Below are 54,511 nucleotides of genomic sequence, written 5' to 3'. Positions count from 1 at the left end.
GTTTTTATTTATTTTTTCTCTTGTTCTCTAGAAATACTTATATAGAGAAAGCTTTTAGGATATAAAAAAAAAGATTCTTAACGATTTTTTAGGGTTTAATTTCAAATATATTGAATAAATTTAGGTTTCAGACTGAATTTTTCTGTTTTCCTATAGAAATCTGTAGACAAATATTACATCAATTTAATAACTGTCTTTGAAATCTTTCATTACCAGGCGAAGTACACTACATTGTGGATACCACTATACAATTAATTAAAGAGCAATAGACAAAAAAAACATTTTTTTAGAAAAACCAACAGTTATGTTTATAACATACACACAGCCTCAAAAGTGAGTAAACACCAATGATTTTTTTGATTTTTTTAAGATCATGAAAATCATTATAAAATGACTTAAATGTTTTTCTTTCAGAACCGAATCTATTATTCAACCCAATTTCCAACTAACCGAAACCTTAATTAAGGTTTTCATTATCTTAAAATAAATCAAATAATTTTAAGTGTGTCGCTTGTGGATGGCAACCGAACTTCAGTTGAGTTGCCAGAGGGCAACCACAAATTTCTGGTTGCCAGTTTGGCAACAGAAATAATAACAATGATTGTCATCTGTAATACCATTTAGGCAACTGACAATGCAACTGAAGTTCGGTTGCCATCCATAATCGAGCCATTATATACAGTGAGCCTCAAAAGTGAATAAACACCAAAAATTATTTTATTCAAGATTTTATCGTTCTTTTAATGTTAGGTTTAGTCTACCATACTTTTGCGATTTGAACTTGCCCAGAGTCTTGCGATTGCCTTCCATCATAATCGACCATAAATTATTTTATTCAAGATTTTATCGTTATTTTAATGTTAGCTAGCTTTAGTCTACTATACTCTTGCGATTTGAACTTGCCCAGAGTCTTGTGATTGCCATTTACAGACCACTTCTCTTGCAAGTTCAAATTACAATCGTTATGAGAGATGCGAGTATCTGAACATGCCCGAAGAATTAAAAAAGAAAAAGAAAAGGCAACATTTTTGACAGAAATGGTATAAATATCAGCCAATTAATGGGTATTTGCAATTCTTAAGGTTAAGTCTGACATTTTAGGTTAAATAAAATATGGAGCGATATTCTAAAGAATATGATCAAAATCGATTCGTAACCTATTAAGAGATGAATTTCAAATCTCTGGTTTTCGTTTCAAATTATGAGTTCAATCGAATTAACGTTCCCTACCGATTCACACTCGGTGTAACATTGTCAACTTAAGATTCGTAAAAATGTATCTAATAATTGAAAAAGACGTTAAAGCGTTATTAAATGTTTATTTGATATTACATGAAATTTATAAAACCAAACAGCTTCATATAATAATATGTGATATTTTCTAAATTAAAACACTTGTCTGTTTAACACTTGTTTATTTAAATAAATATTTGCTTAAAGAAATAATAAATATCGATGTTTAGAGACTACCCTTTATTTCAGCAGTGCGAATTTTTTTCCATGGATTCTTTTTTTCGAATCGAGAGATCGAACAAAGAAAAAGTCTATTTAAGTATAACGAACAAAGTAAATTAATTATTTGTTAAATAAAGCATGGAACAATAAAAAATGGATTTTTCAAACAAAATTATCTCACTTTCATCATAATGGTACGTCCAAATTGGTGTTTAGAAAAGTCCACGATTGTCAATCTTTTTAAATTAAATTAAGAAACAATTCCCCTGAAGTCATCTGATCACAGAAGGGAGTTTGTTGAAAAAATTATTAAACACATTTCATTTCCATCCAAATTGTCACCTTTGGGGTTTATAACTTTAACGTGAAGCAAATTCATATATCTACTCATTTGAAAATGCGGATCATCAGACATTTTAATCTGGATTGTCCTCCAAATTATCATATTTTGGAGTTTAAAAATCCACTAGTAACAAATGTATCCATAAATATTGATCGTGTCTAAATATTAAAAAATCTGTTCATACCCGGGAAATCTCGGGTATTCACAAATGTATATACTTTTATTAAAAGATTTAGGAGGTCCAACTAAGTTTAATCTGGAAAAATTGGGTAATTTGTTTCGTTTTTAAATCAGATCATATATAGACAACATTAAACCAGTTTATTTATTATTTTCTCTAAATATGAATATCCTTAGAAGTTTTTAAGTTGCTAAGCATCTTAATAATTCATTTAAGATCCTAAAATTTAAATTTTTATTAAGATCACCAACGAGAAAAGTAAATTTTCATGTTTTAAATATAAATTTTTCTATTTTTGTCAGACAGATGATGTAGTATCAGTGACCGAATTTTTCTGTTGTGACCGAAAAATTTTAGTTTGATTGACAAGAATTCGGTTATTTAAATCGTAATTCTTATGTTCCTAGAATCGAAAAAATCTATGGAAATAATTGAATCATTCGATTTGGAGCAAATTGCAAAGAATCTGTTTTATCTGTGTAAAAAATAAATTCCTGAATTCCGGAAATAGCTAAAAAAAAATATTCCCGGAAAATTTGTCCCGATTGGGATAGCCAATTCGATATAGCCAAATCGATATATGTATTTTGTTTTTGTCAACTATGTTTCTTCAATTGAGTTTTAATATGTCACCTCCAATGAGTTTTAAATGGTCCTCCACAAACTGCGTATATCAAATGTATCTTCTCGAAGTTATAAAAAAGCGAACACCTGTAGATTAACATAAACGACTCAAAACTGTGAAAGCAGTTATGCGATGTATAAAATCAATACCAATGCAAAATGAGACGCAGAAATTTCGAAAGCTAAACACCAAAAACCGGCCTAGCGTCCTTAACAAATTATGACGATTTGTTCTACGACTATGAAATACTGTTTTATAATTTCTTTATGATTAAGAACTTCAATCTGCTGAATTCATGGTAATGTTTAAAACATGTATTATTATGTATGTTTATTCCTCAATGTTTATGTAAAATCATAACCTTTGATTGCTAATACCTTGAAATTCTATTCGAAAATCTTTTAACACCTACCCATTTATTTAACCCTAAAAACATCGTTAAAATATAATAAAATAAAAACAAAAAAATTTAATATATAAAAAGAAAATTGTAGGATAAATACAATTTATAAATACTAGAGCAAAATTTGTTTATTTTTAAGTTTTTTTTTAAATGTTTTTAATATATATTAATAATAATTTATGTATATCTGTGTTTTTGTTTATTATTATATTTATATAAAAAATTAACGATTTTTATTTTAAATTTATTATTTTTTTATATATACAAAAGTTAATTTAATATTACTATTTTATATAGTTGTGTAATTATTATTATTAATATATTATTGTAATACATATTACTCTTTCTTTTAAAAGAAATATCTATATGAATATTAAATTTGTTGTTATTTTTTGTTTTGATTAACTTTTTGTTGTTGTTGTTACTATTATTGTTATTTTTCTTAAAGAAGTTTATATCAATTACTTTTCATTACTTTATTCAACTTTATTTTCGTTTCATTTGCTTTTAATTTTTTGCTTTTACAGCAATAATTTAAAAATAATAATATTTGTTTTTTAATATGATTAATGACTGCTAAAAAAACATTTCTTTTCAAGACATGATTCTAAATATTCATTCGGTTTTTTTGTTATTATTTATTTAATTAATATTTTGTGTTGCTTTTTGTTAAGAGAGGAAGAGTGTCTGGTTTTTTTTGTTGGTTAAAGAGGAAAAGGTTGTTAAAGACATTCATTTTTTTTTAACTAGTTGCTATTTTCAAATGCACTATTCACATGTAGCGTTACATACATGAAACATAAACAAATGCTATTGTAGTTTTTTCCATTAAATTTACTTTTTCTTTTTGATTTTTTCAGGTATTAAAGAAGACATAAGGGATCAAGCAGAAGTTTCATTTGGTTCCATCCAACCCTCACTATCGTCATCACTGTCCGAGTCTTCGGATTCGGAAAGTTCTATTGCAACACGTCTAGCTAAAATAGAGGCCACATCATGAAGGCCAGTGTTACGTTCAATTTCTTTTTGTTCGGATTTTTCCACTTTGCGTAGTGTTATTCCTGGAATATAAGAATATAGGAGAGTATTTTAATATCTTATTTTTTATAAATAACAAATAATTTAAGTACAAATTTAGTAGAAATTAAAAAAGTTAACAAACTGTACGAAACAATTAATTAAAATTTGAGAATTACACAAATATTTTCCGAGTACATATTTTGAAAAACTTTAATTATTTTCGAAAATTCTTTAAGAAACTACAATGCTGAGTATTAATATTTGTAAAAAAAAACGTATGTATGTATCATTATATAATTTATGTATCATAAATGATTTTTTGACAAATTTAGAATATAAAAATTTGTATAATTTTCGAAAAATTTCAGAAATTAAGAAAAACTTAAATTTAATTTAAAAACAAAAATTTAGTTGAATTAGATTTGAATTAACATATTTTTAAAATTTTCGAAAAAAAAATTGTTTTGGAAAATTAAAAAAAATAGGAATTTTCAAAAAAAAATCGAAACCAAATTTGAATAATTTAAATTATTATATTTTGTAAAATTTGCCAAATACAGTTTTTAAAAATTGGAAATTAAAAAAATAATTTTGTTCGTGATTTGGAAAATTTAGAAAAAAATATAAATTTAAGAATTTTTATAATTTGTAAAAAATGTTAGATATTTCAAAACAATTTGAAAACAAATTTAATTATTTAATATATTTAAAATTTCCTTGATTTTATGATTTATTAAAAATATTTCAATTTAAGATTTTTTATTTGGATTTGAAGAATTTTTATATTTTAGAATTATTTCAATCATCTTCGAAAAATTTTCAAATTTAAAAAAAAGAAAAATATTTCAATTTATAACAAATTTTGATTTCAAAATTAAAAATATAATACAAATTTGGCAAATTTTAATTACTGTTATTTAAATTTAAAAATTTGTACTTTTTATACTTTTCGAAAAAACTGAATTAAATTCTGAAACTTACCATCTCTTATGGCCTTCATTAAATCGGATCTTGTATCGTAAATTGGTGGTAATATTTTCTTAGGCTGTGGTTTTGGTCCACCCATCATTCCGTTGGATTGAATATCACCATTTGGCAATGATTTTGGCATAATTTGATGTGGTCCTTGGTTAATCGGCGATGAACCGTTCTCGTCCAGTGGTGGTGGAGGAGGAGGTGGTGGTGGCGCCGCATTTGGTGGCGATAACTTTGGTTCGTGCTGGTAAACAAATAACGAATAAAGCAATTATTACAAAATGTATACATATTTTAAAAATGCTCTAAACTAATTTAACGATAATGAAATGTTTCCATAACATTACATTAAATAGAAACAATATATGTAATTCTATTCCTTTTACCTGATCAGGCACCGGCGGTGGTGGTGGCAAATCATTCAACGAAGTCATTTGCTGCATACCAACACCCATTGTCATACTGTTGAAACTATTAATTGTGTTATTTAATTGTGCCATTACCAAGGCATTTGCATCCTGGACACTGTTGCTTGGTGCCAATTGTGGAGAGCCAGCTCTCGATGTACTATTGGTACGTGCCAATAATTTCGCTGCAATATGACCACTGCCGCCACCATTCAATTGAGCCAACATTTGTGACGGTGAAGTTGTATTGATCATACCATCTGGTATGGGAGGCGGTGGTGGCAGAGCATCACGACTTGTAGACATACTGCGACCCCGAGTAGGTGTATTTGCGCTGGAAGCTGTTGGTGTACCACCGCCACTGCCATTGGATGGTGGTGCCGGTGGTGGTTGTGAGGGACGCGGTTTGGTACGTGATGGTGTGCCGGGAGCGTATATCGGCTCGGGCGACATTGGACCTTGACCGGTTTGTCCATACAATGCATGCGATTGATGATAGAGAGCATCGTCGTACATTTGTTGCTGCTGCTGTTGTTGCTGCAGATGTGACTGTTGTTGCTGATGATGCTGCATGCCAGCCATGCCCTGATGCTGCTGAATTTGCTGTGACGGATGCATGCCATTGGCAGCATATGCTGTCGTAGCATACTGACTGCCACCTTGGGCATTCGTCATCATATTAGCAGCGGTTTGTGGCGATAACGGTCCATAAACACCATCAATTTGTTCTGATTGATAACTGCGTCGCAACTCGATGGAATTGGGTCGTGCTGGTCGTGTCTCGTAAATGCCCATACCTTTAAGAAATAATACAAATAAGAAATAGATATATAAATCAATTTGTGTGCCTTTGGCCTTATAAAAAAAATAAACATTTTTACAACAAAAGAACAAAGTACAAAAGAAATGAATACATAACACATTGAAAAACATAAATTAATGATTATTGGTAAGAAAAAGAAGAATATGTATTGTAATTTGCTAATAAAAATTAATTTTATTTAACAAAACAATATATAAATTGTAAAGTTAATGAATGTTCAATATGTATGGATTTAAAAAAAAAATAAACATTGACATTAAAAACACGTTGATGTAGATTATTTAAATTTCACATGGACTGTACGACAGCAATATGTTTGTTATTTGTTTAAAAGCCAATTTTCTTTCTAGAGATGCAACTTTTTTTTAGATTTAAACTTTTACTAATCAATGACGGCAGCTTATATAAGTAGTTTGGAAAAGATTTAACAGTTTTATTTATATATATTTTTGGAAAAACAAAAGCCACGTACAGAGCACTTCGAGAGTTACGAGAGGAGCAAGTGAGTAAAAGTGATGGACAGTAACGATTATGTAAGAAGTTGAGTTGGTGTTGTATTTTATTAAGAAAGGATATAGATAGATATTTGAATAATCGTCTAAAGCTAAAAAGGGGGTTTTAAAAGCAAGCCAAATAAATAATACTATAATAATATAAATAAAAGAAAACACAATTATTAAATTTAAAAAATATGAAAATAAACATCTATGGTAATTAATGTAATTAATGATGAATGTTTGTTTGAACTTTAGGGTATTAAGGTGACTTCTTAAAGTCAATTATGGTTGTGTCTTTATTTCAGTTAAAAAATAAACCAAATAAATTATTAATTTATGCACATTTTCACGATGCCTATTTCTTTGTTAACCTAAATTTATAATAACATCAGGTTAAAAAATAAGTAGACATTCTGAATATTAAGCAAATTTATATTTAAGTTACCCCCATTATTACGATATATAGTTATATATAAACCTAAGTTTATACTTCGTGCTAATGGGGGTTAGAAATTAATTAATTCGTTTTTTAAATTTACATTTAATTTGTGCTAATTTATTATTATAGGTATATAAAATTTAACAATTTAATATAAAACATTACTCTAAAATTATTATACATATAAAACTTGTATTGATTTTTTATTCGGTTTTAATCCAAATATTAAATATTTTTACTTTGCTTTGAAAAATATTCGTATGCTTTTGATAACATTTTTAAATGTTCTTTTCATATAATAAATATGTATGTATATCTGTTGTACTACACTTCTATTACACATATTTTAGTTTTTTTTTTCTTTCTCTCTTTTTACAGCATAATGATGATGATGATGACAAAAGGTCAATGTGAGTTATTTGACCTTTTGCTCTATTTTATTTAATAAAAAATTCGTAATTCTATTTGAAAAGCAAGAAAACAACATTTAGAAAACGTTTAATTTAAAAGTGTTATTATGTATGTGTATTAAACAAATAAGAGTGATGATATATTTGAAAATTTTTCGTGAAATTGTTAGTAGTTAAACAGTATATCCTTGACCTTAGTATACTTTACAAGAAAAAAAGGTTTTGGTAAAAATAAACGATTTAGTCACAAAGGATTCAGTTTTTTGGGTAAAAAAATGGTATGTTAAAAAAAACTAGGAAAAAATTTCCCGGGAATATTTTTTTTTTTGTAAATTTTCGGGAATTTTCGTGAATTTCTTTATAAGTTTTCTTCTAAAAGTTACAATATTCAGATTCGTTTCGATGGCCAAATTTGTTGCTAATTGAATTATTCTGTTATATCCATAGATTATGTCGGTTCTGGCAATATATAGTCAGTTGGCAAAGAAGCATTACGGTTGAAATAACCGAATTTTTTTCAACTTAGCTACAGTAAAAAATTCGTTTATTAAGAATCAATCAAATTTAAAGTTTATGTTATAACAGGAATTATTTAGGGATATAAGAATATTCATATTTAGAGTTGTGGTTAAAATTGGTTATCTACAATCTGATTTAAAAATTTTCTCTTTGAAAATTTTATTTGAAAATTTTCTTTTTCGAAACTAACTACGCATATTTTATAGATTTTTTAATTAACCCAGATATACCGACTGTACTATATGTAGTACATGTAGTTCTTGTTTACAGGATACGTCACGTTTATAAAAATACCATTTTTTTTGTTCACATACTTAGTACTCAAAAATACCTCATGGGAGATTGTGTGATCGCATTATTTTTTGCTACTATTTTTGAGTTACTGAATTTTTAATTTGTGATATTTTCATAATGCCCATATTCAGTCATTATGGACATATCTCGTTCGTACGAAAAGTAAACGACTTAAAAAACCACTTTTTTCAATAAATTTTTAAAAAACTTTAATTGCACTGTTTTTTATTTCTCATTTGCTTCCAAAATAATATAAAAGTACTTTTAAAATGATCAAGCTCAAGCCGTCGGCATATCTGGGTTAAACAAAGAATTTATTGATTTTATACTGATTAGAACTACTGTGACAATACCGATCAAACGCCACTATTAAACACTTAAAAATGCTGGACCAACATTGAGTTAATATATAATTCTTTTAAAAATTAGAAGACAATTTATTCGAAAAAAATTTTCTGGTTTTTGGTTTAATTTAGTATAAAATTCGCGGGAATGAAAAGCTTTTTTAATTTCATCCTGGGAAAGGAAAAAGTTCGGGAAATTAGTAACCCTAATCACAACTCAGCAATTTTTATGGACAGATTTTTCAGGTTTTCAATATGAAAATTGTAGCACGTATATTTTATATATTGATACATGATATCCGTTATATGATATCTGGGGCCTTCAGGAAGTTGATTTATATTAAGTTCTCTATCTCAAATACTTTTTTTAGAGGCGGAGCTCTTTAAATTGGCAGAACTGTTTTCTGGGACAGCTGATTTGACAGTTCCCATTTGTTTTGAGGTTAGTTTAGACTCACGCCATAATAACGTCTGCAAATTGTTCAAATTTATTTTGAAAATCATGGTTAAATTCATTTTATGGTGCGCATAATCGTCCATCAGAACGATTAATTCGAAAAACTAACTATGGATTGTTTTCGCAATACGTTTAATCTTAACGAAAGACCTCGTACAGGTCGCATAGAACAAACGCTACAACGACATAGGCTAACATTTTTTATTTTATTTTTAAATTTATTAAAAAATTATATGTTCAGAGCTGTAAATGAATGATGCATTAATTTTTTGTTCATGTACTGAATTAGCAAATTTTGAATTAATTATTTTCACACAAAAAAATGAATTGATTGAAATTGGAGTCAATTCAAATGAATTTGGTAAAAATTAATTACAATTCATTTCCAACACAAATGAATTTGCCAAATGAATTGCAATTCGTTTCTAATTCAAATGAATTTGTCAAAGTGAATTCTTGCAATTCACTTATTTGAATTGATTTTGTAAGTAAATATACAGTAATCGCTGTCGTTTTGTTATTTAACGAATTTTTTATGTAAAAACAGCTAGCATTACTCTCCTTTTGTATATCACCTAGTATAGTCCAAAGACAAAAAATTCTTAGATTTGAAATTCACATGATATACTGGAATTGTCAGCGGCAGAATAGGAATTGAATTATTAGGTATCTATCAAAATGGGAAAATTTTGTTTATTTGCTAATAGAAACTTAAATGTTTATTTTTCATTCCCCCTAGATCTGCTCTTGAATTTGATTGATTGCAGCTCATTTTTAATTTCATTCATTTAAATTGCAATTCATTGTTCTATTCTAACTCATTTGAATGAATTGGAAATGAATTGCAATTCACTTTAATTGGAAACGAATTGCAATTCATTTGAATTGAAAACGAATTGCTACTCCTTTTTACAAATTCATTTGAATTGGAAATGAATTGCCTAATTCATTTTTGCCTAATTCGTTTGAATTGATTCAAATTTTATTCAATTCTTTTTTGTTGTGAAAATAATTAATTTAAAATTTAGCTAATTCGTAACGAATTAAAATCTGATTCATTTACAGCTCTGTTGTTGTTATTATTGTATAAAGAATTTAAAACAAATGCATTTAATTAATAATTTTCTCAAAATAAACTAGTGATACAATCATCAATGTAATCTGACGATGATTTAATGACACACTTTGTAAACAAGTGATTTTTTTTTAGCAAAGATGATTTTTCAATGACTACTTAAACTTTGATAGTTTGACTCAATTTGTAAAATAGTAAAAGCAAATTGTTCTTTATAGTATATTTGCTTGAAATTGAGAAAAATGATTTATTATAATAAAAGTAATTAATTGACACGTTTCGTGTAGTTAGTGAGCAGTTCAATTTAAACTGTGATAGTAAAGGCAATTTGCTAAAAGAGAAACTTAGGAATTTGTTGAAACAAATGTGACCATTAATATTCATTGACAGATTGTTTATGAAGAGATCACAAATGGTATGACGAAATCAAGGAAAATCGATCATAGACAAAACAGAATTTGTATAAAAATATATATTGATTGAAAGTAAAGGATATATCAACAATAACCTTTAAAAACTTTTTAAAGCACAACTGCATAAATATAGTGTAAAATACAAGGTCAAGTTTATATGCATAAAAAAACAATAAATTATTGAAATTGCAAATAAAAATCGAAAAAAAAATGTTAAAAGTCACATCAATTATTATAACAAACAAAAAACAAATACAAAATGTATACAAATTAGAAAAAAAACGACTATTATATAATTTGAATGGCAAGAGGGTAAGGAAGAGAGACAGGGGTAAACAACAAGTGGTGTTTTGTGGTGCTTTGAAAAGTGATAAATTAAACAGATATAAAAAGAGAGAGAGAAACAGAGTAAGAGAGAAATGGGTGGGGAGGGTAGGTAGTATTAGTAGTAACAGAAGTATATGTAGTAGGTATATAATAAAACATATACAGATATTTAAATACATAAAATTTATATGTATGTATATAGAGTATAAATGTTTTAAGATATGATTGTTCATTTTGACAATATGTATTTATAACGTTTTTTATGAAATTTTAAATATGAGTTTAATTTTGTTTAGGTTTTTTGTTAATTTATTTTTGTTTTTTTTTTAATTTTTTAAAGGTTAGAAGAAGTAACAATGCTCTCTGACCTGCAATGGCAACAGCAGTTTGCTTCGCCAGATTACTGTTATTTTCCAAATGTGAAAGCATATTATAAGGTTTAACATTGCCTGGAAAATATACAGACGACACATAATAATGATAATGACGATAATGATGTTGTGATACATTAATGAAACTTAACATTTTTTTTTAAATAAAAATTTTAACTAAATTCTTTTTTTAAAAAAAAAAAACTATATTTTTTAACCCAATTTTGTAACAGAAAATGATTGATGCAAATTTATAGAATTCAAACAAAAGAAGATTTTAACTTAAGGCTATGTATGTATGTATGTATGTGTATAACATATTTGGCAAATGAAACTAATGTGTTTTTAATATAGATTTTATGTTATTTATTGTTGTTTTAGAATAGAAAAAATCGTTGAGTTATGTTCTTCTACTGACGTAGTAGTAGTAGTATGTCATTGCTTGCACAGTGGGTTCTAAATGATAGAAAATTGGTTTTGAAATGTAATTCAAAGTATTGAATGCTTTTTATGCCATGCTCTGAAGAATACTGAATATACACCACTTTCAAATATGAAAATTGAACGTAACTCCCACTATATTTTTTAGTTTTACTGTAAAATCATGTTATATATTTGATAATTAACTTTTCCTCATAACTGGAAATCTTGAACAGACCTTGTGATATTTAGTGTCAGAGGTATTTTCTAATAAAATTAAAACAAATTTCTTACATAAAAATTTCCCTCTACGATATACTGTAAATAGTTCAAATCAATACTTTGTACGATTCCAAAAATGGGTGACTGTAAAGTTGAATATTGCAGACATTTTGAATTTCATGGATTTTTAGTCAAAAACACATATACAAATCTAAGTAACTGGTAATAATATGCGGGGTCGAGCTAGCCTAAAATGTTAACTCAATCAGTGTCAACGAATTATTATTACGTTTCGTCTTAAACAAGGAACCCAATTACCACAATATAGTATAGTTCTTAAAACAGCAATATTACCTGCATTTAACCACTCCACATTTTTCATTGGATCTTTCCGATATCATGAAAAGTAACCCAGTTTTTTTTCAATATTCTCAAAATTATTTGAAAAAAAACTACATGTAAGCCGGGCCAACCACATATTCACCCTTATCGTGAATCAATCACCCCTATCGGCAATAACATGTGAAATTTTGTTCCCATGAAATATCCATTTCCCTCGAAGGGAAAATTGCTATCGTGATATTCTCATGAACTTTTCATTCACAATAGTTAGATTTGTTCGTAACAGCTGTTTATTGTTTACAAAATTCCATCTAAAAATTTCACAACAAGTGGAATTTTTTCACGTGAACAAAGTTGATGAACGATAGAAGGAAAAGGGAAAATATTTCATGTGAAATATTGATTCGCGATAGAGGTGAATATTTCCCTTTACCCATTTTTCGTTCATAAACTTTGTTCACGTGAAAAAAATCCCCATGTTGTAAAATTTTTAGATGGAATTTTGTAAACAATAAACAGCTGTTACGAACAAAATCAACTACTGTGAATTAAAGGTTCAGGGGAATATCACGATATCAATTTTCCCTTCGAGGGAAATTCATATTTCATGGGAACATAAATTTCACATGTTTTTGATGATAGGGGTGATTAATCCTAATTTCATTGTTGCTAACTAGCCATTTGGTCTCGTGTTTATAATATTTTATAAGAAAATCATAAAGCGTCTTTGATTAAGTGCTTCCTATATTTAAATTTAAATAAAACAAAGTGTATGTAAGCTATAATCGAAATTTGTCATTCATTTGTAAGGCCATCAATGCCATTATGTAAGGAAAATAACAATTTTATATGCTCCAGAATTATACATGACTCTGGCGCATAAAACATGCTGAATTTGACCGATGGCATGTGGTATGTGGGATTTAAGGTCCGTTGTGGTTTTTGGCTTATTTGCATAGGCATGCGACTTAAGAAACGTCGTCCTATTGAAACCACATGTGGTTGGTATCCAAAAGAATTTGGTAATCATCGACATATTGCACTCGCCGTTGACGGTGATGTCCTAGCCAATGTCGTTCTCACTTTAGTTAACATATCATACTTCATTACACATAAGGCTCTAAATATCCTTTTAATTTAAAAACAAAAAATTGGTTCAGCGGTTCAAAAATCAGTCATAATCAACCCAGACACAAATAGTATAACGCAAAAATTTTTAATAAAATTTTTTTGTTTTTTTTTAAGTAAAATTCTAGAGGAAGTTACATTCAAAATTCATGTTTATAGAAAGTTGTGTAAGTTATGAAAAGTTACTGTACAAAATAATAAAAGTTTGTTAAAATTGTTTACGACTTACACGAGTGCTTGTTAAATCCTGTTGTTGTGTATTTTATATAGTCATACTTAACTATTGAAGCCAAAAGGAGTTTAGAAAAAGCCATAATATACATATGTTGTCGAGTCAGTATCAATGGAACCAAAGAAAAATAGTGAACAAATAGACAGACTTCATTTAACAATGAATACCTTAGAATCGAATTTAAAATTTTTTGAACTCAAACTGTTTTTACGGTCATATGTGCATACATTATTAATTGCAGTATATTCATATCAAAGCATGTTTTAATTTCATGCGAAAGTAATTCAACGATTTAATATAATTCCAATATATATTTGGAAAAACCTTCATAAATTTCGTTCTTAAACGAACGAAAATCATTATTTAATCTGAAAAGCCACTGAGACATATTTTAGAAGCAAAAACAAGTATCCCCATATTTCGAATTTGCATTTATCTAAAGATTTTCAAATAAATAAGATGAATACCTAAACTAAAAGCAAATTTCTAGAGTCAAACTAAAAGATTTATCAAAAAAGAATAGAATTCTTTATCTTTTTAGAACCCACTGTAAGTAAATTAGCTAAAAAGCTTATAAATGATTCATTGAATGGTTAAATAATAAGTGGCGTAACAAAAAATTAGCTTTGTAGTAAACTAAAAAAAAAAATACAAAGTGAATAAAAAAACAACTGTGTTATTCTATTAATGAAGTTTTCTAAACAAAACAAAAAAAGGAAAAACATTTAAAAACAATTTAATATATTAATTAATGTAAAAGTATAAACTAGAACACTAATTTTTGCGTATTTGAATTCGCTTGGCATTTGGCATTAAATGGCTTTTTTATTTTGCTATAAAATTGGCTTTATTATTATTATTTTGAAATTATTTATGATTTCGCTTTAAACTCTGTCGTGCCGTTGTCGTACCTACATGTTAAATCATCAAAGTTGTTTGTGCTGATCACATTGGGTCTATGACGACGACTTAATTGTGTACCACCACCTAAATGTTGTACTTGTTGTTGATGTTGTTGTACTAGCTGATATTGTTGCTGATGATGGTATTGTTGTTGTTGTAGCTGTTGTGTTGTTGTCGTACCACTCTCACTATCTGTGACAGTGTGTATTTCAACAAGTTGTGCTAAATATTGAAAATCAATAATTGGTTGGTTGGTTGGCAATTTTTTTTCTTGTAAATTGAAGTATGAAATTAGTACTTGATGAAAATGTAGTGGAGTGGAGAGAAAAATATGAAATAAACAACAAAACAGACGGACGGACATGATGAAAAAAAGGGAAAGTTTTTAGTGTGCTTTTATTATTTTCCAATTTCCTTAAAAGTGAAACATTCGCTAAAAAAAATTGTAAATATTATTTAAAACGTTTTCCTAATTTGGTTAGAAACAACTTAAAGACGTATGACAGACAGTTAACGGAACGATGCATAGAAAAACTTCTTAATTCTAATTGACTATGTGGTGGTGTCCAAAGATTTTTTTGGAATATTTACTTGTTCAGCCTTTTTTACCTTCCAAACATTTTAATACAGCTTGGACAGAAAACATGATTCAAATCTAATATATTCTGAAAGAAGTGGAAGCGCAAAAATATTCGAGTTTCTCATTGTTTCAAGTATAATTCGATATGTATATTGAAAAATTAGACAAATTATAGAGTCTGGCCGAAAGCAATCCAAATAATCGGCGAAAAAATAAAACGATTTCCGAATTCCATTTCATTTTTCAGTTGCCCGTAGGGGACTTTTGTTCAATTATAATTTATCTAGTTTCTCTCGTGGTTTGTTTCATTTTCCATGAATTTTCAAAATTAATTATTCTTCTAATTTTTAAATTGCCCCGTAAAACACCTTTATTACATGGTACGGGGCGAACTTTTGTTCAACATATACCAGATTTCTGGCCTAATCCGTGAGCGAATATTCGCTTGAATTTTAGAAAATAATATTAAGAAATGTGTTACACATGTAGTGCACTTCATTTAATTACTACAAATATGACTCCTTCAGTGGTTTAGAAACTTGTTATTTTAGAAATAATTAGATAGCTCGTGAACAATTAGAGATGTCCAAATTATATTTCATATTGTTAGTTTTGAGGTGTTCTTGAGTCGATTTGAATATACATGGGTTCTTAGATAGAATGGATTTCATGAAGATATCTTCAGTCGTTCAGGAGCTACCGAATTATTTCCAAAATAGAAAGTGTACAGCATTAAAATTGATTTAGAAAAACTAAGAGAAACTGGCAATTATTTAAATTATTCTTCTTTCAGAACACTATAAACATTATTTTCATGTTTTATAACCTCCGCTCTAAAATAGTATGTTTTTCAAACCATATAAACTTTAAAATAAATTAAAAACTACATAGTAATAAATTATCCAAGTGTTAAGATTAATAATAATAATAATTATCATCGCTACAACCCACCACCTATTCCAAATTAAAATAATCATAATCGTAATAATAATAATGAATAAATAGAAATGTAAAAACAAAATACTTACTACCGCCATAACCGGCTTCCTCGTTGACCACAGAATTTGGTGTTCGATAAATAACATTATTTGGCATTAAAGTTTCACCATGACCGATAGCAATTTGTCGTTGTTTCTCTCGTGTATTGTGGGGTGTACGCACTCGTTTCTTATGACCACGTCCACTGGCGCCGCCATCCTGTCGTGGCCGATGCATTTTCTTGCCCTTATCGTGCATAACACGTTCCGTATCCTTAAGCATCTCCTGACGCCACAATTCAAAGAAATAATTAGGATCTGTATAGAATTTAAGACCATCTTTTCCATCATCTCGATAAACGTTCAGTTTATCCAGTGGCGGTGGTTTATCACATTGTGCATACGTTTCCAGCATTGGCGCTGGCATAGTGGCTCGTGAAAATATTTGCTGATCGAAATTTTTGGCAGATTTAAAAGCTTTCTTTCGTGTTATGTCCGTTAGGGGCACTTCCTCCACGGTACTGTCCAGTTGTGTTACCTTAATGGCTAAGCGATCGATGCGTGCCTGCAGCGAATTGGCACGATCACCAATATTGCCCACATCACGTGCCAACTCACCAAACACATCTTCGGCATGTTTTGACAGTGATGACAATTGTCGTATGATATTTGTTAGCGTTGTATTTGTGACTGTTTCTAATTCTACCGATTGTAATTCATCCTGCTGGTAAACAGAACGGGCCACATGCACCGGCTCAATTGAACGTTTGGGCAGTGGCATTTTGTTGTTGAAATCTCAATATTGATGGTTTTGGGAAAATTCTGCTCAGCGTTTAAACATTAAAAGCTAAAAATAAATAAAGAGAAGATTTTATTAAGTAAATTGATTTTTATTAAATAAATTAACGTAATTATTAGAAGTACATACATAGTTTATTTTAAACAAATATGTACTAATTTACATATGTATCTTAAGCACCAGCATTTGTCATTTATATGTTATTTATTCCAACTGTGCTATCTTTTGGAAACAAATATTAATCAGTAGCTAGAAAATTACGAAAAATTATTTTATTGTTTATAAAAACAATTTTAAACGTTATTAAAAGTGGACACAATAGCTGGAGAAATTGAATAAGAGAGGAGAGAGTACAATATAAAGATAATAGAACTAATAAAATATTTTACTAGAGTTTATGATAAAAAACCTTAAAATAAAACAAGTAAGAGAGCTATATTTGGCTGTGCCGAATCTTATATACCCTTCACCTAATTATACTTCAGAATACAAATTTTAAATATTTTTAGGTAAACAAAATTTTTTTTTTCCAAAGTTGGTTTTTTTAATTTTTTGAAAAAAAAAATATTTTCGAATTGTTATTTTAAATTTTATTTTTCTTTTAACTTTTTTAAATTTAAAATTTTTTTTCTTTAAATTTAAATTTTTTTTTTAAATAATAAAAAAAATATTTTGGTTTTTTAAATTTTTTTTTTCGCCTCCTCTTTAAAAATTAATCGATTAAGCTCTATACTTCTCTTACTTTTTCATCTTTCAGTCTCTACTCTTACCCATAGTCTTCAAAAGAGTGTGATAAAAACAATCTGTTTCCTTTAGCAGACTCTCATGAATTATTCATCGATTTCATTATTCAAAATAAACACAGAACCCAACCATCGAAAATGCCAAAAACAACAACAATTCAATCGGCTTTTTGAAGTCGCGGGTTTATGTCAACAAGCCACAGACTCTTGAAGCTCTTAAAGACAATATCCGTCAAGAATTTGAGGACCTATCGCAGGAAGTTTTGGCCAAAGTGATGGAAAATGCCATAAAAAGAGCTCAAATGACAATCAACAATGGCGGCGGCCATTTACATGACATCATATTCTCGACTTGATGTAAAACAAAATAATGACTTAGTAATCCATATATAGGTAAAAAAAAAGTTGTTTAGTTGGTTTTTTCCTCATATCTCTGCCATTTGTGGACCGATTTTGCTGATTTTAAATATGAAACTTCTCGAAAGCATGTCTGACAGATTTATCCCGAAGATATCTGTGGTGTTCAGAAAATTGATTTCAACAGACAGACGGACAGACATGGCTTAATCGACTCCGCTATCTATAAGGATCCAGAATATATATACTTTATACGGTCGGAAATGAAAAATGTAGAAATTACAAACGGAATGAAGAGTATAAAAACAAGTACAGCTATAAAATTCTTTTATAAATAAAGAAATATTTATAAAAAATCAGATTTTTGTGAAGTTTTTGAGAAACAATATTTTTTGTGAAAAAATTTTGTTTCGAAAAAAATAATTTTTGATTTTTAATCATGGGGAAAAATCGAGTTTGATGTGAAAGTTCTTTTTTGTGAAATTTCCAATTTCAAAAAATCTAAAAATCTTGCGTTTTTGCTTATACGGGTCAATAAGTCGGTGATTTTTTTAATCACCCTCCACTTAACGGAAAGCGCAACACTGCTTCTGTCAGTTGATTCCTTTCAAAATTTTAACAAGCTGCAAATGGCTGTCAAACACAAACTAAATGTGTTTGACAGCCATTGATAACAGATTACCGCGTGACTTGAGGAGAAAATGGAAAAAAAAAGTGAATTTCGATTGCTCATTAAGCAATATGTTTTGCGAATAAAATCAAAGGCTAACTTTGACAAATACAAATAAATAGTGGTTTTCTGAATTTCGTTGTGGCCGTAGAAGCACGGAAGATGCCGAAGGTTCTGGATGACCAGCTGAAGTCTCTGCCCCCGAAAAATTAAACAAAATTCACAATATGGTATTGGCCGATCGAATATTGAAAATGCGAGAGATTGTGGAAGTGACTCAGTGGATTCATTTTTGAAATATCACTTGGATATGATAATAATTTCCTCTAGATGGGTGCCGCTTTTGCTCACAGTGGAGCACAAACGCAATCGTGAGACAATTTCGCAGGAGTGTTTGGCGTTGTTCAACCGCAATATTGACGAGTTTTTGCGCCGTTTCAAAACGTGGATCAACACAACACACCAGAGACCATACGGCAGTCAATACAGTGGGATTCTCGGGAGAATCGTCGCCAAAGAAGACCAATAAGGGTTTATCTGAAAAATGTTGGGATGCTCGCGGTATAATCCACATTGACTACCTTCGGAAGGGAAAAACAATCAATGGCGAATGTTATGACAACTTATTGGGTCGATTTAAGGATGATTTGAAAAAAAAAATGTCCGCAATCAATGGTCAATTTAAATATGATTTAAAAAAGAAAGTCCGCATTTGGACAATCAAAAAGTTATTTTCCACCAGGACAAAGCAAGGGTACACACATGTGCAGGAAGTGTTGTCGAGTTTAAATTTGGAATTCATGGCCACACCAGGGGAGGTACCAGGGGAGGTACATTTTTAAAACGATCCTGTTTCTTCGTTTGAATTCCAATTTTCAAACAAATTACAGATATATCGAGATATTGGAAAATAAATATTTACTTTGCATGATAGGTGCCACTCCCACTAATACAATCCCGCCCATTTTTAATCAAACTACGTATGGTGATAAGAAATTATTTCGTACATAGTTAAAAAAATTTTAAATTTTGAAAAAAAAATAGATTTTGGGAAAAAAAATTCAAAAATTTTATGTCATGAGTTACAAACTATTTATTTTGATAGAGGTCTTCAAGAAAAAGACATAATAAGCTTTCTTTTGAGCAAAAAAAAATTAAAAATGGGTCCATTTTGAAAAAAAAGTCAACAAAGTTTTTGATTTTGCAAACAAATCAAAAATTGTATGTTTTGAGTTACAAAACATTTATTTTGATAGATATTCAACTTGCATCCCACTAAGCGATCAAATAGCTCTTCAAGGAAAATATCTAATCTTTCTTTTGAGAAAAAAAGGACACATTATGAAAAAAAGTCAAAAAGTTTTTGAAAAAAATTTAAATTTTTTTTTTTTCGTTCGTAATGGAATGGAATAAAGTTATTTTTTGAATTTATCCAAACAATAACTGTATTCCATTCCAATTGAAATGTTCTTTGCCAAATTGTATACGAGCAGTACGGTTGTTTAGAAATAAGAGGTTGTTTTTACAGGTTTATTCATAACATCCAGTGGAGGTTAGTGTGTTTTTACGAGGTTGAGCTTTTTTAAACTATTAATTTATTAAATGAATATTTCACATATTGACACTAGGCACTTTTACTTTTAAAAGTTTCCATTGTTTTACCAATGCTAAGATGTACAACCAAATTCTATAAATATATTTCATTTAACTTTAGCTAAAAAAAACACTAAAATTAACTATATTTTAATAATAAACCCAATAAATATAAATTTAACTTAGAAATATACTTTTTTTACCTAAAAAAATCCTAGTTTTGAATACTGAAATTATGGAATATAGTTTTAAAAAAGTTTTTGTCGTATTGTAACTCTCTGTATATTCTTTAAAAAATTCTTGCTAAATTTAAAAATAAAATTTTTTGCAAAAAACTTTCTTAAGCAGGATATAATTAAAAACAATAATTGAAATGTCACAACATTAAACAAATCAATTCAAAAAAAAAACTACATACATTTGTATATTTTTAAATATTTTTACATTTCACACCATATTGTTGACATGCATATGGAATTAGACAAATTAACACAAAACGAGTGATAACATTAAACCACAGTATGTGACCATAAATAGAAACCATAACAATATGTAATAACAAATATTTATTTATTTATATTTATTTATGCTCGTAAAAGCAACAGCGGCTAAAAAAAAATACAAAAATCACACCCAAATGGAAAGAACAGAAAAAGGAAAAAAACTCTAAATAAAGATATAAAAGTCTAGGCAAAGAAAAGTTTTGTAGACAACAAAAAAAAAATATACAAAAAATAAATACTTCTTGGCATTTTATCTGCACCCACTTTGTAAGCATATGGAGGTGGTGGTGTAAGAAAACAAAATGAAAATTATGATTAAATATTAAAATATTATGCCGGTTGATTGGTTTAAAACCTTCCGCAAACACTTATCGCTAAATTTGTAGAATTTATATAAACTTCGTGTTTGAATTCCATAAATAAAATAAAAAAAAAAACTATAAAAATGATTCAACGATTGATTGTGTCCACAAAGAATATAAAAATTTATTTGATTTCATTAATAATTTTGCGATTTTATTGAGTGAGAATGAGGAAAGAAATTCAATAAAGTTATCAAAACATTTTAGCGGTTATTATAAACAAATAAATATAAGAAATATTAATGAACTGATAAGTTGTATTTAAGTATTGTACTATATTGAGCAACGATAGCATTTTAATCGTATTTTCTATAAACAAAAGCAAAGGCAAAGAAATTGACCAAACATATAAAACAAACAATAAAAATTAAATTTAGGTTAAAACAAAATCGTATAAATATAAAAGAAATAAATACAAACATGTTGAAATGTATACTCGTCGTGCTGAAAGTGTATTTGGGTGGAATATTTGGTTCCATCAAATTAGTTAGACACCTCAATAAGGTTTTGTGATTTACAACAAACATTTCGGTATCATATTTCTGTAACACTGAATGAATGAATGAAATATTAATGGTTGGTTTACCAGCTCTTTCTTTCTTTCCATTCATTCATACTTTTTTCTTTTTTACATAAAATAGTTTTTGCATGAAATTTGTTTGTGAAATTTAAACTAATTCAAATACCTATTAAGTTGTGTATTTGGGGCCAGGGGTGTTTAAATTTAAGTAAACACCTGATGACTTGTTGGCACGTTGTAATAATGATGACACAAGGGAGCGATTTCAGTGAGTATTGTGGGGTGTTTTAACAGGAGCTGTTATTTGAAAGCATTATCTTATTATTGTGCCATTGTAAATATGCATTTTGATAATTTACCATAGCGGAACTCACACTGAAATATGCAACAATTTGTTGTTAGTCTTTTTTAGTATTACTAAAGAATTATAACATTTATTTTATTTAGAACACTGTACTAATATTGAAAGCCACCGGTTTTGTATTTTTTTACTTTTGCGAAATATTAAATTTTTTTTAATTCAGTTCCGAAAACATTTTGAAAAGTTTGCTAAACCTTAAAAATTTTTAATTAAGTGCAAACGGTCCTTAAAAAATATTAAGGAAGAACATTTTGGCTCTACGTAGTATATTTACAAGAGTAGTAAATATGCTACCAAGCTTGAAATTTATTTTAAATCCAATTGCAAAATGATTACATTTCTTTTATTAACAATAGCTCAAAACACTGTACGTAGTATATTTACAAGAGTAGAAAAAATGCATTTTTTTTGCTACAAACGATGAAAATCTTTTTCTGTACTACTAAAAAATTATTACATTTCTTTTGTCTTCTCATTGATTTACATGCTTCAAATATGTTATTGTCACACTTTCATATATTAGATGTTATGGTCTTGTAAACTGTAGCAGTTTTACTAGACATACAACGTTTGCAATGGAAGTTAATTAATTTAATATTAAACAGATCTTCAAGTTAATTTCAAACTCTTTTATAACATTCTTTGATTACAAAACTATTTGTGTTATGATCTTGTAAACTGTAGCAGTTTTGCTAGACTTACTACGTTAGCAATGATTGTTAATTCACTTAATCAGCCCAATGATGAATAAAAAATTCACGTGAGTTTTTATTCATGTTTGGGCTGAATACTAACAAGATCTTTAACTCAACAATTTCAAATGCTTTTATACGATTTTATGATTACAAAACTATTTTTGTAAAACCCTGTATAATTATCTAATTATTCTTGAGCATGAGATGAGGTCAAACAGTAATTATGTATTGTTTAGAAATGATTATTATAACTGTCGTTTTGTATTATGACCTCATCACACGACTATATATATTTATAGAAATTTTGTAATATAATGACTGTGAAAATTTCTAAAAACAAACACATTAAAAATTAATTAAATCACATTAACAGTTTATAAAACTTTTTACTAGGCTAACTACATATATATTTTTTGATAAAATAGAAGTACATAGGTAGGTATTAGGGTATTCGAATTATTCGATTTTTCACTTGTTCGAATAAAACGAATAATTCGAATAAGAGATTTTAACTTGTTCGAATAATTCGATCACACGTTTAAAATTAATCGAATTATTCGAATAATTTAAATTTTTTTAAAAAAAGCAAAGAATGAAATTTTGATGTCGGTTTTTTAATATTTTATTCTTAAAGAATAACAAAGAATAACGTTAAAGTTAACAATTCAAGTATTGATAATGTTAAAAAACATTCGAAAACAAAATCCATCATTAAATTTTCAATAGAAATATTCAGATCAGATTAACTCCCGAACAATCTACAAAACTCCACTAGCAAAACCTAAGGGTGTGAAGTTAAATTCGTAAGTTAAATACGTCCCACATATATGTTAACTACTTAACATAGCACTGTTAAATAAAGTAAATTTGAAAAACATAGTTTTTTTTGACAAAAACATAATAAAATTAATTATTTTTATTCACCAATTAAAGAAAATACCTTAAATTTAAACTTTTAGTTAAAAAATAAAAAAAACGTCTTCATATTAAGATTAAAATTACAGTTTGAATATGTAGTATTCAAGTTCATTGGCGGGCCACTTAGGACAGACCTGAATGGGGTTTGGATATGGTAGGTGAAAGCTGGGAGGGAGTAGATATCAAAACTATATAGGGTATACCCAGTTGTTTCTCAGGGAAGGCGCTACAAGGGGCGGAATTTGTTCGATTACTTTGTTTACATTAATGTTCAAAGCGTTATAGGGGCCATTTAGGACAGACCTGAATGGGGTTTTGAGATACCGGGTGAAAGCTGGGAGAGAGTAGATGTCAAAATTATATAGGGCATATCCACTTCTTTCTCAGGAAGGGCGCTACGAGGGGTGCAATTTGTTCCAAAATTGTTGTAATGTTAAAAGTGTTATAGGGGCCATTTAGGACAGACCTGAATGGGGTTTGGATATGGTGGGTGAAAGCTGGGAGACAGTAGATATCAAAACTATATAGGGTATACCCAGTTGTTTCTCAGGGAGGGCGCTACGGGGGGTGGATTTTGTTCCAAAATTGTTGTAATGTTAAAAGTGTTATAGGGGCCATTTAGGACAGACCTGAATGGGGTTTGGATATGGTGGGTGAAAGCTGTGCGGGAGTAGATATCAAAACTATATAGGGTATACCCAGTTGTTTCTCAGGGAGGGCGCTACGGGGGGGGTGGATTTTGTTGCAAAATTGTTGTAATGTTAAAAGTGTTATAGGGGCCATTTAGGACAGACCTGAATGGGGTTTGGATATGGTGGGTGAAAGCTGGGAGGGAGTACATATCAAAACTATATAGGGTATATCCAGTTGTTTCTCACGGAAGGCGCTACGATGGGTGGACTTTGTTCAATTACTTTTTTAACATTTATGTTCAAAGTGGGATAGGGGCCATTTAGGACAGACCTGAATGGGGTTTGGACATGGTGGGTGAAAGCTGGGAGAGAGTAGATATCAAAACTATATAGGGTATATCCAGTTGTTTCTCACGGAAGGCGCTACGATGGGTGGACTTTGTTCAATTACTTTTTTAACATTTATGTTCAAAGTGTTATAGGGGCCATTTAGGACAGACCTGAATGAGGTTTGGATATGGTGGGTGAAAGCTGAGAGGGAGTAGATGTCAAAACTATATAGGGTATACCCAGTTGTTTCTCAGGGAGGGCGCTACGATGGATGGACTTTGTTCAATTACTTTTTTAACATTTATGTTCAAAGTGGGATAGGGGCCAGTTAGGACAGACCTGAATGGGGTTTCAACATTGTGGGCAAAAGCTGGGAGGGAGTAGATATCAGAACTATATAGGTTATACCCAGTTGTTTCTCATGGAGGGCGCTACGGGGGGTGGATTTTGTTCCAAAATTGTTGTAATGTTAAAAGTGTTATAGGGGCCATTTAGGACAGACCTGAATGGGGTTTGGACATGGTGGGTGAAAGCTGGGAGGGAGTAGATACCAAAACTATATAGGGTATACCCAGTTGTTTCTCAGGGAGGGCGCTACGAGGGGTGGACTTTGTTCAATTACTTTTTTAACATTTATGTTCAAAGTATGATAGGGGCCATTTAGGACAGACCTGAATGGGGTTTGGACATGGTGGGTGAAAGCTGGGAGGGAGTAGATATTAAAACTATATAGGGTATACCCAGTTGTTTCTCAGGGAGGGCGCTACGACGGGTGGATTTTGTTGAATTACTTTTTTAACATTTATGTTCAAAGTGTTATAGGGGCCATTTAGGACAGACCTGAATGGGGTTTAAACATGGTGGGTGAAAGCTGGGAGGGAGTAGATATCAAAACTATATAGGGTATACCCAGTTGTTTCTCAGGGAGGGCGCTACGAGTGGTGGATTTTGTTGAATTACTTTTTTAACATTTATGTTCAAAGTGTTATAGGGGCCATTTAGGACAGACCTGAATGAGGTTTGGATATGGTGGGTGAAAGCTGGGAGGGAGTAGATATTAAAACTATATAGGGTATACCCAGTTGTTTCACAGGGAGGGCGCTAGGAGGGGTGAAATTTGTTCCAAAATGGTAACTGATTATTTGTTTTGTTTGTTCTATATAACTCTACTAACTCTACTTATTTCCGTCCAAAATATCCCAGCAAAAACTTTTCTTACAAATAAGCCTAAAAATAAGGGGAATTTGACGATTCAACTACTTATTTTTCTACTGTAAGAAGTCATTATTTTTGTTCGCGATGTCCCAAAAGTAATCCTTTATATTTTGGCCAAAAATAAGTTGTTTTGTTAGAGTTATTTATAGAATTTTTATTTACACAAAAAAATAAAAATAAAAAAAAAGAAGTCGCAGACCCGATTCGAACCTGCAACCTTCTGTTTGGTAGTATGCCGTTGTGCTCACTACACCACTGCTTAGTTATTTCATTGTGCATCAAATAATGGTTTTCACACAGTAATGCAATATTCTTTTCTGTTTTTCTAAAAATAAACGTGCAATAAAAAAATGGGCAAATTGAAAAAAAGTAACTGATTATTTGTTTTGTTTGTTTATTTTGTTTTTTTAGACTTTACTACTTAAAAAGTAAGTTATTAAAAAAGACATTATTAAAAAGTCATTAAAGCCTTTGTAAGCGAAGTTTTTGCTGGGACGTAAATGTTTACGTATTTCTACACAAAAATTGTTCATAAATTCTTCAAAAAAGTATTTGAACAAAATCCACCCCTCGTAGCGCCCTCCCTGAGAAACAACTGGGTATACCCTATATAGTTCTGATATCTACTCCCTCCCAGCTTTTGCCCACCATGTTGAAACCCCATTCAGGTCTGTCCTAAATGGCCCCTATGACACTTTGAACATAAATGTTAAAACCATTTTGGAACAAATTCCACCCCTTGTAGCGCCCTCCCTGAGAAACAACTGGGTATACCCTATATAGTTTAGACATCTACTCCCTCCCAGCTTTCACTCACCATGTTGAAACCCCATTCAGGTCTGTCCTAAATGGCCCCTATAACACTTTTAACATTACAACAATTTTGGAACAAATTCCACCCCTCGTAGCGCCCTCCCTGAGAAACAACTGGGTATACCCTATATAGTTTTGACATCTAATCCCTCCCAACTTTCACCCACCATATTCAAACCTCATTCAGGTCTGTCCTAAATGGCCCCTATAACACTTTGAACATAAATGTTAAAAAAGTAATTGAACAAAGTCCACCCATCGTAGCGCCCTCCCTGAGAAACAACTGGATATACAGTTTTGATATCTACTCCCTCCCATCTTTCACCGACCATGTCCAAACCCCATTCAGGTCTGTCCTAAATGGCCCCTATGACACTTTGAACATAAATGTTAAAACCATTTTTGAACAAATTCCACCCCTTGTAGCGCCCTCCCTGAGAAACAACTGGGTATACCCTATATAGTTCTGATATCTACTCCCTCCCAGCTTTTGCCCACCATGTTGAAACCCCATTCAGGTTTGTCCTAAATGGCCCCTATGACACTTTGAACATAAATGTTAAAACCATTTTGGAACAAATTCCACCCCTTGTAGCGCCCTCCCTGAGAAACAACTGGGTATACCCTATATAGTTTTGGTATCTACTCCCTCCCAGCTTTCACCCACCATGTCCAAACCCCATTCAGGTCTGTCCTAAATGGCCCCTATAACACTTTGAACATAAATGTTAAAAAGGTCATTGAACAAAGTCCACCCCTCGTAGCGCCCTCCCTGAGAAACAACTGGGTATACCCTATATAGTTTTGGTATCTACTCCCTCCCAGCTTTCACCCACCATGTCCAAACCCCATTCAGGTCTGTCCTAAATGGCCCCTATCCCACTTTGAACATAAATGTTAAAAAAGTAATTCAACAAAATCCACCCCTCGTAGCGCCCTCCCTGAGAAACAACTGGGTATACCCTGTATAGTTTTAATATCTACTCCCTCCCAGCTTTCACCCGGTATCTCAAAACCCCATTCAGGTCTGTCCTAAATGGCCCCTATAACACTTTGAACATAAATGTTAAAAAAGTAATTGAACAAAGTCTACCCATCGTAGCGCCTTCCGTGAGAAACAACTGGATATACCCTATATAGTTTTGATATCTACTCTCTCCCAGCTTTCACCCACCATGTCCAAACCCCATTCAGGTCTGTCCTAAATGGCCCCTATAACACTTTGAACATAAATGTTAAAAAAGTAATTCAACAAAATCCACCCCTCGTAGCGCCCTCCCTGAGAAAAAACTGGGTATACCCTGTATAGTTTTAATATCTACTCCCTCCCAGCTTTCACCCGGTATCTCAAAACCCCATTCAGGTCTGTCCTAAATGGCCCCTATCCCACTTTGAACATAAATGTTAAAAAAGTAATTGAACAAAGTCCACCCATCGTAGCGCCCTCCCTGAGAAACAACTGGGTATACCCTATATAGTTTTGATATGTACTCCCTCCCAGCTTTCACCCACCATATTCAAACCTAATTCAGGTCTGTCCTAAATGGCCCCTATCACACTTTGAACATAAATGTTAAAAAAGAAATTGAACAAATTCCACCCCTTGTAGCGCCTTCCTTGAGAAACAACTGGGTATACCCTATATAGTTTTGATATCTACTCCCTCCCAGCTTTCACCTACCATATCCAAACCCCATTCAGGTCTGTCCTAAGTGGCCCGCCAATGAACTTGAATACTACATATTCAAACTGTAATTTTAATCTTAATATGAAGACGTTTTTTTTATTTTTTAACTAAAAGTTTAAATTTAAGGTATTTTCTTTAATTGGTGAATAAAAATAATTAATTTTATTATGTTTTTGTCAAAAAAAACTATGTTTTTCAAATTTACTTTATTTAACAGTGCTATGTTAAGTAGTTAACATATATGTGGGACGTATTTAACTTACGAATTTAACTTCACACCCTTGCAAAACCTTTAGTTTCCGTTTTGGAGCTATGCTTTAAAAAATGCTAGTTGGACATGATCCTGAATTCAATTACAATGTATTAAGAACTTTTTTATGTCGTTCATTAATTCGGGTTTTAAATTGAGTAACTAATTCTTTAGTTAATTAATTATTCACTATTTCTAAATTTTTTATAACAAATTGTATTATACATCAAGCTCTATCAACGTTGCCGAATCTTTGCTTAATAAAGTGGTCTTGGGGAATTACACAAAAAGGGAATCTGTCCAAAGTTTGATATCATTGTCAGTGAACGTGGCTAATTTTCAATCAGGCATTGCATGATTGACGCATTTAAAGTTTATTACCATGTTAGACAAAGATGTTCAACAATGTTCAAAATCATGTATAAGACGAACTCCATGCTTTTCTTGCAACAAAACGTTAGTTTGCAATATTTGTGTTTATCATTCGATTTATTAAATATTTTGCAACACTTACGTGCAACACATCCTCAATATCACTTTCGACGACCGTTTCAAAATTACATTCTCCATCTCATTCAACTCCACCTTAATCTAAGTTAAAATTTTGATTATTAATTGCGATTCTTCTAATATTTCGCCAGCTAAATAACAAATATTTTATTCCGTACCTTTTATTTTCATTGGTTCAAGTCCTAAGATAAAATTTTTGAAAGATTTGTTTTTAGAATTGTAACTTCTTGCAGTAATATTTATATATTTATAGAAGGAGCTATCGGAACACTCATCTACAGTGATCGAAAGTCCCATTGTCTTTAGTTATTTGTAGAATTTCAGAAACAATACAATTTTTGTGAGTCATTATTACTTATTTAAATTTGAAATTATGAAAAATTTTAAGCAATTTAATAAATTTAAATATTGTTACGAAATTGTACTTGAATTCAAATATAACGATTTTAACGGCTGATTTAAAGTTGCATAATGCTATTTGAAAGCAGTTCCTCTCAAACTGTAACATATCTGTGGACATTATTAACATTAAATAAAAGCTTTGAGTTGATCATTGATTATAAGTATGGCAATGCTGAATGTTTGCTAGCTTTGACAGTTAAAGAACATTGTAGAAAATTCACCAGAGATTGCGTATGCTCTAGGCTTCGAAAATACGAGCTTTGACAGTTAAAGAACAATCTAGAGTGCAGATGGCAGTGTTATAAATAGTGGCAGAGGTTGTAGTCGTTAGTGAGTTTATCAGAGACGCTATTCGAATAAACATCAACTGAGTGCCTTAAAGTGTGCTGTATTTTCAAGTGAATTCGTGTACATTATAAAGTGTGTCTGTATTTCTGCGAATTTATAAACGTGTATAAAAAACATTGAGTGACTATTTAATTCTGTTGTTGTACATTTTATATAAATAAAGAGTTGTTACAATTTTTAAACTACTAAACTGTTTTTTTATTTGCAATCAAAAGTATCTGGTTTATTGAAAGGAAATAAACCAACGTTTTGAAAAGGTTAAAACGTAACAATATATATGAACATTTATTCGTTTATTCGATTATTCTACATAAAATTGTTCGAATTATTCGTTATTCGAAAATGTCCATTTTTAAATTGTTCGAATAATTATTCGTAAGAAATTATTCGATTAATCGAACGATCATTAGTCGAATGAATACCATAGTAGGTATGTATCGAAGATATGGATTTAATGATGTCCGCCTTTATGTTGAAATTATTTTACCGAAATCCACAAATAACTTATAAACATTGTTGATACAATATATCGGGAAAAAAGATGGGTATATTTTGAACGCAGTTTTTGTTTTTAATAACATATATATCATTTTGTATCAGTCATTATTGAAAAGTATAGATTAAACAAAAAAGTTTTCTTTTGCTTCGAAAATGTCGAATTTTGTATCATCGAATCGTCATATGCTGGAAGTTTTGCTTTACTTTTTTAATTTGAAAAAAAATTACCTCTAAAGCACACCGATTTCTCACCAAGCTTGTGGTAAGTGTATTATATCGGTTTCAACGTGCGAGAGTTGGTTTGTGCGGTTCAGAAGTGGTGATTTTGTCACGGAAGACAAAGATCGCCCAGGCCAACCAAAAAGTTTGAAAAGCAAGAATTGGAGGCATTACTCTATGAAGATCATTGTAAAACTTAACAAAACCTTTCAAAATCACTGGGAGCTACTCAAGCAGCAATTTGAAAACGTTTGCAAGCAGCAGGATTCATCTAAAAGTAGGAAAATAGGCTAGCGTACGAATTGCAGCTGAGAGACCTTGAAAGACAATTTTGCGTGTCCGAAATGATGCTTGAACGATATAAAAAATAACTTTTGCACCGAATTATTACTTGCGATGAAAAATTTATCCATTGCAAAAACCCGAAGCGTAATAGATTGTATCTCAAGTCCGCCCAACCAGGCACCAATGCCAAATATCAGTGGCTCTAAGATAATTCAATGTATTTGGTGAGAGCAAAAAGGTCCTATCTATTATGAACTGCTGAATTCTGACCAGACCGTCACAGGGAACCTGTACCTAACGTAAATGATTCTTTTGAACCGATCATTGCTACAAAAAAGCCCAGAATATGTGGCCATGCATTAAACCGTAATATTCCATCATGACAACGCTCGACCACATGTTGCAATACCTGTTAAAACGTATTTATAATAAAGTGGTTGGGAAGTTTTGCCCCGCTTTATAGTTCAGACCATCCCACTACTATTTGTATCGCTCGATGCTGAATGCACTTTCGGGAGTATTCGATATTGTCTTGATTCGTTCATTGCCTCAAAATATAAGCAGTTCTTTTGGCTCGGAATCCATATGTTGCCATAAAGATAAGAAATGTCATAGCTAACACTTTGAATAAATTTATATTGTACAAATGTTTCAAAATAAAATCTAAAAATTAAAAAAAAAAAAAAAACAAGTAAGAGAGCTATATTCGGCTGTGCCGAATGTTATATACCCTTCACCAAATTATACTTCAAAATACAAATTTTAAATATTTTTAGGTAAACAAAATTAATTTTTTTCCAGTTTTTTAATTTTTTTCGAATTGTTACTTAAATTTTTAAATTTAAAAAATTTAAAATTTTTTTTTTTAAATTTAATTTTTTTTTTATATATTTAAAAAAAAAAATCATTACATATCTATATTGTCTACATTAATGACTTAGTAATCCAGATATAGGTCAAAAATCGAGGTTGTCCTGTTTTTTTCCTCATATCTCAGCCATTTGTGGACCGATTTTTTTAAATAGGAAACTTCTCGAAAGCATGTCTGACAGAATTATTGAAGATTTGGATCCCGAAGATATCTGGGGTCTTCAGAAAATTTATTTCAACAGACAGTCAGACAGACGGACATGGCTTAATCGACTCCGCTATCTATAAGGATCCAGAATATATACACTTTATAGGATCGGAAAATTATATTGTGGTAATTACAAACGGAATGAAAAACTTATATATACCCTTCTCACGAAGGTGGAGGGTATAAAAATACCGCTGTGATGGACTATTAATCTGAGGGTTGCGGATTCGATTGCCGCCAGTTATACTGGGTATATCTGCAGACAAGCGAAACATTTCGCAGTTTGTGTTTGTTTAAAAAACCAAAAAAATTCACCTAATCTAATATATGTATATAAAAATGAAATGGTCCATGTATGTAATGGCATCACGTGAGATCGGCTGGAGCGATTTGGCTGATTTTTTTTTATTCGATTCGAAATTTTCAGGAGATGGTTTGTAAAGAAAAAAATCAAAAATTCCGGGTAGAACTCCGGTAGAACAGTCAACTGTAATAAAAAAGCCCCCTAAAGTATGCTGTACAAATTTAGATATTTTATTTGCAAATAAATAAGAACAGGGTTGGAGAAACTTGAAGAACTAACATCAGTAAATAGCTACCGGGGCGGTCAACTAGTACATACATTTTCAAACATTTTTTAAATAAAAATTGTTTTCAATCTTTATCTTAAAGTATTATTTGGTAAAGGATATATACGATTCCAAATAGCCGAATATATCACTCTTACTTATTTTTACTGATCTGATCAAGATATAACATTTTGTAAAAAACGAATAAAAAATATGAATAATCATTAGACGTTTTTTTCCTACTTACGTAGGTCAGAGCTGAATATCGATATTTTAGTTTCGAAAAGATAAACGAAAACATCAAAATACAATCTAATTTAAGTTACCTTCGTGAAATTTATCCTAAATTAATAAATTCAACTTAACACCATTTACCATTTAAGGGTTAAAAAAACAATATGCTAAAAATTTACGTAAGTACGTACGTGTATGCATAAATATTAAAACCTTACCGCAAGTGTTTAGATAAAAAGCAATTTTAACTAAATTTTTATGTTTTACTTTTAATTTGTTTCTTTTTATTATTTGTTTGCTTATAAATTACACATCATGTTTCATTATACGCTGGTAAGTATTTCAATTTTACAAATTTTTATTTATTCGTCACGCTAACCCACCAAGTGGCGGCATTCTTCTTCCATACCTACTTGTATTAATACAAGATACATAAACAACATAAGACTATCTATCTATCTACCTACCTACCACTCAACCAACCATCTACTACTACAGCTAAGTACTTTCTATGTTTTTGTACGTAGTATGTAGTTATCATCTTTATAGCCATTACACTTTTAAAATAACCATACCTTTTTTCTATATCTCTCCCCATAACTTGAAAAGCCCCCGTTCGCCCCAAAATAGCAACCAAAAACATTGCGAATAAACAAAAAATTCAAGTAGACATTGCGCAAGTTTCAATCTATTGCACTTGCTGTTGCTGCCACCGCTACTCACACTGCTGCTGCTGCTACTATAGCAGTTGTTTGTTACATTTAACTTCATTTTAATGGTAGGAAAAACTACTGCAAACAGAAATTGAATAAAAAAAGTTTTTCTTTTTTAGGTTTTTATGTGTGTTTGTGTCTATGTTAAAGGTATGGATTTTTCTTTAACAAAAAATTGTTAAAAAAAATATTCATTCATTTCTGAAAAATATGCGTCTACCATGCCATGTTACCGTTTCTTTATATCTTTGCTTTAAAAGTCTTGTTTATTTTGTTTGTTTTTTTAAGAGTTTTCTTTTGATTTTTATGGCAAACAGATGAATTCGTTATAGGGAGTAGGTCATACGGTAGGGCTTGAAAATAATAGTGATATTTTGATAATTGTGGTACGTGGTTTCTATGGACTTAATTTCTTCAATATATAATTATTTAGTAACTCTGGCACATACTAAAGAGTCTCCCAATATGGACTTCTGAACTTTGACAGTTTATAGCGTCCATATTGTTGAAGTTATATCTGTCGAATTGGCTCTCATTATTTCAGTTTGTTTTGCCAAATCACCTTGGACGGATATAGCATTCAAAATGAGTTCTGACAACGTTCTGCGCGTTATACAGTAATCAATGATCCAACACCCGTACGACGCTGGGCTAGAGTCGTCATCGGTTCATATTTCTTCCATCAAGTGTCCTAAATTGGATGATACGTGTCACACATCATGCCACATTGAACATTCTGCACGAGCGATTTAAGGGCATGGTCATCTCACGTTGACTTGATGTGAACTGCCCACCGAGATCGTGCGATTTATGTAAAAATAGTTTGTAGAAAGGAGAATGGAGGAGTAGTACTTTTAGATATTTGATTTAAATTAAATTAGATTTCCATTTAGTAAATTATACTTTGAAGGCAGCTTTATCAGATAATTATACCTAATGGGTCGATTATGGATGGCAAACAGACTTCAGTTACGTTGTCAGAGCTCAATCACAAGTTTCTGTTTGCCAATTTGGCAAATGATAATGATAGCTGCCAGTTTTCATCTGTAATGTAATTTTGGAAACAACAATCTTGTTTTATTTCATTTCCTTACTAACAAATGCAAATATGAACTTTCCTTATTTAATTTATGGCATATTTTGCAAAAAACATTAAAAACTACAATAATTAAATACAGATGTTTTCTTCTTTTTTTTCTAATAAATAAAATCAATCAATTCTGCTCCATATAACAACTAACATAGAGTAAACATATTTGTAATGAAATTAATTAAACAGTAAAATTACTTAAAATAAAGAAAACCACAAAAAAAACATACGCATGACCACAAAACAGTCTAAAGTAAATCACATTCAATTTATAAATAAATACTAAAGTCTAAAGGCACTACATTAAAAAACAGTGGGTATAACGAATATTAATTTTATTTTAGTTCAATGAAAGATGAAAAAATTTGATCTTTTAAAAAATATTCATAATAAATGTTTTACCCTTCACCATGAGTTATAAATGTATAATATATAAGTTAATCATTCCGTTTGTAATTTCTACATGTCTCATTTGCGACCCCACAAAGTATATAGTATATTCTGGATCGTTATAGATAGCGAAGTCGATATAGGCATGTCCGTCTGCCCGTCTGTATGTTGAAATCAACTTTCCGTAGCTTACATACATTATTCATACATCAATATATCCGCAATAGACTCGGTTCAGTTGCTATTAAAAATCGAGAAAATCGACCCACAAATGGCTGAGGTTAAGGAAAAAAACAAGACAACGTCGATTTTGTCCTATTTTTAATTCATTAAAATTTTGTTAAAAATTTGTTTAAGAAATAAATAAAAAAAATTTTTTTTTTAAATAAATCAAAAAAAAATTTGAAAAACGTTTTTTAAAATACTTTTTTAAGTCATTAATATAGTCAATATGGATATCCAATAATAGATGTTTCAAAGACCTTTGCAACAGCGTATATAAGGCCTACAATTGGTCAAAATCGGAAATAAATATTTTTTTTATCAAAAAAATTTGTTATAAAATTTTTTTTCACAAATAAATTTAAAACAATTTTTTTTTTAAATTTTTGTCAACATTTTTTCGAATATAGTTCTGTACTTGTTTAAATTATTAAAGTTTTATAAAATAAAATGTTCACACAGAAAAAGTTCAATTCATTAAAAAGAACAAGTAAGAGTGCTATATTCGGCTATGCCGAATCTTATATACCCTTCACCTTTGTTGTGGATGCATTATTATTTTTTATAATTAGTATATAGGTATGTATGTACATTGCCCACTTTCAGCGTACAGCATCCTAAATTTATCAAGAACACAAAAAACAACAACAACGCCAAACGAAACAGAACACCAAAAGAAAAAACAAAAACAAAATACACAAGGCAATGAAACCAACACACATCCAAACATACGTTTAATTGTATAAAAAACAACAACAACGCCAAAAGAAACAAAACACAAAAGAAAAACAAAATACGCAAAGCATGCACATTCAAACATACGATTTGTTGATTTTTTGTCAAAAAAACCAACACACAACCAAACAAAAGTTTAGTTGTATAAAAAACAACAACAACGCCAAAAGAAACAAAACACAAAAAAAAAAAAAATACGCAAAACTTGCACATCCAACCATACGTTTTGTTGCTGTTTTGTCAAAGCATGCAATACATTGTGTTTTTTGATGAAATTTTCAGAGGTTGTCTCGGATTTTTGCTCATATCTCCGTTATTTATGGACGGATTTTGCTGATTTTAAATAGCAAAATTCTCGAAAGTATGTCTGACAGAATTGTTGAAGATTTGGATCCCGGAGATATCTGGGGCCTTCAGAAAATTGATTTCAACAGACAGACAGACAGACAGACAGACAGACAGACAGACAGACAGACAGACAGACAGACAGACAGACATACAGACAGACAGACAGACAGACAGACAGACAGACAGACAGACAGACAGACAGACAGACAGACAGACAGACAGACAGACAGACAGACAGACAGACAGACAGACAGACAGACAGACAGACAGACAGACAGACAGACAGACAGACAGACAGACAGACAGACAGACAGACAGACAGACAGACAGACAGACAGACAGACAGACAGACAGACAGACAGACAGACAGACAGACAGACAGACAGACAGACAGACAGACAGACAGACAGACAGACAGACAGACAGACAGACAGACAGACAGACAGACAGACAGACAGACAGACAGACAGACAGACAGACAGACAGACAGACAGACAGACAGACAGACAGACAGACAGACAGACAGACAGACAGACAGACAGACAGACAGACAGACAGACAGACAGACAGACAGACAGACAGACAGACAGACAGACAGACAGACAGACAGACAGACAGACAGACAGACAGACAGACAGACGGACATGGCTTAATCGACTCCGCTATCTATAAGGATCCAGAATATATATACTTTATAGGGTCGGAAATGAAAAATGTAGAAATTACAAACGGAATGACAAACTTATATATACCCTTCTCACGAAGCTGAAGGGTATAAAAATAAAAAATAATAAGGGTCCTCATGTAAAGCTTAAAAGCCTCGCAAACTGTGCAATCTGTGCATTTTTACACTCTCGCAAATGAAATGTCAAAAAATGTATGGAAATTCGTTTGCACAACTCCGATAAGTTTGCGCGACAATTTAGACTCGCAAACTTGAATTTATTGTGCATTTGATGAATCAGCTGCTTTTGTTTACTTTTATTTATAAGAAATAAAAATCAAATAAAATATAAAAATTTTGTGCATGTTAAAATTGTGTAACTTTGGAACAGAATGATTGTATTAAATGACATTGTGTATGAAAACATTAACCAACAGCTAGAATATAAACAAAATCCTCCAAACTATGTATACCACCGTTTGTTCCAAAGATTTAACTTTCATTCAACATTTTAAAATTAAAATTTATACAATTTGAAAAAAAATTATTAAAGCTTTTGTTGAATTTATGTATTTTTATTTGACAAATATAAATTTTCTGTATAAACTTGCACAAAATTGAAAAGGTGGGTTCATGAAACATGTCGTGTATTAACAAAAATGTAATCTTTCAAAGGTTGAAAGATTATGAAAGATATGAATTCTATTATAAACTAGTTGACCGCCCCGCTTCGCCCGGTAGCATTTACTAATGTTAGTTCTTCAAGTTTCTCCAACCTACATAACCTGCCTGTTCTTATTTATTTATTTATATAAATATCTAAATTTGTGCTGCATACTTTAGGGAGGTTTTTTTATAATAGTTGACTGGACTCAAAAAAAGAATCGAATAAAAAAAATCAGCCAAATCGCTCCAGCCGTTCTCACGTGATGCCATTACATACATGGACTTTTCATTTTTATATACATATATAGATTAATTCCATTATGAATTAATTCAACAATGAACAAATTCTATTCAAATAAATAAAACCCTCTGAATGAAGATAAAGAATTAACTTTTTTGGGGAATGAATTGCAGACATTTGCTAATTCTGAATTAAGCTCAAGTTTAATTAATTCGAAGTTCTGATATTCTATATTTACAACCAACTCTCCCCCTTAATTTATTCGCAACGTTTTTTTTAAACAATACGTTAAAATATATAGTGTGTGAAACACATGTATGTATTCTTTGTTTGATTATAACATAAAACAAACACAGAATCTACTTCAATCTCTATTACTGATATTTCACTAATTTTACCTACAATCAACTAACTAAGGACTGACATCGAAAAAACCTTAACATACGTTTTTCATTAAAACTTTTAACCCAAGTATTATTGGATTTTTTTTTGATCAAATTACCTTTGTAAAGCATGTAAGTAGAGTATCCAAAACGGAAAACGAAAACCGGGCAACTGATTTTTTAATCTTTGTAAACTCCACCGGTTTCAGTTTTTTTAACTTTTCGGTTTTTTGACGAACCGGTTTTAAGTCAGGTTAACCGGTTTTAATTAAATATATGTTCGAATGCTCATTCCAATATATTTATGAAAAACTTTGATACAATTTTTATTAGAAACTTATAGAAGTTATTTAATAGAAACTTATAGAATTTGACAATATTTCGTAAAAGATATAAAAAATTGCATAAAGATAGAACCTTAAGAATTCAAAAATGCTAAATTTAAGAAGATTTAGTACACAATTCTTAACACATTTCCTATTAGCGTTCACAAATAAAAATAAATTAAATAATTTAATATAAACCGTTTAACCGGTTTTTTTGAAGACAAAAACCGAAACCGTAGCCGGCTTTTTTAAAATACAATAATCAAAACCGGTTTTTTCAAAAACACACTTTTTCGGTTAAACCGGAAACCGGGTTTTCAAATTTGGCGGTTTTTTTGACACTCTACATGTTAGTTAATGTTAATTTGTGTGTAATCTGATTAAAATGAGTGACGAGAAAAAAGGCGTACTAAAATTATTAAATATTTTCAACAAAACCAGACTTGGTCCTACAAAAAGTTGGCCAAACAATCAAACTGATTCCAATGTTATTAAACAGTATCGCGAGAACTTGTCTGTTGAAAGAAAACCTGATTCATGTAGAAGGAATGGTCCACAAAAGCCAATAAATAGAAATCATTTTCAAAGAGCTCCCAACACATGCGATAGAAAAGCAGTCCGGTTGCGCAGTACTCGGACTATTTGGTACGAAATGTTAAAGCCAATGCAGGTTCAAAAACACACAAGGCTCAAAAAGTTCCTGACAGGAACTCTGCTACAAAAAATATACATGCTGCATAATGGATAACGAAACGTACGTATGGAAAATTTTTCGCAACTTCCCGGTCAATTTTCCCAAAAAGTTCTTGGTATGGCAAACAATATGCATTGCGGCAAAAGAAGTCAAACATTTGTTACAAATGGCTCCATAAATACCGAAATTTACATCAAGGAATGTTTACAAAAGAGGATGCTTCCATTCATAAAACTTCTTATTGTGTCCACTTATTTTTGGTTTGATTTGGCATCCTGTCACTATGGTAAGCAAGATCTTGAGTGGAACAAGAACAGTAATGTGATATTTGTACCAAGAGAGGCAAATCCTCCAAACTGCCTGGACCTAAGGCCAGTGGAGAGATATTGGACTCTCGTTAAAAAAGAATTGAAGAGCACAAAAAAGGTGTCCAAAAGTGTGACAGATTTTTAACGGAGATGGTCTACGTGTTCGAAAAAAGTGACATAAAGCTCTGTAAAAACCTTAATGGAGGGGTTACTATAACTATAAAAATAATATTTTTTGTAAATGGTAATAATAATTTCAATAAAATAAAAAAAATATCAAAACTGTAAGTTTAATGGTTTAATTTTTATTAACATTTTTTCGATCTCACTCCTTACTCCTTTTTTCATTTCTATAGTAGTTTTTATTTTGAGTTATACCACAACTCTTAAGTGAATAATAGTGGGTAAATGTTGTTTTTATTCTATTTTATTTTACATTGTTCTATATATTACTGGAAGTTGGTGGTCGGTCTATTGTAAATTCTCATTTTTCTATTTAGATATTTTTTTTTTTGCGATATTATCTTTTGTTTTTATTATTTTTTATTACTTTAGCCAATTCCCTCAATTCAATTGCTCTAGTTGTCATTGTTTATTATTATCCATGTCATATGTAGGAATCAGTTCTATTATTGCTGTTGTTGTTTGTCATCGTTCTTGTTCTTGTGTGTGTTGCATGATACCGGAAAGCCTCAATTGAGTTGGTTGTTTTTTATTTTCTCTCTTTTCAAAGTAAATGTTATAAGAAAAGGGTTACATGCTATGTTTTGTCACTGTGCAAACAGACAGTCACTCTCAGACGCACCAAAAACGTGACGAATAGGAATGATTTATGTAAATTAAATTGAAAAATTAGTTTCATTCATATAGTGCATTAATTGTAGTTGTATCTATTTATGTTAATAGCTAGCAGTTGGGATTTGTGGTTTTGAGCCGGCCCTGAAACATAGCTAAATTAAGGTGAAAATTTCCTCTGGAATGTATAGTTAATCTCGATTCTACTTTAATTATGAAATATAAACAGTGAGTGGCAATACAATTTAAACCTTTATTAAAAAACTATATTCCGTAATTAAAGTTTTCTTATGCATGAAATTTTTTTCATCACGTTAGCTTTTAAAAATATGTCAGATATTATAATTTATCATTCATTTAAAGCCTTTATTTCGGTCAAAATGATCAGCGAAAAAAAGTACGTACAAAAATAATTAAACTTTTCAAAAAATCCAATATTGACTTTCAAAAAAATAGCAAATAATTTGAATGTTCATCGTCACATTGTTTCCAAAGCCATTAACAGTATAGGAAGAATTGCACATTGAAAGAAAACCTCAGGATCATGAAGAAAAAAAGGTCTAACAGATGTTGGTAAGGCATTGTGATAAAATACTTCTTCAGGCTACCTAACTTTTGTACGGCTCTTCAGGCGGAAGTAACTGCCATTAAATGTGCATCCAACTGGCTGAGGAATAGCGGGTGTCTTCACAACATCTATTTTAACCGAGAAATGCCGGGTATCCCTTAATGATATAGCAAGACATTCAAGAATAACGCTTATATGGGTCCCTGGACACGATGGAAATCAGCCAAAAAGTTTGCAATAATGAATGATGAGGCGATCGACCACTTTTTTGGTATTTCCCTTGTTAGATGCAAGATGGCTGTACAGCAGAAACTATATGAGACTGTATAAAACTGATGGACCAATGCGCCTTCCTGTGTTATAATGAGGTCTACTTATGGAATTTCTTCGTGAGCAAATAAGGCTAATAGTTTTCTTCATTACAGGACACTGTATAATTGGGACACATGGTAGAAAACTGGGACTGCGGTACAATGACTACTGTATGAGCTGTCATAATGAAGAATAGGAGGAGATCTATTCTGCCAATGCCCGGCTCTGATAAACCTGAGGGAATGCATCCTTGGGATTCCATTCCTATCATGCTTGGATGAGCTATCAAAGACGAGTTGGTTTAACTTGGAAACAATGGACGTATAATAAATACCCTGTTGTTTGCCCATTGGGTTTCACAATGGGATCAGTTTTGAATGGACCCAAGTGAGATGCATAAAAAGTGGCCATAGAACCTAACCTAATCTATTTGTAAGGCTTCGGTTGTTGTTGTTGTAACAGTTCGACTGTTACCGATTGTTCTTTCCTGGGGAAAAAAACTTGCGGTTTGTACAGCTGTCGCTGAGTTGACAATCTTTGGTCGAATATAATTCGGGACGTTACGGAACGGAGATCCAATTATCGTGGGAACGCAGAATGGGAAAGCAGTTCGTAAAGTTTAATGCTCTGATTCTTTTGAGCGCAGAGCCAATGCTTATGTTGGGTTGATAAATGAAGTTCAGAAAGCTCGAGCGAAAAAATGTAGGTCAAAAAAAATACTTCTGTTGTATAACGGATGATGAAACTTATGTACTGGAAGAATTTTTACAACTTCAGGGCCAAGATTTGTATGTGGCTGATGGACGAGGTAATGTGAAGAACAATACCGGACAAAAAACAAACAAAATTCCACAATAAGTTTCTTGTGCGGCTAGTCAATTGCAGTTGTGGCAAAAGAAGCCAATCAGAAGCCAAACAGAAATAAAAATTACGAAGTATCTACAAAAACGGCATTTACCTTTCTGAAAACAGCACAGTGTCTTTATATTTCTGACCCGATTTGGCATCATGCCACAATGAAAAAATACCCTTGAGTGGTATTCAAACAATAATGTAAATTGTGTACAAAAAACAATTAATGAACACAGTAAATGTATACCAGGACATGTCCGATTTTAAGCGTATGTGGACCGAACACCTCGTACAAAAAGATAATGGAAGAAACTATAAAATCTTTAATGGGAGGATTTCCGCAAAAAAAAGGGGATACATTTATAAATACTGAGTAATATGCCAATATTTTAATATTTAATGAATTTGTACAATATTTGAATAAATATACATACGTATTTTTGAGAATTTTTATATTGAACGGTTTAAGTTTTATTTAACTTAATACCAGGTAAAATTTCTATTTGGCTCATAAGTTTGTCATTCCTTTTGTGGTTTCTACATTTTTCATAGGTTTATGGTTTTATATAGCGGAGTTAATGTAGTCATGTCCTTCTGCCCGTTTGTATGTTGATATCAACTTTCCAAATTCTCCAAATAGCATTGATATAACAATATACCCGAAATAGTCACGCTTAGTTTGGCATTTAATTCGGGAAAATGGGTCCATAAATTTTTGAGATATGAAATCATAGACAATTAGTCAAAACTGAGAAAATAACTCGATTTTTTCACCTAAAATTTTTTTTACCCAACAATTTTCGTTAAACATTTTTTATCCACAGATAGACGAAGTTCGTTTCTTCAAACTTTGAGACTGGTTTAAATAAACGATTTTCTAAATTGAATATCACTTCATGAACAAATAAATACCTTTATGAAAATTAAATATCTATAACATTGCGGTAATATGTTAAACACAATATAATGTAGGTATAATGTCTGTTAAACAAAATATAATGTGTTTTAAATAGAAATAACTATTGATTTGAGCTTTTTAAATTTACTTTAACGATATCATTTCTTGTTTGGTGAGAATGACAAGCAGCTTATGTCATATTTTGCACAATTTTCAGTACTCAAACTTTGTATTCAAGATATTTACATTAACTATAATAAAAATATAGCAAACTAAATTATAATGTTTACTTTATAACATAAAAATACTCAAAATTATTCATAAAAGATAATGAACTAATAGTATCATATTGCAGGCTGCTTAAAATTTGTCATAACATATTAAATTCTACACATAATGAGTTAAAAATATCTATTATCAGACTTTTTTCACGCTGGTGAATATTTTGTCATACATTCCCCAGAGACCTATGAGTCACATAAAGCAGTCTTTTTTGTTTAAGATTTCAAAAAGAGAATAATTTTGATAAAATGCTAGTATGAGATTAATTTTACAATTTAAATAATTAATTACACTTTTAAATAATTCTTTTAAAAATTATTCTAAATAAAACTGTTTACTTTGGTATGTTAAACCACTAAACTTCATTTCATCATTTATAAGGCCAATAAGCATTAACTTATTAAACAAAAAAAGATATAATAAACCTCAAAACCATAAAAACACAATTGTATACATTTTACACTGTATAATATTTGCACACAAATAAATAAATAAAAAGTCAATAACAAGTACAAATACAAACGAAGCTCTTCTGACAACTAAAGTGTTATAATCTGTCAATATGCGCTGGCTGGCAGTAACTATAATTTAAACTTGATGACGTTAAGCAAATGAATGTGTGTGCACATACATACATATGGGTGTGTGTGTGTAATGTCTGCATTTGCAAAGAAAACAAAAATCCAAGTTAAAAACTTATTTTTTTATCTTATTAAAAAACCAACAAATATTTGCTTTTAATTTTGTGTATGGAATTAAGGCAAAAAAAAGCATTATACAAGAAGGTTAATATGTAGTTAATTTTGTTGTTGTTTTTTAAATATAATTTTTATTTTGCCAATTTTTATTTGCAGGGTGTGGCGAATTTTAAACATTGTTTTTAGATGTTTTTTATATACTTTTCACAGCAGGATTTATTAGAAGAGTCAGGATAATGTTACAAGGCTATAAGTCATAACGAGGACAACGCCTTATTCAATAGAAACCAAGGAGGAATCATTGTTAAACTTACCTTTTTACTCCAAATGCCAAAAAAAATCAATTTTCGGTTGAATGACTGCTTGATATAGCACCCTAGTAAACCACATAAACGAAGAAGAAAACAATGAATCCTATTTTTGTATTTTTTCCTTCTTAACGGGATATTAAATTGCAAAAATTTTAAATCGCGTTGGCCCACACCACATAAAGTAGAAAATAAATCTATGCACTTTATCTTTAGTGGATAATTTTGTTTGTATATGTATGTATATTTTAATTTATTTATATTTCAATTAATTGGCAAAATTAAAGAAATATTTTATTTTATTCACTGCTTTTGACTTTGTAGCTTTATTTTTTATTCACTTTTTGTTGTTTAAAATATACAATAATAAAAAATTCACTTCATTTTTTTCACTTCTTTTCGTTTTCTTCTTCTGTTTTTACTCCTCCCAGGGCTGTGCACTAATAAAAAATAACAATTACAACAACAACAATCTTATTTAGTGGAGAATTACTAAGTAGTAGTAGTAGTAGAAGACAACAACAAAAACTTTGCACGTATTTTTTTTTTTAATTTTATCTTTGTGTTGTTGTATGTTGTTCACATTTCATATTTTTTCTTCTTGCTTTTTTCTCTTGCCTTCTTACTGTGTCTTTTACATCGTTGTTCGTACTTCTCATCGATTTGATCTCATCTTGTTGTATGTGCCCCCGCCTCCGCGGTGGTGTTGAATTTTATATTTTTTTTTTCTTATAATGATAAATTTTTCCTCAATGAACTATAAATTTTTGTTTTTACTTTTTTAATTATTTGGCTTTCTATATTTTATTAACATTTATTTATTTGATTTTCCATGTATTTTAAGAACTTATTTTTTTATATATTTTAATGTTGTTTTACTATAATATTTAATTAAAATAAATTTTACACAAAAACTTATTTTGTATGCCGACGTTCGCTTTAAAAGATGTGAATTTTTCGTTTGCCTTTTTTCATCGCAAATAAGAAAAAGGCGTGTGTGTTAGTGGAATTGCCAGGTTGTAGAAATACCAGGGTAACAGAGTTGCATTTTCGTTGAAGTGGGGCAAAACAAAATATTTTATGGGAAAAAAAGTTTATGGTATTTTTTTGTATATTTTGTTGTTGTAACAGTTCTGCTGCTTCCCCGGTTGATAAGGATGTCGGTGAGATGACAATTTTTGAACGAGTGAGACTCTGGTCGTTCCGGATGGAAGATCCGATTGATGTGGGAACGTTGCTGACCTTTGGCTGACATAGAAAATAATGTAATATATAGTTGTTGTAACAGTTCTGCTGCTTCCGCGGTTGATAAGGATTTCGCTGAGTTGACAATTTTTGGACGTGTGAGACTCTGGTCGTTCCGGATGGAAGATCCGATTGACATCGACGGTAGCGACTGGTAAATCGAATACGATTATGGTCGAAAATCGATTTTCAGGTACTAGAAATAATTTTTTCGTGATCTCACTCAGATTTGTATGATGAAATCGATTTATGACAACGATTAATAAAAATCTATATGAAAATAAAAGTATGGAACGTTTAGTATTGTCTACATTTTCTGCATTCATTAAAATGTATAACATGATTCTTAATTTGAAAACGAAAAATATTTATTGAGAACCTCATTTTTTAAAAAAGGTCGGGTAAAGGAGTACAAGTTTTTTTTTCAAATTTGAGTACTGACTTGCTTGAACACGGCAAGTTGGGTTGTTTATTTCATTTATGTTCTTGAAAGTGAAAAACAGACTTGCTCATCTAATTGCAGGTATGCCGACGTTCGATTCTACAATTTTTGCTTAATAAAGACGTGAAATTTATTTTCACGGAGTAAAGCAATGCATTTTATTTATATTTTTTATTGTTTAAAACGATAACTTATTAATTTTTCTACTATTTTATATTTTTTCTTAAAAGAAACAATAACGTTATATTCAAATTAACAAAGATATATAAACCAACATTGATAGATAGAAGTGAAAAAACATGTCGAGCAAAAAATTGTCAGCTGGCATTTTAACGAAACCTGTAATAAATAATTCGCTTTAATAAAAACAAAATTTTAAATAAAGTTCCCATTATTCTGCCAACGTTATGCTTTAAGTTAATAAATAAAAATTTCGGATAAAGTTTTGATATCATGTTTTGAGGATAGATATATATTTTTTTGGTTTTAGTCTTAGAATATAAAGCCCTATAAATGATGAACAAATTAAAAAATCACAGCCGTTCATAGACGCCTTTTTAAACAAGATTATAATTAAAGATCTTAACCTAAAAGATACATAATTTTATAAGTTACATATTCACCTTTCGGATAAAGCTATTTCAAATAATAAATTTTTTACAGTGTATATTATAATACTTTTTCCTACAACCTAACGAAATACAACCCTATAGTAACTAATTTAAATTACGACATTCCTACACAAACTAACAACTGTGGGCCACTATTGTGAATTGTTTCATTGTGTATTTCGACGACAGGTAATGCGAAAAGTTACAGATTTTTTTCGGCTCCTTATTTAATCAAATAATCATTTTATTTTTTAGATAATTTGCCAAAAAATACAAAATGGCCAGCATCGCCACCAAATCTTCTGGTTTAATCAACAGTAAGTTAAAATCGTATTATACAAAAACCAAGAATTTTCATAATGAAAACTAACCTTACATTTTCATTATGTAATTTTTTTACTTGTCATTTTTCTCTTGTTCAAACAACATTAACTCATTCTTTTATTCTTAACTTCAGGACTCTTGGTCCAGGCTAGACCCCAATTGGACACCTTCATGAAATACGCCAAGGTTGAGTTGACCCCACCAACTCCCGCTGACATTCCAGCTATTCGTCAAGGCATTAGCCGTTTGGTGACCGGAGCTCGCACTGGTGCCTACAAGAATGTTTCCGTACGCGAAGCTTGGCTCAACACCTTGGTAACCATGGAAGTTATTTTCTGGTTCTACATTGGTGAATGCATTGGCAAACGTCACATTGTCGGTTATGATGTTTAAGCGAAATCATTGCAGTCCAACAATTACCATCTATCTCTATTAATTCAGCGTGTTTGGGGAGATAAAACTGAAGTTGTATTCTAGTTTGTATTTTTTCCAAAAATAAAGATTTCTATGTTTAGAGTTAAAAAAACAACAAATTTAAATGCTAAATGGAAATGGCGCTTCATAACTACAACTGTTTCGTTGTTTCTGGAGGGGCATTGAATTTTAAATAAGTTTTTTGTGTGTTAATTTTCATTGTGAATCTAATTCCGAAAAAATAAAATGAATTTCATAAAAACAACTTGTTTTGGCAATTATTTATTTAGAAAAAAAAAATTATGGAACTCATATTACTAAGAGCGGGGGAAAAAGTGCACCACAAAATAGCAAACAGGGTCGTATTTAAACCAAAATTATTTTTGAGAAAAAAGGTATTTAAAATGTCCAGTAGTTAATTTAACTAGTTGGCCATGGCATAGAATAAAATATATGTACATGGAAGCGTTACAGAGATAAAAATCCTAAGTCCTGCAACAACAAAATGCAGGTTAATCAATCAGCCCAATTATGAATAAAAAATTCCCCGGGAGTTTTTTCCCATTGAATTTGAATAGGAAAAATGAGAAAAGGAAAAAACTCCCGGGGAATTTTTATTCATAACTAGCTGAACCCGGTTCGCGTTGCTAGCCCTTACAATAATTCTGTTTTATATTGCATCTCGATTTGAATATACAGTGTCTGACAAAAAAAAGCACGGACTCTCCCGACCTGACATCGCCCCCGAAACACTGAGGTGGTCATTTGACAAAGTTGTTGCAGATATCTATAAGTACAGTGGCATGATATGCCCTTAAACAAAATAAACGGATGTATTTAAGGCAAATGGGATATTATATTTATGAATTCATCTTAAGGACAGTGGATATACGTTTCTTTTTTTTTATTTACTCGGGAGCAAACCACATACAAAACATGAATTTTCCAAATGTAAGCCAGCAATAGTCAACGATTGCACTTATGCTTTGTCGTTGGAAATCCTTTGGTATGCGTGAAATCATTACGTCTTCGCATTTTAATCTGCCACCGATGATTGTTGCCTCAATTAAATTTGGTGAACATTTTTTGATGGTCAATCGTGTATCGTTGCATAATTTTAGCGCGTTTATGTTGCGGAGAAACATTATCTGTGATCCAACCTTCAATGTTTCAGTAGCATAATTGAGGCTTTTTCTTCGTTCATTACTGTGTCAATCGATTTGTATTTCATTGTTTCGCCAGTCAGTTTAAATTAATTCGCTCATTGACATCACAATTTTTTGGTACCAAAATTGCACGTTCCCACAGCCAATCCGAATTTTTGTAGTTGGTTGTAAGACTTGTCGACAACGGATTGAATATTCATTTGCATTTGGCAGAAGTTCGGCGGGAACGAAATCTGATTTGTCGACGTTGTTTACTATATTAGTTGTACTTTATCATCGGTTGATAATATAAAAGCACTTTTATAGTACAATGTTAACAGCGGCCTACTTGTTTTATCGAACGATATGAAAATTTGGTATGTACCGGACATTTTACACCAAATTATTCGCTTCAGAGTACACCACAGTGAATTAAAATTTTTAGAATGATGTTAAGCAACAAAATTAAAATTAGAATGTTTGATCGTTGGGAATGAAAAAATGGATTTATTTCTCGAATTACAATTACTGACCTTGAAATCATTAGCTGTATATTGTCATTAGCGGTAGTGTAAAAATTTGATTTTACCACGCCCCTCCGCCCACAGACCAAAAATCTGAAGATTCACTGAAAATTTGATAAGAATCGGTCCAGCCATATCTCCGGAACCACTATGCCGATTTCGTGCAAACTTTACGTAAACCATCTACAGACCATCCCCATCGTACCCTTTTTTGGTTCAAATCGGTCGACCCGTTTTCGCAGTTAGTGGTGACATCAAAATGTACACTTCTTTTTATATATAAGATTGGGATGAATGTATTTTGTTGTTGTGTCAGACATATAAATTGGGAGAGAGTAATAATTTTTACTCTCAATTGCGCCTCTAGTTCTACCCTATGGACCATGGTATAAATATATTTCACTATAAAATTCACAATTTTATTAATTTTTCGTCCATTATGAAACAAATTTGTATTCTACGTACTTGACAAATTAAAAATTAAGCCTGATAATTATTAGATGTTAATGTTTTTAAAAGATTTAGCGACCAATTCAAGTTACAATATTCCAGCGTTTCTTTCGCTTCCGTACACGCTTTACAGATCCTGTTGTCTGAAAGACCAATGCAAGCCAGATAGGACTGGTGTCCTCAACAATGTAGAGTCCGACCGAATATTCGAATAGATGGTTTTTTTCAGGAGCTGGTTGTTTTCATTTTGACCTCCGACTGGAGTTTGTCTAGTAAAGCCCCCCAACCTACAAATTCAAAACATCTCAAGCCCCTTTAATTAAAAAAACACGCAAATTTACAGAAAAATATTGTTTTTATTTCATAAATTCATTAAGACAAAAAACAGTTGAGAACATATAAAAAATTTAAATTCAAAATACAGCATTTTTTATGTTGAAATAATACAGATATTAAAACTAAAAACTAGGTAGTGAAATTATTAATATGTGTAATGAAAACTTGTAGAAATTAATGTAATTCCACGAGAATGTTAAACTAAAAATAGGAAATTATATTAATTTGCTTCGTAAAAAACTTAATTACATTTATAAAAGTTATATGTTTTTAATTAAAGCGTTAAATAAAGAGAAGAAAAAAAAACTTTTTTTAACACAGTTAAATTAAAAATAAAATATACGTATTGTATATGTATGGAAAACGTAACTTAAACTAAAATGAAAAATAAGTTTTCAAAGAAAATCTTACAAATAATAAAGTTTCTTTTCCAAAGCATTTTGAGGCGGTTGGAACAGACTGGAGCCCACCAAAGTGGCCAATTTTTTGGCATATTGACACACAGCCGGCACTCGGGTGGTACCCGACCAATTGTAATACAAATGCGTCATTTTATAGGTCAACAATTGCATTTGATCGGGAGTCAAACGTATGGTACTGTAAACTACATTATAACTAGTGGGTGAGACAGTGCCTTGACGCACTGATTGCGATACCAGGTAGAAATCATAACGTTCTGGCAGGGTAACAACATCATCTACCACTGTACCGGGCGGAGGATTATGACCACGGGCAAATAGGCGGGTATTTATTGATTTCGTTACAACGACATAAGCAAACATAGGCGGTTTCTCGGCATTAGCTCTTTTGTACTCTTGTTCCAATTTCTCTACAATATCTTTCACTTCATGCTCGTACAATTGTTTGAGCGAACCCTCACTGACACCATCACGATAGAAAAGTATACGATTGGGCAAAGCATCATGTTCCTTTTTGTATTGACGCAATGCTTTTGTCATCATGGGCCACAGACTATTGGCCAATACATCGTGTGAACTACATTCGGCCACTGTACTATAAAAGGTAGCATTTGATTTCAAATCCATGGTGGCTACTAGGGCACCAAAGGACTTTGAACGGTCCCGTGAACTTTTGGCCACATCGTAGCCGATGGTCATTAAACCCTTGAGTGGTATATCAATCATCCATGGGGTATAGCCCAATTTGCAATTGATTTGTATGGCCACTTTGGTGGCAATGCTCATTAGACCTTTGGGATTACTGGCCGACTTTTGTGTTATCACCTGAGTGGGAACGCTGCGTTCCAAGCAACTCTTTTTCTTGATGGAAGCATATCTAGAAGCAAGAATAATTTATTAAAATCTTCTTAATTTTGGGATGGTTTTTATCACACCTTTCAGCCATGTTGTTTGGCACCAGACACATTATCAACTGGGGATCTTGACGGCAGCAATCTTCCATGGCTTGTATATAGCTGTGGGTACGATCATCGTAAATAATAACTCTGAAAAGAAATACAGAATACAATTAAAATTTTTTTTTTTTGAAGAAAAAGGTTTTCGGTGAAACAGTTCAAAAATATTTTTTTCGTCATATTGAAAATGCCATTGAGTATATGGTACAATAGTTTATTACTCACTCTCTTGGTCTTTCCATTCTCATGTGCATGCCATTTGCAGCTCTTATTAGAGATTCAACAAAATTACGCAATTCACGAGCATTGCGAGAGGTGGCAATAACACACCAACGATCTAAGCCACGCGAGGGTGTAGTAAACATACCCATATTGCGGCAATGTCTGGTCCAGTCAGCTTGTTCACCAGAAGGTTCTCTAAAAATTTAAAAAATAACAATTATTAGAGTTATATTCGACTTTATGTATTTTTCACCAAAGTAACATTTAAGATAAATATTTAAAACCAATTTCTGTTGAAAAAAAAAATTACGGTGAAAAAATTTTAAAAATATTTTTAACCAAATACTTTATGTATCAATCTAAAATATCAATCTTAAGAAATTAAAAAAAAGAATTTACTTTCTGTGATCGCGGAAAACGATCTTTTGTTGATCTAATATGCGGCCTTGCACTTCAACCAAACTGTTATCCAATTTCATATTCCATTCCTTAAGGATTTTAACACTGTCTTCGGTTTGTTGCAAACGTCTATTGAATATTTTGAGGCGATCAATACGACGATCCGGATTCATACGGGTGTGATCGGCTAAAGCACGCATGAGTCTAGAAAAATACAATTTATAATAGACTTCAAAGATATTTTTTTGTTCAATATACAATATTACCTGAAATCATTGCGCATACTGTCGTCTAAACCCGTAGCACGGCACAATTCTGGTATGAGAATAACCACCTCCTTTTCACCGCCCCGCACTGAGCGTTCCTTGGACTTGGACAGCAGTAACGGTTGGTCGGGATCTTTAATGCGCAAATTGTAGCGATTGTAATAATAGTCGAGGAATGAAACACTTTCTCCTTTCATACTAAACGTTTCTTTGGGTGTCTTTTGGAAATCGATATCATTAATGCGATAAGTTTTATTATTGTAATCGGTTAAAACCGTCAAACCAATGACATGGCGTTTGAAATCTTCACGAAAATCTCCCGAACTACGATCGAAACAACGTTTGAAAATATCGTAAACGGTTTCAGTGCGCATTACTTTGTGAGCAATTTCGGCACACAATAAAATGTCTTTTTCATGCTGACGTATAGAGGTTTGATAGCCAGGCCATAACTGCATATGATGCTCGCGTATGTCAATCTAAGAAAGCAATAATAAAACTACAATAAAATAAATTCTATAAATTTTAAGGAAATTTGTCCACATACCTTTGCTATGGGATCATAAAAATTACGTCCTACCAACTGCAATTTTAAGCCCTCCATTGAACGTCTTAAAATCAAATTCAATATTTGCAACGATTGCCATTCAGTCATTGAAATTAGTCCCACATATTTAATAGTTATGACATAATTATCTCCCTGCCTGGAGGTGGTGTGTAAAATGGTTTGTTCTTCACGCAATTTAACGGTGGTGAACAATTTTGTTCCATCATACAAATAACCGCCCAACATGGCACGATGTTCCGACAAAATGCCACTCTTTAAACGTCTCAACTCAATTGTGGGCGAGAAACTGACATGATACTGATATAATCTCCAAGTGGGTTTGGTGTCCAAAAGGAAATAGTTTGTTTGCAATACGATTTTTGTGCCTTGAGTACCAATTTTGGTGTCGCAATTTTTCGGTTTTGTGTGCACCAATGCAACTTCATAGCGATTAATGCGATCTCTACGATTATCGCCGCCAGGTCCGGTTGCACCTTCCTTAGAAGTAGCTTGTGAGGTAGAGGGTCTGTCATCACGTCGGCTCGGTTCTCGTTTCTCCTCACAATCGCGTTTTGATGAAGTCGAACGTGAACGATCGGCAGGTGAAGCATGTTTAACGGAAGACAATCTAGAGCGATCTTCTGTGGAATCTCGTTCTCTTTTATAAACTTTAGGTCGCTAAAATTAAAAAAAAAATGTGTTTATTTTCTAGTAATATTTAAGTTGGCAGATGGACTAAATGTTCCATCACAGGATCTTTATAGTACTCCTAATATGGAGAGTTTCTCCTTTTTCTATACAAAAAGGAAGTAAATGGTAAAGAATTCAAATAATAATTTCATATTTGAAGCCAGTGGAGGTATTCTAATAAAAGCTGCTGTACAAACTCCAACACCAAATTCGATATCTCGAATTTCGACAACTCAAATACACATGTTTTGGAGTTAACTCGTTCGAACTGGAAAAAGTACTTCAAAAATTTGTTCATCACGCATTGATCTTTGTAGAAAGTATTTTTTATTTCATTTATCTCAGCATAAACAGTAATGGTCAAACACAAACACATTTTTTAGCATGTGAAATTTTTTTAGTTTAATATCGGGCCACAAATGTCGGAGATATAGGGAAAAAACTGGGACAACTTAGATTTTTGGCCTATTTTTTATCTATATCTGGAATACTATGTCATTAATATAGACAATATGTATATCTAATGATAGATATTTCAAAGTCCATTGCAACGATGTATATAAGGCTATAGTAAGTTAGACCTACAATCCGTCAATAGTAAGTTAGGCCTACAATCCGTCAAAATCGGGAAAAATATTTTTTAACCCGAATTTTTTTTACCAAAAAATGATTTTGTCTAATTTTTTCACTAATAAAATAAAAAATAAAAATTTTTAAATATTGAAAAAAAAATTTTTTTAATTTTTTTTACTAAAAAATATTTTAATATTTTGTTAGATAATATTTTTGCTTGATTGCTGCTTCTATTCTTCCTAGTACACTTTTCATAATAGCTCGACATCTAGAGGGAGTAACGAAATGATTTTAAATAAAATAAACTTATATACGCAGTGGAATAATTTATCTACCCCATGGTAGAACTAACATGGTTCTACCATGATCTACCCTATGACTTCAGGTACCTCAAAACTGTTATACCTAATATTTAATTATTAATTCGTACGACATATTCAAGTTCAATTTATACTGTTAAAACCTTTCGAGTCAATTACACCTTTTACTATCTTTTTCATTGTTTAAATTATTCACCCCTATCGGCAATAACATGTGAAATTTTGTTCCCATGAAATATCCATTTCCCTCGAAGGGAAAATTGCTATCGGGAATATCATGATGAACTTTACATTCACAATAGTTGATTTTGTTCGTAACAGCTGTTTATTGTTTACAAAATTCCATCTAAAAATTTCACAAG

The 54,511-nt window shown here is 31.1% G+C and overlaps 3 protein-coding genes across 4 annotated transcripts in view; 1 reads left to right on the top strand and 2 right to left on the bottom strand.

Annotated features, from left to right (window-relative positions):
- Positions 1–3,072: 3,072 nt before the first annotated feature.
- Positions 3,073–45,144, bottom strand: SCAR (wiskott-Aldrich syndrome protein family member 3 SCAR). Of its 2 annotated transcripts, XM_065502456.1 has the most exons (6): positions 44,273–45,144; positions 16,234–17,029; positions 11,376–11,456; positions 5,389–6,206; positions 5,009–5,246; positions 3,073–4,068 (listed from the first exon to the last, which is right to left on the bottom strand). In XM_065502456.1, exons 2-6 carry the CDS (start codon positions 16,961–16,963, stop codon positions 3,890–3,892), a joined length of 2,046 nt encoding a protein of 681 aa, XP_065358528.1. In that variant the 5' UTR covers positions 16,964–17,029; positions 44,273–45,144; the 3' UTR covers positions 3,073–3,889. The 2 variants fall into 2 exon arrangements, with proteins under 2 accessions (XP_065358528.1, XP_065358529.1); XM_065502457.1 differs by lacking the exon at positions 11,376–11,456 and having other exon boundaries at positions 44,273–45,124.
- A 1,545-nt stretch (positions 45,145–46,689) lies between these two features.
- ATPsynG (ATP synthase, subunit G) lies at positions 46,690–47,565 on the top strand. The gene is made up of 3 exons (XM_065501427.1): positions 46,690–46,753; positions 46,820–46,881; positions 47,022–47,565. The coding sequence occupies exons 2-3, from the start codon at positions 46,842–46,844 to the stop codon at positions 47,279–47,281; spliced, it is 300 nt and encodes a 99-aa protein (XP_065357499.1). The 5' UTR covers positions 46,690–46,753; positions 46,820–46,841; the 3' UTR covers positions 47,282–47,565.
- Positions 47,566–49,757: 2,192 nt separating this feature from the next.
- piwi (P-element induced wimpy testis) overlaps positions 49,758–54,511 on the bottom strand; it is an 8,789-nt gene continuing 4,035 nt past the window's right edge. The window contains exons 3-8 of the mRNA XM_065500637.1: positions 52,567–53,244; positions 52,020–52,498; positions 51,754–51,957; positions 51,358–51,549; positions 51,112–51,222; positions 49,758–51,053 (exon numbers count right to left, since the gene is read on the bottom strand). Of these exons, the coding sequence (XP_065356709.1) occupies positions 50,165–51,053; positions 51,112–51,222; positions 51,358–51,549; positions 51,754–51,957; positions 52,020–52,498; positions 52,567–53,244 (2,553 nt within the window). The 3' untranslated portion in view covers positions 49,758–50,164. The remainder of the gene's footprint in view (positions 51,054–51,111; positions 51,223–51,357; positions 51,550–51,753; positions 51,958–52,019; positions 52,499–52,566; positions 53,245–54,511) is intronic.

Source organism: Calliphora vicina, chromosome 2, assembly GCF_958450345.1.
Source record: "Calliphora vicina chromosome 2, idCalVici1.1, whole genome shotgun sequence".
In the NCBI taxonomy this organism is placed as follows: domain Eukaryota; kingdom Metazoa; phylum Arthropoda; class Insecta; order Diptera; family Calliphoridae; genus Calliphora; species Calliphora vicina.
This window is presented reverse-complemented; position numbering and strand designations above follow the sequence as displayed.

Bases quoted from the DNA above. Each gene is read 5' to 3' on its own strand.
- ATPsynG (XM_065501427.1), top strand. From the start codon at position 46,842: ATGGCCAGCATCGCCACCAAATCTTCTGGTTTAATCAACA. The intron at 46,882-47,021 runs GTAAGTTAAAAT...TCTTAACTTCAG, and splicing joins ATCTTCTGGTTTAATCAACA to GACTCTTGGTCCAGGCTAGA.
- SCAR (XM_065502456.1), bottom strand. From the start codon at position 16,963: ATGCCACTGCCCAAACGTTCAATTGAGCCGGTGCATGTGGCCCGTTCT. The intron at 11,457-16,233 runs GTAAGTATTTTG...TATATTTTCCAG, and splicing joins GGAAGCCGGTTATGGCGGTA to GCAATGTTAAACCTTATAAT. The intron at 5,247-5,388 runs GTAAAAGGAATA...TTTGTTTACCAG, and splicing joins CACCGCCGGTGCCTGATCAG to CACGAACCAAAGTTATCGCC.